General features: G+C 40.0%; 2 protein-coding genes across 2 annotated transcripts; both read left to right on the top strand.

The window, feature by feature from the left end:
• The first annotated feature begins 4,816 nt into the window (after positions 1-4,816).
• Positions 4,817-5,842, top strand: LOC148147949 (general transcription factor II-I repeat domain-containing protein 2A-like). The gene has a single exon (XM_087994574.1). The coding sequence runs from the start codon at positions 4,817-4,819 to the stop codon at positions 5,840-5,842; it is 1,026 nt and encodes a 341-aa protein (XP_087850700.1).
• Positions 5,843-37,605: 31,763 nt separating this feature from the next.
• On the top strand, positions 37,606-63,279 carry susd3 (sushi domain containing 3). The gene is made up of 4 exons (XM_043686557.2): positions 37,606-38,013; positions 51,925-52,072; positions 54,324-54,485; positions 62,227-63,279. The coding sequence occupies exons 1-4, from the start codon at positions 37,929-37,931 to the stop codon at positions 62,450-62,452; spliced, it is 621 nt and encodes a 206-aa protein (XP_043542492.1). The 5' UTR covers positions 37,606-37,928; the 3' UTR covers positions 62,453-63,279.
• The last annotated feature ends 8,810 nt before the right edge of the window (positions 63,280-72,089 follow it).

The following is a 72,089-nucleotide window of genomic DNA, read 5'->3' as shown; positions in this document are numbered from 1 at the left end:
CTAAAACTAAACTTCATTCTGCTACTGCAATGCAATCCTGCACAGGATCTTTTGGGAATTTCAGGTATGAATGGTCTGGAATAAACAAAGAACTGTGGATGCTGAAACTATGATTCAAAAATGGGAAATTGCTGGAGAAACTCTGCAGAGTTCCTTCACTGTCTCTGGGTCAAAATCTGGAACTCTCTCCCTAACTGCATGTGGGTTGACCTATACCACAAATACTGCAGTAGTTCAAGAAGTAGATCACACCCACCTTCTCAAGGGCAAGTAGGCATTGGGAAGAATTGTTGGACTAGCCAACAAAGCTCACAAATGAATTTTAAAAATCTGAGGCATAACATCCCTATTTTTGGTCTTCAATTCTTCTTGTGATAAAGGATAACATTCAACCAGCTTTTTTAATGATGTGCTGAACCTGCACACTAATGTTTTGTGACTCATGTACTGGAACATCTAGATCCCTCTGCATTTTGGAATTCTCCAATTAGATAATACATTGCTCTTTCATTCTTCCTTTCAAAGTGAAACTGAATGACTGACTTCCATTGGCATTTGTAAGAGTAAGAGGTAGCTTTTAATTGGAATAGAGAAGATTCTGAGAGGTTTTGGCAAGGTATATGTGAATGGGATGTTTCCTCTGGTGGAAGAATCCAGAACCGGGAGGGCCGCTGTTTAAAAATAAGCAATTGTCCATTTAAGGTAGAAATAAGGATGTATTTTTTTTCTTGAGGGATGAGAGTCCTTGGAACTCTCTTCTGCAAAAGGCAGTGTTTGAATATTTTAAGGTAAAGGTAGATAGATTCTTTAAAAGCAAGAGATTGAAAGGTTATCTTGAGTAGGCAGGAATGTGGAGAATAAAATTCCTGATGAAGAGCTTATGCCTGAAATAACAATTCTCTTGCTCCTCAGATGCTGCCTGACCTTCCAGCACCACACTCTGATCTCCAGTATCTGCAGTCCTCACTTCTCCCAGGAATGTGGATAATATCTGGTCAGCCATGATCATACTGCACAGTGGAAGAGGCTCAAAGGGCCAAATGGCTTGCTCATGCTACTGATTTGTATGTTCATATATAGAGCTGAAAATGTGTTGCTGGAAAAGCGCAGCAGGTCAGGAAGCATCCAAGGAACAGGAGAATCGACGTTTCGGGCATAAGCCCTTCTTCAGGAATGAGGAAAGTGTGTCCAGCAGGCTAAGATAAAAGGTAGGGCGGAGGGACTTGGGAGAGGGGCGTTGGAAATGCGATAGGTGGAGAGAGGTCAAGGTGAGGGTGATAGGCCGGAGTGGGGTGGGGGCAGAGAGGTCAGAAAGAAGATGGCAGGTTAGGAAGGTGGTGCTGAGTTCGAGGGATTTGACTGAGACAAGGTGGGGGGAGGGGAAATGAGGAAACTGGAGAAATCTGAGTTCATCCCTTGTGGTTGGAGAGTTCCCAGGCTGAAGATGAGGCGCTCTTCCTCCAACCGTCGTGTTGCCATGGTCTAGCGACGGAGGAGTCCAAGGACCTGCATGTCCTTGGTGGAATGGGAGGGGGAGTTAAAGTGTTGGGCTACGGGGTGGTTGGGTTGGTTGGTCCGGGTGTCCCAGAGGTGTTCTCTGAAACGTTCCGCAAGTAGGCGGCCTGTCTCCCCAATATAGAGGAGGCCACATCGGGTGCAGCGGATGCAATAGATGATGTGTGAGAAGGTGCAGGTGAATTTGTGGTGGATATGGAAGTGTCTCTTGGGGCCTTGGAGGGAAGTAAGGGGGGAGGTGTGAGCGCAAGTTTTGCATTTCTTGCGGTTGCAGGGGAAGGTGCCGGGAGTGGAGGTTGGGTTGGTGGGGGGTGTGGGCCTGACGAGGCAGTCACGGAGGGAGTAGTCTTTTCGGAACGTTGATAGGGGAGGGGAGGGAAATATATCCCTGGTGGTGGGGTCCGTTTGGAAGTGGCGGAAATGACGGCGGATGATACGTTGTACATGGAGGTTGGTGGGGTGGTAGGTGAGGACCAGTGGGGTTCTGTCCTGGTGGCGGTTGGAGGGGCGCGGCTCAAGGGCGGAGGAGCGGGAAGTGGAAGAGATGCGGTGGAGAGCATCGTTGACTACGTCTGGCGGCAAATTGCGGTCCTTGAAGCAGGAGGCCATCTGGGTTGGAACTGGTCCTCCTGGGAGCAGATGCGGCGGAGACGAACGAATTGGGAATATGGGATGGCGTTTTTACAGGGGGCAGGGTGGGAGGAGGTGTAGTCTAGGTAGCTGTGGGAGTTGATCGGTTTGTAGTAAATGTCCCTGTCTGACAGGCCGCCTACTTGCGGAACGTTTCAGAGAACACCTCTGGGACACCCGGACCAACCAACCCAACCACCCCGTAGCCCAACACTTTAACTCCCCCTCCCACTCCACCAAGGACATGCAGGTCCTTGGACTCCTCCATCGCCAGACCATGGCAACACGACGGTTGGAGGAAGAGCGCCTCATCTTCAGCCTGGGAACTCTCCAACCACAAGGGATGAACTCAGATTTCTCCAGTTTCCTCATTTCCCCTCCCCCCACCTTGTCTCAGTCAAATCCCTCGAACTCAGCACCGCCTTCCTAACCTGCAATCTTCTTCCTGACCTCACCGCCCCCCACCCCACTCCGGCCTATCACCCTCACCTTGACCTCTCTCCACCTATCGCATTTCCAACGCCCCTCCCCCAAGTCCCTTCTCCCTACCTTTTATCTTAGCCTACTGGACACACTTTCTCATTCCTGAAGAAGGGCTTATGCCCGAAACGTCGATTCTCCTGTTCCTTGGATGCTGCCTGACCTGCTGCACTTTTCCAGCAACACATTTTCAGCTCTGATCTCCAGCATCTGCAGCCCTCACTTTCTCCTGTTCATATATAGACCCAGCTTTAAGCAAGGCACCAGAAATGATATTGGTGCACATAGCCCTATCTAGTCTGCACATTTCTCCTGACTAAGATGTCAGAGCTTTTATCAAAACTACGAGTGTTGTTCTGTTGACTAGACAAGCATCAGCCTGCCATTCTCTGAAAGATATGATTCTTTCTAAAAGGTATGATTCTGTGAGAATGATCATGTCCCAGACACAACCATCACCATCCTTTGGTGTGTCTTGATCAACCGAAAGATAGACCCAGCAGAGTTGATAGTGTGATGGTATACATTTGGGAGGGAGTTCCCATGGGAATATTGACTCCAGAGCTCATGGCAATGGGTCAAGCATGAGCAAGGATGCCCCCTGCTGATTAGCACCAATGGTTTCTCCATCCCACCCTTCAGCTGATGAAGCAGTTATCTTCCATGTTGAGCATAGCTTGCAGGATACATTGAGGTCGGGAAGAGCAATAAATGTACTCTGTGTACATTTAATGTCCATATCCAAGAGTGGTTCATTAGCGTTAGCCACACTGGCCATGTTCGATAGGATAAAGCCAATAGACTGAACCTGAGGCAGCTAGTGAGGGACCCTCTCCTTACCAATCCACCTGTAGCAAATGCACCTGTCTACAACAACATCAGTAGAAGTTATCATGGTATTGCCTTTGTAGAGATGATGGGCCATCTTCACATTGAGATTACCCTCTGCCATGCTGTAGGGCACTACCCCTGTACTGAATGAGATAGACTTCGAGCAGATATGGCACCTCAAGGCTGGGTTGTGAGCAGAATTGTCTTCAACTGTGGGCAAAATTGTCTTCAACTGTAATCTCATGACCACAGTTACCACAATTACCACCAAGCCAGGAGATTGGTTGAATGAAGAGTGCTTAAGGGTAGGCCAGGAGCAACACCAGATGTACCTAAAAATGAGGTATTAACCTATTGAAGTTATAATGCAAGACTACTTGCTTGCCAAACAACATAAACATGTAATAGACAAAGCTCAACAATCCCACAGCAAATGGATCAAATCCAGGCTTTTCAGTCCTGCCACATCCAGCTATGAGTGGTGGTGAACAATTAAACAGCTCACTGGAGGTGGAGGAGATTCCACAAATATTCCCATCCTCAATGTTGGGAAGCCCAGCATGTCATACAAACAATATGGCTGAAGCTATTTGCAAGCACCTTCAGCCAGAAGTGCTGAGTGGATGATCCATCGCAACCTCCTTCTAAGGTCTGCCAGCATCGCAGATGACAACTTTGAACCAATTTGATTCACTCCACTTGATATCAAGGAAAGAGGAAAGTACTCATTATTCCAAGATCTATGAGGCCTGACAACAAGTTCAAGGTGTAGGGTTGGGGGAGTTAGGGAGAAGTATAAAAGAGATGTGTGAGGCAAGTTTTTCACACAAATGGTGATGAGTGCCTGGAACACGCTGCCTAAGGAGGTGGTAGAAGCAGACACAAGAGCAGCATTCAAGAAACACCTGGGCGAACATATGAATAGGAAGGGAATCAAGGGATAGGAATCCTATAAGTGAAGACAGTTTAGTGTGGAAAGAAAAAATGCATTGCTGCAGACTTGGAGGGCTAAAGAGTCTGTTCCTGCACTGTATTGTTCTTTGCTTGTTGAAGATGTGCTTCAGAACTTGCCATTCCCCTACCCAAACTGTTCCAGTACATCTATCACAGACCTGGGCATTTTACAGCCCGCGGGCCATATCTGACCCTTTGGTCATTCCTGTCCGGCCCGCATGAGGTCAATGTTAAATTAGAACATAAATGAAAAAGTATTTACGCCATGCACGCAATACAACTATGTTGCTATTGTTTTGAAAAGGATGCTTTTTTTATTTATGTATGGATGCACATGCGCGTGTATGTGTATAACTTCAATAGGTGCGTGAACAGCTAAAAGTGATGCTGCTGCCTAGCCCTCAAAATGTCAGCTCACGCCAAGACAAGTTATGTCATATCCCACAAAATTGCCAGAAACAGTAAACTGTTTTCTGATGGAGGGTTTATTAAGGAGTGCTTGTTGGACTCTGCAGAACAGAGAAAATGCCCAGAGAAAAAGGAGGCTTTTGAGAATGTGCCCCTCTCCCGGCGCACTGTAACGAGAAGGATTGGGGATATCACGAGAAATCTGGAACTTCAGCTGCAGCACAGAGTGGTCAACTTTGAATTTTTTTCCTTGGCTTTGGATGAGAGCTGCGACATACGTAACATAGCCCAGCTACTCATCTTCATACATGGGATAACTATGGACTTTAAAGTCACGGAGGAGCTGGCAGCCATGCAGTCAATGAAAGGAACAACAACTGGTAATGATTTGTTCACGGAGGTAAATGCATGTTTGGACACATTGGGACTAAAATGGGACAAGCTGGCAGGTGTGACAATGGATGGTTGTCCAAATCTAACGGGAAAAAATGTTGGACTCTTAAAGAGAATACAGGATAAAGTGACAGAAATTGACCCTGAACAGAAATTGGTATTTTTGCATTGTATTATACATCAGGAAGTGTGGTGTAAGTCAGTGTTAAAAATTAACCATGTGGTTGATGTTGTAATTAAAATAGTTAACTTCATCAGGCATTTTATTGCACTTTTGGAGGAAAATGAGACTGAACATCGTGACATAGGCTACCACACAGCTGTCAGGTGGCTCAGCCTGGGCAAAATGCTGAAAAGTGTATGGGACCTGAGAGAAGAGATTCAAGATTTCTGTGTGAAGAAAGAGAATGGCATTCCACAGCTTTCAGATGCAGACTGGATTGCAGACCTTGGTTTTGCTGTGGATGTGACTGCACTTATGAATGGACTAAATATGAAACTGCAGTGCAAGGGCATTTTTGTGCATGAAGTGTACAACTTGGTGAAGGCTTTTATGAGAAAGTTGCAGCTTCTTTCAAGCCAAATGGAGGACAACATTCTTCACCCACTTGCCAACACTGAAGGAAGCTGAACCTTCAGCTGATCACCTCCACAGGTACTCATCTATGTTAGAAGCACTGCATGGCGAATTTTCAAGGTGATTTCAAGACCTTAAAACGGTTGAGAATGAAATGCACATGATTTTTCCCCATTTGCATGCAGTGTGGAGAATGCACCTAGTGAGGTTCAGCTTGAACTCATTGACCTGCAATCTGACACACTTCTGGCAGAGTACTTTAGGTCAGTCTCACTGCTCAATATTTACTCTTCCCTCAAAGAGGAGAACTTTCCACACATGAGGAGGAATGCTCAGAAGATTCTAGTCCTCTTTGGATCTACCTATATATGCGAACAGACATTCTCAGTGATGAAGTTCAACATATCCAAATACAGATCCTCTATCACTGATGATCACCTCTCAGCTGTCTTTCACATATCCACCTCAGACATTCAACCAGATTTCAGTCACTTGTTCAAGCCCAAAACACACTGGAGTTTTCTCACTGAACAAGTAAATGAACTGAAAAACATCAAAAGCACTTACTGCTTTTTGTATAGAGTTGTTTGTTGTTTATAATACTGAACAATAATGAAACAAATTTGTGAGGTTAACATGTTAAAAATAAAATGAAATACTGAAATTATGGTTTTTACTGTTTATTTCTTCTATATTTGACCTACTCCACAATTTCATATCTTTATTGTAACAGAATATCCTTATTCTTTTGATTATAAGTTTCAGTGCAAAACTATATAATTTAGTACTTTTTACAACGGGAGAAAATTAATACTGAGCAGAATTATGTTCAACTTATTGCTGGTTCGGCCCTCCAACACAACTTAGGTTTCTCATGTGGCCCCTTGGAAGAATTAATTGCCCACCTCTAATCTATCATGATGACATCTATCCAACAATGTGGAAGACATTGCTTTAAATCAATCACTGAATTTATGGAGGAATTTGACAAGCATATGAAGAAAAGAAACATTTCAAAACTTCGGGAGAAAGCAAGGAAAAGTAAATGGAAAAGATAGCTCAAATATGCATCTATCACAGGTAAAAGCATTATGAGGTAAATGATCTCTTTCAGTGCTGAAGTGTGAATGATGTGTGACCTTTGTCAATTTTCAAAATTGCTGATGAGCTTTGTACCTTCATTGCTTCTGAAGTGCAGTGGCCCAATGCAGTTGATGATTTTTCGGCATCTTTCAGAATCAGGAGTCGGCACATATTACAAGAATTCACTCAGGTAAATTGAGATAAATATTTTTGTGACAATAAAATGTTTGTTTCCTATATAAACATCAATACATTAAAAATATTTAGATGAGAGTGAGAAAGCGCACTCAAAAGAATCACAGAAGAATAGATCCCAGTAGGAAGCCATTTGGCCCATCCATTCCTGTGTCAGGATTTGAAAGAGCTATCTAGTGAGACCCACTCTCATGGTCTTTCCCTATAGCATTGCAAATCATCATAACGTAAGCAACAATTTATTTCACGTGTCCCCTTTAGCTCTTCTGATGATTACCTTAAATCTGTGACCACTGGTTACCAACTGTGCTGTCACTGAAAATAGTTTCTCCTTACGCACTCCATCAAAATCTGACAACCACCTGATGAAGGAGCGGTGCTCCAAAAGCTAGTGCTTCCAATTAAACCTGTTGGACTATAACCTGGTGTTATGTGATTTTTAACCTTGTCCATCAAAATAATTCAAGATTTCGAACACCTCTGAAAAATCATGCATAAACCTTCCCTTAACCAATGAGAACAATCACATTTTCACTCATTTTATTGATGACATAAAGTTTTTTATTCCTGATTTATTTCAGAATCTCCTCTGCACACTCCCTAAAGCTTTGACATTACTTCCAGATTTAGTGCCCAGAAATTCTTTTTAAATTCATTCCTCAGGATATGGGTATCTCTGGCTGAGCCAGTGTTTATTGGCCATCACCACTTGTCTTTGGGAAGGTGATGGGATACTGTCTTCTGGAATTGCTGCGTTTTCAGCACACCCATGGTAATATTAGGGTAGGCATTCCAAGATATTGATCCAGCAACAGTGAAGGGACAGCAATCTAATTCCAAGTTAAGATGTTGATGCCAATCTTAGAACACCCAGCCTAATAGCACTATGCTATTCTCAACTGGATTCTCTCTTGCTGGAGATAGTCATTGCCTTGCAATTGTGTGGCACAAATGTTACATGCTATTTACCTGCCTATGTCCGAAGGCTGCTCAGGTCTTGATGCATTTGGACACAGATTGTTTCAGTATCTGAAGAATCATGAATGGTACCAAATATTATGGAATCATTAGTGAATATCCTTTCTTCTGGCCTTATGATGGAGGGAAGATCATTAATGAAATAGTTGAAGGTGATTGCTCTAGGGCACAATGCTGAGGAACACCTGCAGTGATGTCTTGTGTCTGAGATGATTGGCCTCCAACACCTATTACCATCTTACATATGCTAGGTTTGACTCCACCGAGCAATAGATTTTATCCTGATTTCCAGTTTTTTTCAGCGTGTGATGTCAGATTTGATCAAATGGTCTTTAATGCCAAGGGCAGTCAGTCTCACCTTACTTCTGGAGTTGGGCTCTCTTGCCTAGGTTTCAACTAAGACTATAATGAGGAGCTGAGTGGCCCTGGTGAAACTCAAACTGAGTATCCATGATTAGGTTATTATTGAGTAAGTGCTGCTTAATAGCACTGTTGATGACACCTGCCATCACTTTACTGATGAGCAAAAGTACATTGATGGGTGGGAAGTGGTCAAGTTGCATTTGTCATGCTGTTTTAGGATAGGACATACTTCCATTTTAAGTACTGTACTACTTTCCATTCTCGAATAAACCTCAAATGAAGTAAATTAATCTCCATTTACACTTTTGGTACAATTTTGAATTTATGCATTTTAGAAAAGATATTCTCTGATCAATGGAAATAATTCTGCATATTTTACAGTATCAAAGCTTTTTGACAATTTGAATACCTCTTAAACCATCCTGTAGCGAATAAAGTCCTAGTTTTAAATCAATTTTTGAATTTATAGGTTCTGCATAAATAGTGACATAGCAGAGAAAGCAGCTGCCCACTGAATTACACTCCGGTTTGATTTCCTGAATTTTGAAAGAAAGATTTCCAAAAAGGAGGAAAGAATCTATGTCACGATACAATACCTGCCAGAAAATGAGATTTTCCCAGTCATCCATTACATTAACCATTCAGCTGATTAGCTTATGAATAATTGACAGAATGACCTCTGGAAAGGGCCCACGTAATGTGACAGTTCTCAGTGGATATAATCAGTACGGTAATGATGAGTAGACATCCATGAATCACCTACATAAGTAGTTACCTTGTTAGATTTTATTGGTGCTTGAAATATTTACAGTGAAGTAACAGGATGCAAGTCTCCTTTGCAACTTTCATACAGCATACCTATCATCCATGGTTCAACTTCTGACCATGAGCATGAGCCATGCAAAAATAGCTTTCAAATGAATGAAAAACAATATAAGACATAAATGACTAATTAGTTACAGATTTCACATACCTTTTTTGAGATGTGCAATTTAATTGGGCTATGCTGTACATTTTGCATAAGAGCTTTATTAAATAGGTGTGTGTGAATATAAATACTATATAAATAAATAAAAGCAACTCTTCAGTTTTCCTGTGGTATTTCTCAAGCCAAAAAAAAGTTTCTGAAATAAAATAAACACTGAAGCTGGAATTACTTACTTTTAATTTTTATGTAAGAGCATACAGAGTGAAAAGGAAAAGAAGACTTTTATATTGCTTTTATCATGATTTCAAGACCTTCTAAAATTCCTTCCAGCCAAAATGTTTTATTAAAGTGTACTCCTGCTGTGCTGTAGCAAACATGGCAATCAATATGCACAAAATGAAGTCCCACAAGTAGCAATGAAATGGTCAGTATTTTAGTAGTTTGTTGCAGTGTAAAAATTGTCTTACGTTACAGAAGAACACTCCTGCTGTTCTTCGAAATAATTGCTTTATGTCCATCTGTTTTATGTCTATGAAATGCATGTAGTGTCCAACCATGCAGTCACAAACAATCTTGACCATGCCACTGGTCATTGCAGAAAACGGATTTTCTCTCAACTTGAACTGCAAGTATTCGCTATCACTGCTCTTATACGCAATGCTGCCTTTCTTGATTGAGGTGGTGCTGGGAGGAAAGCTGTCAGTGATCATACAGCATTCACAGTCTCCTACCATACTTGCATGACATGACTTGCACGGCATTCATTGGGTAAGGTCCCTATGTCCGAGATCCACATAGAGATGGCCCTCCTTGTTAATACCCTCCATGTCCCACTGTATGCAGGAACTAAAAATGACAATGCTGTTCCTTTAACAAGGTTATGTTGTCCCTAGTTTTTTTTTTCAGAGAGGTTGTAAAAGACAGACTCCGAAAAGTCTAAGTTGAAGTGTTTTAAAGGAAAATCTGATGATAGCTAACAGATATTGCCTCAAGCAAAAGGCTTTTAAGTTAAAAAAAAACACTTGCACAATGAAAGGGGAGTGGCCAGTTCCCCCAGCTCAGCTTTTCTCCGGTTTGGTTTGATTTTAGTACAGTAGAGTTGAAAAGGCTGCTGGAGCCAAAGAAGCAGGTCCATGCTGATCTCTCTCTGACCTCTCTCTTGTAAGACCCTGTGTTTGATTTTACCTTTTGTGACAAAGATTGTTCATGGGGATTGTTGCAAGTATTTGGAAGCATCATTAAATTGGGATGATTTGTTGGGTTTTTGGATAGGTTAAGTTTTTCTGTATTCTGTTCTCTTTTGCTTGTGTTTCTGTCGGTAATCTTGTAAAATAAATTTTGTTTTGTTTAAAACTAACCAGTTCCATCACTCCCAGAATATCCACGTTATACCTACTTAAAATAACTAGCAAAGTTAGGGTCTGGGCCACTTTCTTGAAATATTTTGAGGAGGTCTGGCCTGGTCCATAACAGGCTGGGGGCTTTTTGTGAAATTTGTTCTGTAGTTTTGATTTGGGATTGAGGTTGTTGGACTCGACAGCAGCGAGTGGTAGGTGTTAGTGTCTTTTGTTCCGGGTGTTGATTTTGGTTGGTTGAAACAGAGCTTGAGATAGCAATGGCTCTTTCAGTCACCAAGAGTTTTCTGGGGTGGAAGAAGTGACTTTGGGTTTTTGCAAAAGATGATTAAGGCCAAGCTGCTGGAATTAGCAGACAAGCTGGGGTTGGACCTGCCTCCTTCTGTGAGGAAAGCTGAGACAATTACAGGAATAGTTTAGCATTTAAATTTGCTCGAAAAACCATCAGAATCTTTAGAGCTGGCTAACATTCAAATGAAAATGAAGCAGCTTGAGTTAGAGGCGAGAAAAACAAGGAATTATGATTAAAAACAGAGAGAGAGAGAAAGAGAGAGGAGAGAAAGGGAGAGAGAAAGAGGGAGAGAGAGGAAAGGAAGAAGGAGAGGGAGTTCAAATGTCATAACTTGGCACTTAGACAGGAAAGTCAGTTTAAAAGGATGGAGATGAAGGCTGAAGGTAAGCTTAATGAGGAAGAGGGTAAGGATGAGCAAATCCATGGCAGCCAAATGAGAAGGATATGGCAGCCTTTTTCATCTCATTTGAAAAAGTGGTTAAACCAATGTGGTGGCCAGTTATAATGTGGGTTTTGTTGATCCAAACAAAACTTGTAGGTAGAGCATCACTATCTGAGGAGGTATCTGGAGCTTATGAGGAGGTGAAGAAAGCCATCTTAAGTACATATGAGCATAATCCAGATGTTAGCACTACAGTGCCACAGCACCAGGGACCCGGGTTCAATTCCCGCCTCAGGTGACTGTCTGTGTGGAGTTTGCACATTCTCCCCATGTCTGTGTGGTTTTCCTCCAGTTTCCTCCCACAATCCAAAGATGTGCAGGTCAGGTGAAGTGGTCATGCTAAATTTCCCATAGTGTTAGGTGCATTAGTCAGGGGTAAATATAGGGTAGGGGAATGGGTTACTCTTCGGAGGGTCAGTGTGGACTTGTTGGGCTGAAGGGCCTGTTTCCATGCTATAGGGAATCTAATCTAATCTAATCTAAACTAATTGTTTCAGGAACCTAAGAAGGGACCTTGATTAAACTTACCGTGAGTTTGAAAGAATCAAACAAAGTAATTTTGATAGGCTGATAAGAGCATTAAAAATAGAGCAAACCTATAATACTCTTAGATGATTGTTTTGGAAGAGTTGAAAAATTTACTACCTGAGGTAGTGAGAACTCATGTGGAAGAGGAAAGAGTTAAAATGGCAAGATTAGCACCTGAAATGGCCGATGATTTTGAGTTGATCCATAAATCAAAGTTTAGCTTCCAAAATTAATTTCAATCTGTGAGGGATAGAAATTGGGGAAAAGAGAAATCCTCACGTGGGAAGGCAAAGATAGATCTCAGTGGAGATTATAAGGATGACTTACCACAGGGTAAAAAGGAAACCTTTGAAAAGGAAAGAGAAGTTAAAAAGCTCTGGTGTTTTCACAGCGATAAAGTAGGTAACATGAAATCACAGTGTTGGTGGGTTAGGAAAAGCACTGGGAGCCAGATGCAGGAAAACAGGATAAGCCAGTGAATTTTGTTGGAATGGTAGTGGGAAACACAGTGGAGGTTAGAAAGCTGCACCAGAATGTACAATCTGGTCAGGTGTTGGTTAAGGAGGAAGTGAAAGATCTTCTTAAACCATATACTTGTGAAGGTAAAGTTTACTGGCATAGGCCAGGAGCAGCAGATAAAGAGGTTACAATATGGAGAGATACAGGATCCTCCCAATGTGTGATGTTGAAAGATGAGAAGATATGTACTTCTGAAGGACTATTGCCAGAAAAGGTACTGGTAATGGGAATTCACGGTGAGATAAGAAGCATTTAATTATGGAAAGTGAGATTAGAGTATCCAGTGAAGAGTGGAGAAGCCATGGTAAGAGCACTGGACAAACTCTCAGCTCCAGGAATACAATTTGTCTTTGCTAATGGAATAGCTTGTTCATAGGTAGGAGTGCTGCCTACTGTGGTTGAAAAGCCAGTGAAAACTCAGGCAACTGAACTATTGCAGGACACATATCCTGGGATTTATCCTGACTGTATGATAATGAGGTCACAAAGTCGCCAGTTGAAACAGGAGATATCAAAGAGTATAGATAAGGGAGTTGAAGTGGAAATAGCAGAGACCTTGTTTGATCGGATAGTTAACTCGAACCACGGAGAGATAAATGACACAGCAGATATCTTTAGCTCAGATACATTAACTGGGTTACAGCAGAAAGATGAAAATTTAAAGTACAGCAGTGCCCCCCACTCCACATGCCCATGGAGGATACGTTCCAAGACCTACCATGGAAGCCTGAAACCTCAGATAGAAGCGAACTCATTCATTTAAATGGAAAATTTACCTTCCCAGCAGCTCCCAGGTCCCTGGTTCTGGAATGTTCCCTGTAATATGTTCACGCTGCAGTAAACCCATGGGTAACTGGAACCACAGAAAACGATTCCATGGATATGGCGATTACCAAAAGACACACACATAAAAAGAATCTGAATGTATCCCTGAATGTTTTAATCATAAAACTGATGTCTTAATGAGGAAATGGAGACCATCACATATTCAGGCAGATGGGAAATGGTCAGAAGTTCATCAAATTGCCTTGCCAGCGGGTTATTGAAAGGAGATGTTGAGAGTGGCACACAAGGTACCTCTAGGAGTCATTTAGGAGTGAGAAAAACTCAAGCTAAGATACAAAAACATTTTTACTGGTCTGGACTCCACAAGAAAACTCAGGCAACTGAACTATTGCAGGACACATATCCTGGGATTTATCCTGACTGTATGATAATGAGCTCACAATGTCGCCAGTTGAAACAGGAGATATCAAAGAGTATAGATAAGTGAGTTGAAGTGGAAATAGTTGAATTTTGCCAGGCATGTCATAAATGTCAGATAATTGTAAAATCACAGGCGGTAATAAAACCCACACCTTTAATACTTATTCTGGCATTTGAGGAACCTTTTACAAGAGTCTTAATTGATTGCATAGGACCCCTACTGAAAACAAAAAGTGGGAATCAGTATTTATTAACTAGATTTCCACAGGTAGTTCCATTTTGCAATATCACAGCTAAGAGGATTGTAGAGGAGTTACTCAAATTTTTCACCAGATACAGACTACCCACAGAGATACAATCAGATCAAGGGTCAAACTTCACATCAAAGTTATTCAAAGAGGTTATGGACAGCTTAGGAATTAAACAATTCAAATTTACTGTGTATCATCCAGAATCACTGGGAGTGCTCGAAAGGTGGCTTCAGACATTAAAAATCACACAACACCAGGTTAAAGTCCAACAGGTTTAATTGAAGCACACTAGCTTTCGGAGCATCGCTCCTTCATCAGGTGGTAGTGGAGGGCTCAATCCTATCATACAGAATTTATAGCAAAAATTTACAGTGTGATTTTTGCTATAAATTCTGTGTGTTAGGATTGAGCCCTCCACCACCACCTGATGAAGGAGCGATGCTCCGAAAGCTAGTGTGCTTCCAATTAAACCTGTTGGACTTTAACCTGGTGTTGTGTGATTTTTAACTTTGTACACCCCATCCAACACCGGCATCTCCAAACCAGACATTAAAGACCATGTTGAGGGCTTATAGTCAGGACTATCCAGATGATTGGGATAAGGGAATTCTGTTTGTGCTTTTTGCAATCGGAGATGCACCAAATGAATTGACCATATTCAGCCCATTTGAATTAGTTTTTGGGCATGAAGTGAGAGGACCGCTAAAATTGATGATGGAGAAATTGATAAATCAGAACTCGGGAACTACATAATTAGACTATGTGTCAAGTTTTCAGGAACGATTAAATAGAATGGGCGAGTTGGCTAGACAGCATATAAAAGTATCACCGCATACAATGAAACAGGAAGCAGATGAGAAATCAAAAATTAGCAATTTTGCTATCGGAGATAAGGTATTAGTGTTACTTCCAGTGATAGGTGAACCTTTAAAAGCAAGGTTTAGTGGACATTATCAAATTAAAGGAGATTGAGTGAGGTGAACTACTTGATAAGGACTCCCAGACAGAAAGCAATCTCACAGAGTATGTCATGTGAGTATGCTCAAAAGGGAAGGAAAGGAAAGGAAAGAAAAGCCAAAGGAGATTGTTTTTGTTACAACACAGAGGGACGAACTAAGTTCAGAGGATTCTGAATTGGACATTCCTCAAATTTAATTAGATAATGAGGATCTTCCAGAGAAAAATCAAAATGACCTAAAAGAGTCATTACTATCACATGAGGAGATAAATGGAAATAAACTGGGAAGTACAAACCTAATTATGCATGATATAGATATAGAATTAAGCAACGTCCTTATAGGCATAACACTGTAAAGTTGACACAGGTTCAAAAGCAGATTGAATGCACGCTCCAAGACAACATAGTCGAAGTGAGTTACAGTAACTGGAGCTCACCAAAAGTAATAGTGCCAAAACGAGATGGTATTTATCAGTTACATGTAGATTATTGCAAAGTCAATGCAGTTACAAAGGCTGACGTATATCCGAGTCTGTGTTTGGAAGACTGTGTTGAGAAGGTGGGACAAGCAACTTTTTTTCTAAGTTGGACTTGCTCAAAGGATGCTGTTTGGTGTCTGAACTTTGTCAGAAAGAGCAAAGGCAATTTTGGCTTTCGTAATGCTGAATGGACTGTATCAGTTTAAAGTCATGCCATTTAGTATGAAAAATGCGCCAGCCACATTTTAGAGACTAACCAATAAGGTCATTGTCCAATTACCCAAATTTGTCATATATATATATAGATGACCTGGTGATTTTTAGTCACACATAGAAGGAACATTTGCAACACTTATCGGATGTGTTTGATCGACACCAGAAGGAAGGCTTGGTGACAAACCTAGCTAAAGGTGAATGTGCCAAAACCCAAGTCACCTTCCTGGGCCATGTTACTGGACGTGGACAAATGGCCTCACGGGATGCAAAAAAAAGGTAACTGGGGAGTTTCTCATACCATTGATAAAAAGAGTTCCTGGAATTGAACGGATTTTATCAAAATTTTGAACCAGATTTTAGCAGTGTGGCTGTTCCACTCATTGAACTGCTAAAGAAAGGCAAGAGGTTTCAGTGGACAGTGGGCTGTCAGAAGATATTTGACAGCCTGAAAGCTGTGTTAACTATTGTCCCAGTATTAGCCACGCCTAATTACACAAAGCCATTCAAGGTGGCTATCGATGCAAGTGATGTGGGTGTCAGTCCTGTGCTCTTGCAGAAAGACAATGAGAAAATAGAAAGACAAGTTGGGTATTTCCCGAGGAAATTGAACATTCATCAGCAGAAATATGTGACAAATGAGTAGGAGACTTTGAACTTGGTGTAGGTGTTACAACACTTAAATGTTTATGTTACCAGTATCATATCTGAGACAATCATATACAATATTCATAACCCATTGCAGTTTGTGGAGAAATTTAAGGACAAAAATTCCAGACTGTTTAGATGGAGCTTGTTGTTACAGCCATTTAATTTGAAAATTGTGCATGTGGCAGGATGAGGAAACAGGTTTCTTGATGCATCGTTGAGACTTGAATGAGAAACTGAGGTGTTTGATGGCAGGAGTAAAAGACTGAAACAGAATGTAGTTGTGCATGTTTGCATGTTTATAGTTAATGGAATGTGTATGTATATTGTAGAGTACTAACAATTTAGGATTAAGGGGTTTTAAAATGAAGCCATCTTTGGATATTGATGGTTCATTGTTTTGTAAGGGGTAAGGTTGACAATGCTGCTCCTTTAACAAGGTTACATTATTCTTTTTTTTTCAGACTCCGAAAAGTCTAAGTTGAAGGGTTTTAGGGTCAATTTGATTACAACTAACAGATACTGCCTCAAGCAAAAGGCTTTTAAGTTAAAAAAAAACTTGTACAATGAAAGGGGAGTGGCCGGTTCTCCCAGCTCAGGCTTTTCTCTGGTTTGGTTTGGTTTTAGCACAGTAGAGTTAAAAAGGCGCAGGTCCATGCTGATCTCTCTCTGACCTCTTTTCTGTAAGACCCTGTGTTGATTTTACATCAAACATAGAACATTACAAAGCAGTACAGGCTCTTTGGCCCTCGCTGATCTGTGGAACCAATCTGAAGCCTATCTTTCTTATGCTATTCCATTTTCATCCATATGTTTATCCAATGATCATTTAAATGCCCTTAAAGTTTACCTTTTGTGCCACAGGGTGTTTATCGGGAGTGTTGCAAGTATTTGGAACAGCAATATTAAATTGGGGTGATCTGTTGGGTTTTTGTAGAGGTTAAGTTATTCTGTATTTTGTTTTCTTTTATTTGTGTTTCATTCCGTAATCTTGTAAATAAATTCTGTTTTGTTTAAAAGTAAGTGAGTTGGCCGGCTGCATCACTCCTGGAATACCCTATGTTACACCTGCTTAAAACAACTAGCAAAGTTATAGTCTGGGTCACTTTCTTGAAATGTTTTGAGAAGGCCTGGCCTGATCCATAACATAACCTAACATTTGTGAGTGATGAAAATGCTGACTGCTCACCTGACTAAGAATTTGTTCTGATCTCTGCTGGCTTTCCCTAATTAACTGAGATTTTTCAAGGTGATCAGTTACCCTATCATTGATTATAGACATCAACAATTTCCTCACCACAGATGTTAGGCTAACTGGTCTGTAATTCCTTGATTTCCCTCTGTCACCTTTCTTAAAGTGTGGAATGACATGAACAATTTTGCAATCCAGAGGTACAACTCCTAATCCAGGGAACTCTGAAAGTTTATGGTTAGGGCAATGTGCTTTCCCACCTCTAATTACACACATGGATGGAAACCATCAGCTCATGGGCACTCCTTTGTGAGAGATTGCAGAATTTTGAGATTTGGGTGATCTTGTGCACTAATTGCGAGCCTTTGTAATCAGGCACAGTAGGTAATTAAACAAGCTAATATAATGTTATGGGGGAAACAAATACAAAAGTAGGAATTGCTGAAACCATACCTGATGAACTGTGTACAGTATTGTTCACCTTACCAAAGAAAAATGTAAGTGCATTGGAAGAAGTTCAAAAGAGGTTAGCTCAGCAGTATTTCAAAAGGGAAGGTTATCAAATGAGGAAAGGTTAGACAGGTTTGACTTGTATATGATAGAGTACAGAAGAATAGGAGATGACATGGTCAAAACATATAATGTCCTGAGGGGTCTTGACCAGGTGCATATTGGAAGGATTTTTATTTCTTGTGTCACAATCCAGAACTAGAGGTCACTGTTTCAAAATCAGGGCTCACCTATTTTAGACAGAAATGAGAGAAACATTTTCTCTCATCTGGTTGAGTCTTTTGAACTCGTTTTGTCATAAGTCCACGGAATGAAAGTCCTGAGTATGTTTAAGGCAGCGGTAGATAATTATTGATGAGCAAGTAAGTACAAGACCATTGAGATTAAGGAGGAACATGCAGTAATCAGAACAGCCATGATGTTGTTGAATTGCAGAGCAGACTCAAGAGGCTGTGTGTGACTTATTCTTGCTCCTAATGTTGTATGTAAAAGTTATGGCAAGTAGTTATTTGTGGTAACTCTAAAGGAAAGCACTGAGTATTGAGTTGTCTATTGAATTTATTAGTGTTAGCTATTTTCTGAAACTACCAATGGTACGGGGGAGAAGATGGCCTAATGATATTATCATTAGAATGTTAATCCAGAGACCCACATAATGTTCTGGGGACCTCACCAAGGCAGATGGTTGAATTTGAATTCAATAAAATTCTGGAATTACAGGTCTGATAATGACCATGATAACATTGTCAATTGTTGGAAAAGCCCATTTGATTCACTAATGCCCTTTAGGGAAGGAAACTCCATCCTTACCTGGTGTAAACCTGATCCTTATCTGGTCACTCCAGACCTACATCAATGTGGTTGACTCTTAACTGCCCTCTGGGCAATTAGGGATGGGCAATAAATGCTGGCCTAAGCCCTCATCCTGCGAATGAATAAAAATATTGGACTTGCTTAGTGTATACGTGGCAAATGATGTGCAGGTGCCAATATTGGACTGGGATGGGCAAGGTCAGAAGACACATGACACCAGATTATAGTCCAACAGATGTATTTAAAATCACAAGCTTTTTGAGTGCTGCTTCTTCATCAGGTGAAGCTTGTGATTTCAAATAAACCTGTTGGACTATAACCTGGAATCATGAGACTTCTGACCTTATACATGGTACACAAAAGGGGCCCAATGATCCATCATAAAATCCAATTTCAAAACAAGCTTCAGTTAGACAAATGACTCTCTGTTTTTTTTCTCTGTTAATGATGTTTAGTTCTCCTTGAATCTCCTCCATTAGTTATAGTTTAAATCAAGGCAACCTAACAAATGCTGAGCAGACAGCTATTGTGGCCATACATCTGTTTTCACTGATTGGGTCTTGCAGTATAATTTTATTGCTCAGTAATCTACACTTTTGTAACAACATTCATTGTGTTTCCCAACAACCTTTTGTGATTGATGCAGAGCAAAAGATCAATGAATGATTGTCTCATTGTCATGAACCTATACTGTACAGCTAAAAACAATTACAATTGACCAGTCATGTTCAAGTGTGCAGTTGACATAATTAGAAATTTAATGCATTGGTGCATTGACAGTATGAATAATGTTCAGGGAATTTCCATTGGATCTTAGAATTGGTTATATTGTTGCATCAAAGATTTATTGAAGCTTTGCTGCAACAACTATGTGCAATTCTGGTGTCCCTGCAATAGGAATGATGTCGTCAAATTTGAAAGGGTTCAGAAAAGATTTACGAGAATGCTGCCAGGGTTGGAGGGTTTGAGCTATAGGGAGAGGCTAAATAGGCTGGGGCTATTTTCTCTCAAGCATCGGAGGCCGAGGGGTGACCTTATAGAAGTTTTTATAATCATGAGGGATGTGGATAGGGTAAATAGACAAAGTCTTTTCCATGGGGTGGGAGTGTGAAAAACTAGAGGCCATAAGTTTAAGGTGATAAGGGAAAAATTTAAAAGGGACATAAGGGGCAACTTTTTCATGCAAAGGGGGTGCATGTATGGAACAAGCTGCCAGAGGAAGTGGTGGAGGCTGGTACAATTACAACATTTAAAAGGCATCTGGATGTGTATATATAGGATAATTGGGAAGGGTATAGAGAGATATGGGCCAAATGCTGGCAAATGGGACTAGATTTATCTAAGATATCTGGTCAGAATGGATAGTTGGACCAAAGGGTCTGTGCTGTACATCTCTATGACTTTATAACTATACCCATTTTGCGGAATTTTGCATACATGTTATCATTGAACTCTTCCTATCTTAAACAGTGGTATTAAAGCAAACCCAATGTTTTCAGTTTAAACAGGTATTCATTCACATAGGACAGTCCATTCAATCAAGAAGCATACAGCTTTCCTCTTCGTCATGAAATTTATCAGCAATAAGTACAATTTTACTGCAAATGGTAAGAATATTTACTCTTAATAAGTTAGCATTAACCCAGAAAAGGCCATCAAATTTTATTTAATTAATCTTGTGAAAACTTTTAATTTATTCATCTTCTTCTGAACTAAGTAACCTTTATTTACACCAAACTGTGCAAGATTGAAAAAAAATTATCCTTATTATAAACCATTAGGCACATTAGAGATTATATTGTGGAAATAAGCACCACAAGGGAAAGTATGCTGAAGTGCTATGGAAAGGCTTGTAAATCAAATTAAACACAACAGAAATTATTTTGAATTGGGCCAGATTAGATGAGCCTCTCAAATGTAGAAAATGTATGATAATAGGCCAGATTTTGCATTAATAGGCCAATGAACGACACCTGCCATTAGTTAGATTTATCTCTTTGCTCTTCACCTCATAGTTCTTATAGTGCATTAATAAAGACAGGGTATCAGGGACCTGAGTGTATAAATTGAGCACCAGTGTGAGCTAAGGATTGGAAAATAAACACAAGAGCTGAGATGGAGTGTGATTAAAGGGGATGAATTCAAAGTCAGGTCTGATACAGAAAGAAAAACAAAAGGAAAGAAAGATTAAATTCACATACAAAGTACGAAAAATGTAATCTTTTAAAATCAGCTTGAAAAGTTTAAACATAACAAAATAAAATATTTAATTTGTAAGAGTTACTTTCAGAACCAGTCAGGTTGATTGCCAATCATTGACACTGCTTGTTAAAAAGATATTCATGCTAGTATAACAAGATCTGATTTGATCGCGATTTTAATAAATTTAGGAGGTCCCTTTAAGGTGAAGAAAGGGAGGCTCAGGGCAAGATGTCACTATTGCAAATAAATAAGTGTAGCAGTACAGCTTAGACACCAATCTTTGGGATATTCACATTGAACAGTGCATCTGGCCTTCACCTAAGACTGCTGCACCACTTTCCTATATAAATATTAGTGATTGCAGTCAGACCTGCTTAAATGTTGACAATTTCTGGCCCATTATGTTTAAATTGCTCCAAGTGTAGATAACTGCATAAGTTCAATGTTTAGCCACTAGATTCAGAAACTAAACGGCAGGGTGTTTTAATATCTGGAGCAGGCTGTCCAAACATTTGGCTGGTACAACAAGCACTCTGTCCACTTTTGTAGTGCAAAATCGGACAGTTCAGCTAATGCTCGACTTAAGGAAAATAATTTTATGAAATGTTGCATTCCTTTCCGGCTGTGATTTTTAAAATTGTGATTATTGTGCAAGAAGCTGGTACTGCACGTGATACCACCTATGCATCTTTGACATTCATAATTTCTTTTCATCACAGTTTCTCACTTTATATTATCAGAATGTCAATGACACACTGAAGCATGGTTTCCATTGTTTTTCAATGGCCAAACAAACTAATTTTGAAGAGGTAACAAGTTTTGAGAATGCTGAAGGAGCTTTTCTTATATTTCAGGTAAGGGGATAGAATCGGTCACCAAAATCACTATCGTTTCTTTTGTAGTTGCTCCCTTATCTTCATGCAATTCTTAAATACCTATTCTTCCTTTTGAATGCATTTGCCACCTGAGTTAGCCCTGCAATTAAAATGGCCATTGTTAGATTCTGGGCAAAATAGGAGGGAAGCTGAAATAACAGCACAGAGGCCAGTATTCTGTCACCAAATCACTCTTTATTTACATGTGTACAGTACTCTGGATGTGACCAGCCAGTTCGGAGTCAGTCCTTGAAATCAGGAGACTATCTGAGTGTCCTGTTCATATCTGTCAGCCAGGGCTCCCTGATTGGCCCAGATTAACAATCCCAATCAAGGATCTTATAGTCAATAAGATCCGCCTGGTTCCAATCACTATAGAAGCCTTTTCAGCAATTTTCGTCACTTATCCATCAACATTCTTGTTGCGTGACTGAGATAAACATTGGATTCCGATAAATGAGTATTATATTGTAAAGTGCTACATTACACAGTTGAATTGCATTTAAATACTAAACACAATTAGTGTTTTTTTTAAATTTAATCAATAATGAACATTTTGTATTTTCGATATATATGAGTTACAAATAACATTTAGAAAATACATTACTCACTGAATTGTGGTAACAAGAAAGATCAAGACTCTTAAATATCACTTTAGCCTGCACATTTTACAGGCAATGTACAACCTCTTTTTTCTTGCCTCTTGAGGTAAAATATCTTGTTAATTCTCTGTGAGCTTAATGAATCAATATGCTTCAGAGAATTACACTAAATGTAACCTTGTCAATCAGCCATACATTGGAATAGCACAATTATCACATTAAAATCCAGATCATCACATTTGAATTTATCTGGTTAGAATATACAAATCTCTCACAATATTAGCAAAATCTCTCACACATGTCACCTGGCTGCTTGGTTTGCTGCCACAGACAGATTTGGCAATGTTATATAAAGTATTCTCCACATTACGGATGAATACTGTGAATAGCAGGGAACTCAGAAACAGGGGCAAGACAAAGCAGATGTGCAACGTTTGAAGCAAATGTCAAAATGCCAGAAACATTCCGAAGGTCAGGCAGTATCTGCAGAAAGAAAAAAATGTAATATTTGATTATGTGACATTAATCTGCAAAATTCGATACAGTACTCATTTAACTTATGAGCCTTTTACAGGTTTGCATTGTCTCTGTCGATAATAAAATTGTTAAATCCGATCACCTAATTTTTAACAGTTAATTAATGAGCCATATTTTGCTGTAGCAGAGCTTCAATCAGTGTTTTCCATAAACTAAACTTGTCCTTACAAATTCCGAGCTCAAAAAGCCTTTGATTTCTACCAAATAGATGGAGGAGATGATATTGGGGTGATATTTGGGTTGACAGTGTACACTGATGGGCAACATAATTTTCTGAAGGATTCTATGAGATTTAGGATACCCTGGCTAATTAAGGGTGACAGGCAGACAATAATGTCACAAGTTCACACGCTGCACCATTTATAAACACACATATAAGAACTCAAGAAATTGGAGTAGGAGGAGGCACTTAAGCATTTAAGCCTGCTTCAGCATTCAATGAGATTATTGTGGCAAATCCACAAACATCCATTCCATCCACTATTAACGTTAATTAGCAACAGCATGCTCAATCTACAAGATTCATTGCAGAAATTTGCCAAAGATTCTTTGACAACATCTTCCAAACTGCTTCCACCTAGAAGGACAAGGGCAGCAAATATGTGGGCATACCACCTGCAAGTTCCCCTTCCAGTCACTCACCATTCCTTTACTGTCACTGGGTCAAAATCCTGAAATTCCCTCTCTAAGGGCATTGTGGCTCTACTTTCAGCATGTGCACTTTAGCAGTTCAAAAAGACAGCTCACCACCATCTTTTGAAGGGATGGTCAATAAACACTGACCAGCCAGCAATCCTTATGACCCATGAGTGAATTAAAAAAAAACTCTTCCCAATATTGATTTGACATGGTATAGCATAGAACCGAAGGGAAACACAATTTAACTGTATAAATGATACATTAACTTCCCCACAAACTCTCTCCTCTCAAGAACCTTGTCTTGCCTTCAATAACTGCTGTGGATCTGGGGCAATATTTCTCATCAACTGCACTTCACTTTGGTCCCGATCCTCTGTCTTAAAACATGAAAGTCACTTCTTCCACACTCAGCCTGCAGACAGCTTCACAGTATAGCCTCTAGTTCTCTTCCTAAATCAACTATCACTTACTTTGAGTAAGTATGATTGTGAGCCTCAGTGAATGCCACGCACTGTTGGTAAAGTTGAAAGGAAGTAGGAAAATACTTGATGAATAACTGTTTTAATCACCTATCCCATCCCCATTGATCGATCCAACTGCCCATATTTAGTGGGATAATGTTAAGAAGCCCACTTTACTAGTCACCCCACATTCAGTTTCCAACATCATGAGTTTGGTAAAATTCTGATCAACATTGTTGCAAGTGCAAACTGATTACAATACAGCAAAGAGAAGCCCATAACTAATGAGATTTCAGAGTTGGGAAATAAATACAAGGAAAGAACGAGGAACAAGTTGAATCAAAGGGGGTGAATTAAATGTCAAATTAGGTACAGCACAGCAGGTCAGGCAGCATCCAGGGAACAGGAGATTCGACGTTTCGGGCACAGGCCCTTCTTCAGGAAGGGCCTGTGCCCGAAACGTCAAATCTCCTGTTCCCTGGATGCTGCCTGACCTGCTGTGCTGTTCCAGCAATAAAGTTTCAACTTTGATCTCCAGCATCTGCAGACCTCACTTTCTCCTCAAATTAGGTACAGAAAGCGAAATGGGGGAAAGAGGTTGAGATAAGAGGCTGAAAATACAGATTACAAAGCAAAAAGAAGCATTGTTGAGTTTTAAATCTGACATTTTAAAGAAGTTGACTAATAACTTTTCAAAACCTACAGATTGAAGTTGATTATCAGTCAGTAATGATTATGTGATAAAAGGGTGCTTCAGTGACTAATTACTAACCTGAAATATCTGTGGCGAGTTTAGTTTATACCTACTCCTGAACGCCACAACTTAATGACATTCAATGTGAGCCTATGCCCAGGCAGATACCGAAATGCCAGTTTTTCAATTAAGCTAATTGAACAGTGGCACAACTCAAGCAGAAACATATGGATATTAATATTCTGCCACACCTGAGGTTGTTGTAACACTTAGACTAAAATAACACCAAGGGCCATTTTTCTGACCAAATTTGTTTCAGGAAATTTTCAGAGATTTTCCTCTGAAACTAGTGTTTCTTTACAATGACATGCTTTGACAGACATTGCAAGAGCTTCTCAACATTCTCTTTCATATTGTTACACTTTCACATATTAAGATTCAAGAAAAATGCGAGTAATATTGAGATATATATGAATTGCTTTAACTGTCATAAGTGTTAATAAATAATTCTTTCAATGTGGCTTGCAGTTGTACTTCATCATGTTTGACCCTAAAATCTTATGCATTATTCAGTACGTTTCATTAGCACTATTGTATTGTATGGCAGTAACATTTTTTTTCTGCTGAATTCATCATCAAGATTGATGCAGAAATAATTCCACACTGTTTGTCTTGTTCCTTTCAAATCTGGCAGTGTGGGAGGATCTGCAATAGTGTAGTCAACGGAGACATCAGTAACCATTCTTTTTGTGTTTGACAGCTTTTGTCAGAGACACAAGGATGCAAGGTTAATGTGAAGTATTTTGCAGTAAGTGAACAGAAGAAATTGCAGTAAATTGAAGAGAAACAAGCTGAATAATCTTTATAAATATAGAACTATGTCATTGCATGAGAGAACACTTCCATAGATACAAATTTATTGCACTATAGCTTCTACTATACCACACTGAATGGAGTATTTTCAATTTGCAAAGAATGTCAAAAGATCTCAAGTAATATACAATTGAAAATTCAATTCTCCAAATCAATGAGAGATTTTTTGGTGGGTTCTCCTCTGCTGGTAAATGTTACTAATGTTGTTTGAACCATTAGAAATAACCTACCTTGAGAGTGCACAATTTATTTTGATGGCAGAGTGGTTGCTAACTTGTAACTACTGTTCATTGTTTATTTATTCATGGACCCATTGTTACTCAGAACTGTATTGTCCTTTTGCTATGATAAAAGCTATAAATATTCTGCAATTTTAAAGATCAGACGTAATTGATTCATCCAATGAAACAAATGTAGCAATTTGTGTTTCTAATATAAATTTTAAAATATTTTTCAATGCAGACTTTAGCAAATTCTTAACAATAATTGGAGGAACTGGTATTGGACTGGGGTGGACAAAGTTAAGAATCGCACAATACCAGGTTATAGTTCACCAGATTTATTTAGAGGCATTAGCTTTCAAAGTGCTTTTGAACCACCTGATGAAGAAGCAACACTTTGAAAGCTAGTCCCTCCAAATAAACCTGTTGGACTATAACCTGGTGTCATGTGATTTTTAACTTCATAACAAGAAGTGTGTTTTTTTTTTCAATTATATTTTGATTTTCTTAAGTAAATAAAAATGTGAAGTAGATTAAAAACCGAAAGAACTGCAGATGCTGTAAATCAGAGACAAAAATAGAAATTGCTGGAAAAACTTGGCATCCGTGGAGAGAAATCAGAGCTGGCCTTTCGGGTCAAGTGAACCCAGTTCTGAGGAAAGGTCACTTGACCTGAAACATTAACTCTGATTTCTCTCTATAGATGCTACCAGATCTACTGAGCTTTTCCAACAATTTCTATTTTTGTCTGTGAAGTAGATTAATCTGGAGAGCAAGAGAAAATGGTTAAAAACCCACATACTGACACAATTGGGTGATGACTTAGCAGCCTTTTGTTTTAAAACATGCAATGGGAAGACAACATCAAATTTATGTTTTGGGAATGGACTTTCATTTTGTCTGAAGTTCAACAAACAAGTCTGATTGCTTATTATATTAGGATTCATTTTGAGGGCTGTTTTTCACGAGCGAAACAACCTAATCTAAATTTGCAAGATAACTGGTGAGAATATATTTAGGATACTGTTAGTTTACGTAATTGTATATACATTTGAGCCTTACTGTGAAAGGAACTTTGATTACAGAGGTGATTTCAAAGGATAATTAAGAATCAGTCATATTGCTGAGCATCCAGGTTAGGCTCTGGAAGGACAGCAGATTTCCTTCCCTGAAGGACATTAATGAAACAGATGGGTTCCTAAGGTAATTTGCATGGTCACTATTATTGAGTATCATGATATCATGATGGATCAGAACCCTGAAATACTTATAGAGATACTGAATCTTTTATTCCAACATCTGTTCTTTTTTAAAAGAGGACTGCTAAAGCCAAAAGATGATGGCAGATGTAAATTTCGTGATTGCCTGTCAGAATCCTAAATGGACTCATGGAACAGCATCACATTGGGCACCATTGTTGGGATTGTGAGTGGTGAGGAGGATGTAAAGAGCATCCCAGATGGTTACAAGAAGGTGAGTGAGTGAGCAATTATAGATACCGTATAACATAGATAAGTGTAAAGCTGTCTAGTTTGGTAGGAAAAACAGAATGGCAGAGTCATTAAATGAATATGGATTGGGAAATGTTGATATATAAAGGGACCTGTGTGTCCTTGTGCACCAGTCACTGATAGTAAGCATGCAAGTGCAGTTAGGAATGCAAATGGTATGTTGCCTTCATTGCAGGACGGTTGAATACAGGAGCAAGAAATTTTACTGCAGCTGTATACTGGCTAGGTGGAATCATATCTGGAGTGTTGTGTGCTCTTGTGTCTCTTTAAGTAAGAAAAGATATACTTGCCATGGAGGCAGTGCCACAAGTGTTTACCAGACTGATTTCTGGGATGGCAGGTTTACCGTATAAGGAGACATTGGGTCAACTGGGTCTGTATTTACTGGAGTTTAGAAATATGAGAAGGGATCTCACTGAAGCATATAAATATTTTACAGGATTAGACAGACTGGATGCAGCGATGCTGTTTGTTAAAGTGAGGGGGCTCCAGAACAAGGGGGTTATGGTCTCAGGATATGCAGTAGGCTATTCCAGACTGGGACAAGGAGAAAGTTCTTCACTCAGAGGGTAGTAAAGCCATGGAATTCTTTACCACAGTAGACTGTGAAGGTCAAGTCACTGAATATACTTAAGAAAGATATACATTTGTGGATGCTAAAGGTGTCGAGGTGGGGGTGGCGGTGGTGGTATGTGGAGAGAGCAGGAGTACATGTTGATATAGAGGATCAGCCATGATAACGTTCAATGTGGAGTGGGCTCAATGGGCCAAATGTCTATCCTTGTATCTACTTTCTTTGTTTCTATGTCACATTAGAGAGTCAGGGAAACTTCAAACAGAAAGAATAAAACAGAAGAGATAATGAGAGGCTGACTACCCACCCTCTCTCAGCTGGAAACCATCTCCTGTAAATATATTTATGTTTTACTTTTTGAGGAATATACAACAAAAAGAATAAAGACTAAATGCAGCTGCTGGCCCGTGTGTATTAGTGACCTAACATGCCAGTGTGGGAACTAGTGTGCTATGAAGATCATAGTGTTGCAGTAGTGATTAAATACAGTAAAATAGGAAGAGACACTCTTGCTCTGAGGGTTGCCATTGGAAACAACCAGAACAATAGAATTTCAATCAATTTACAAAACAAGAATCTCAAAACTGACTGCTCAACTACCAACATCAGTGCTATTGGTACCATCCAAAATAATCACTGCAATGTTCTACTAATGAATCTTCACAAAAGATTCAAAACCTGATCCGTATATCTAGGTCTAGCGTTCATCTATTTTGGGACTTGCGTCTTAATCCTAATCTGTGTTGTATGAGTATTACAATATTATTTCTTCTCACAGTTAATAACTAATGAACTCACTTTTTTGTAATTCAAGAATCCTTGGTTAATATAGCTCCGTTTAAAACAAACATTAATGTGAGTGTGGGAGAAAGATATCCACAAGGGAAGGGATCCATTTTAAACTACCCTAATCATGACCAACCGAGGAGATGGGTGAATAAAGAAGGAGAGCCATTTCAGTGCTCCTCACTCGGACGCTTAACGATTTGAAACTTCCTATCTGAAACAATAAAACATTGGGGAACTTTGCCTGAGACTAACATTTTAGTCCATCTTATTCTTTTTTAAAATTATTCTCTCATCTGCGGTTATAGTCTGCTTTCTGGGCCAGAGTTTATTGCCCATCCACAATTTGTAACTTCATACCCAGTCAACTGCTCACTTAACCATTACCATTGAGACAGGAGATTAACACTGGTTCAATGAGGAGTGCATGCCAGGAACAGCACCAGGACAATGCCTAAAAAACAGGTTCCAAGTGATCCTAATAATGATGAAATTACAGCACCAGACTGCATGAATGCAATGCAGTAGACATGGGTGGAGCTGAGCAATCCTACAACCACCAAGTCAGACCAAAGCTCTGCAGTCTTTCTGCATCCAGTCCTAAATGATGGACTACCAAACAATGCAGACATATTTGTAACCATCATCAGCCAAACATGCCAAATGAATGATCCATCCTGGCCTGCTCCTGAGGTCTCCCACGTTACAGATCCTATACTCAGCTGATTCAATCTCACTTGATATTAGGAAATAGCTGCAGACACTGCATACAGCAAAGGGTTTCATCCCTGACAATGTTCAGGGAGCAGTGCTGAAGATTTGTACTCCAGAATGAGCTATAAACCCCAAGCAAGCTATTCTGATAATTTAACATGCTGACATCTACCTTACAATGGGGAAAATTGCCCATCTGTGTTGTGTCCAGAAAATGGTCAAATTCACCACAGTATGAATTACCAATCATCAAAATGATTGGTGAATGAAACAAAATAAACTTGACCATACTACTAAACAGCTCTTACTCAGCATTAAGCTTTTCACCAATGCCCAGTTTGGGTTTTATTAGGATCGTTTGATGGCAAAGCTTACACAGGCAAACGTGAAAGACCATACTGTAATAGTGTCCTTACCTCTGTGTCAGGAGACCCATGTTCAATTCCAGAGATGTGTTTTAGCATCTTTGGTCGGGTTAATTTAAAATATCTACAGTTGAGAGTGTGGTGCTGGAAATGCACTGCAGGTCAGGCAGTATCTGAGGAACAGGAGAGTTGACGTTTTGGGCAAAAAGCCCTTCATCTGGAACCTATCTACAGTCAAGCATAGGTCAAAGAATTGCTTGATAGGCGGTCAATGAAGTAAACTACTTTGACCTGGATGATGTTATGTTGTTGGAGCTACACTCACCCAGATAAATGGAAAGCATTACATCAAAGGGCTGAGTTATACCTTATAGATGGTGCGTAGGCATTTGGAGAGTCAGGAGGTGAGTTATTTTCCCAAACTTCCCAGCTACTGATCTGCTCATGTAATCACAGTGTTTACATGTTTGGTTCAGTTTAGTTTCTGGTCAATGGATGTTGATGGTGGGAGATTGTGAAGATAATGCCATTGAAAATTAAGGAAAGTTAGTTAGATTCTCTCTCTTGATGGAGATCATCATTGTCTAGTGCTTCTGCGTTATCCATGTTACTTGCTACCAATCAGCCTAAGACTTAATGTTGTCCACATCTTACTGTACATGGCCACAAACATCTGCAGTACCTGAATCCCTAGAGAGTAGAAAGAGGCCATTCAGCTTAATGAGTCTGCACCAACCCTCTAAAGAGTATTCTACCCACACGCACCCATCTTAGTCCACTAACCCTGTATTTAACATGGCTAACCCACCTCAACTGCAAATCCCTGGACAGTATGGGACAATTTGGCACGGCCAATCCATCAAACCCGATGTCTTTGGAATCATGTACAATCATCAATGAATGTCTTCAGTTCTGATCTATGATGCATGGAAGATCATCAATGACTCAATTTTAGAGGTTTAAGCCAAGCATACCAGCTTGAGGAGCTCTTGCAATGAAGTCATGGAATGAGATAATTGGCTCCCATTGTGCTAAGCATGATTCCAACCAGCAAAGAGTTTTCCTCGAGTTCCTATTGACTTCAATCTTGCTCGGAATCTTTCATGCCACATTCAGCCAAATAATGCGGTGATGACAAAGGCAGCCACATTCAACTCAACTGACGAATTCAGTCATTTGATCCACATTTGGATCAAGGCTGTGATATGGAACTGAAACTACGTATTATTGAGCAGATTATTATTGCATAAGTATGACTTGATAGCACAATTGTGATATTTTGCATCACTTTGATATTTCAGAGTAGACCATTGAAGCAGTAATTGGCTGGATTGTATTTTCCTGCTTTTTTGTGGACAGGACATACCTGGACCATTTACCATACTGCTGGATAAATGCCAGTGTTATAGGTGTATTAAGACAGCCTGGCTAAGGACATGGCTAGCACTGGAGCACAAGTCTTCAGGGCTTGTCTCCCTTAACCCCTCTAGTTTTCAGAACTTCCTGTTTACCTGCTGAGTTTTTCCAGCGATTTCTGCTTTTGTTTCTGATTTACAGCATCCACAGTTCTTTCAATTTTTACAAGTCATCAAGTTATCTTCAGCTGTCGCTTAATATCACATGGAATTTATCAAATTGGCTGAAGATTAACATCTATGATTCTGGGGGACCTCAGAAGAGGCTGAGATAAATCATTCACTAATACTTCTAGCTGCAAATGCTTAATCTTATCTTTCGCACTGACATGCTGTGTTGCCCCTTCATTCATGACCTCCACCACCACAGATGCATAGTGTTAGCAATCCACAAAATGTAGTGTAACAACTAAGAGCAGAAAAAACAAGAGTAGAGATGTACTGCTGAGGTTTGCATATTGTGAGCAGTTTTGAGCCCTGTGTCGAAGGAAAGAATTGCTGGAGAGGATCTAGAGGAAGTTGATAAGAATGAACCTGAGGATGAAGGGCTTGTCATTTCAGGAATGTTCAGGAATCCTGCATCTGTACTCAACGAAGTTTAGAAGGATAAGGGGGATCTGTTTGAAATTTACAGACTACTGAGGCCTGGATAGAGTTGATGTCGGGATGATGTTTCCACTAGTAGAAGAGACTAAGAGCAGGGGCACAGCCTCAAGATCAAGGGATGACCATTTAGAACTGAGATAAGGGGGAATTTCTTTAACCAAAGTGTAGTGATTCTGTGGAATTCTTTGCCACAGAGGGGTGTGGAGGCCAAGTCATTGATTATACTTAAGACTGAGTTTCTTGATTAGTACGGTGTTCAAGGTTTAAGGAGAGAAGGCAGGAGAATGAGGTTGAGAAATGTATTAGCCACAACCGAATGGCTGAGCAGATTGGGTGGGCTGAATGGTCTAGTTTGTTTCCTCCATCTTACCGTCTTATGGTCAAACTCACCAAGCATCCTCTGACTGCACCTTCCAAACTAGGCACCTCAACCACCTCGAAGGTTAAAGGCAGAACATACATGGGAATGCCACCACCTACAGGTTTCCCTCCAAGGCACACAGTATCCTGTATTGGAAATGATACTGCCACCCCTTTACTGTGAGGTCAAAAACCTGGTACTTGCCTCCTCACTGTGCTGTTCAAGAATGCAACTCACCACTAGCAATTTAGGGTGTGTGATAGATGTCTTGCTCAGATCTCATGAACAAACAACAAAGAAAATATGTTTTACATCAAGTGAAATCTTGATCCTGAATTTTGATGTGATATGTGATATTTGGTGCATGACTTTCATTTGTATATCAATTTTCAGCCAATACTATGCTATCACTGTTGTACTCACACAACAGCAGCCTGCTTTTCTTCACAAAGAACATTAGAGTTATAGTTGTGTTTGAAATCTTGTAACTATCCAGCATGGAAGTTGTCTGCTGATTTTAAAATGATCCTGTTGTCGGTATTCAGTGTTTTTATCTGGGGATCTATATGTGCAATTGTTTGACCTTTCTGACCTGCTGCAGCATTTGATTCAAACAGAGGAACTGGAAGCCAATGTGTAGCTTGTACCACTGAATCGAGTGGTTGTGGTAATAGTAAAAATAGCTGCACAGGAAGGGACAATGATGCTTAGCTCCTGTGGGATGTAGGATCTTCAAGTGACAGATGTTAACTCAGACAAACACCATTTATGTAAAACTAACACAATTAACTTGAGCTCAGAACTTGAGATGGAGTTGGACAGAATCTGAAACTTTTAGGGAACAAGTTTCGAGTGTGGAGATATTAATAAGAATAAGAAATCATTGATCACTGTTCTAGGATATTTTCATCATTCGCATATTGATTGGGAGACAGAGGAATTAAACTCTATAATAAATTGAATCCTAAAATTTGTGCAGGGCTCTCTGCTCAAGCAATATGTTAGCTGAATAATCAGTGATGTTGCTAAATTTAGCTATCATTGATGTGAATATATAATGTTACTAATTTCAAAGTAAGTGACCATATTGAGTGTAGTAATTTGAATACATGTAAAGCCTAAATAGAAAAGGGAAGATTTAGTAAAACTAAAACAAGGCATTGTACTGGAGTAGATTTCAGAAGGCTGGGAGGATGATTTATTAAAGAGCTAGGGAGCTCAGGAAGTTCAAAGTCAGCAACAGCATTGAAATCAATCGACATGGGTATTCCTAATAATCTGGGCTTTCCATGATTGCAGATTGTCTGGTCGATCACATCTGCTTTATGTAAATGTAAATGTAGGCAATGGTATAAAGTGGTTCATCAACACCTTCTTGAGGGCACTCGAGGATGGGTAATATATGCTGGCCTAGCCAGTGATACCCATATCCCATCGAAGAATAAAAAATTCGAACAAAAAGGACAAGTGTATCCTTTAAGGGAAGATTGCCTTCATGGATTTGCCTACATCTAATGTTGAATGTATTTGGCTTTTCTCTGCTTCAAAAGTTTCAGGTTCCTCCCTGAAAGACTGATTTTGCAGAGGTGACTAATCACTGTAGCATTAGCCTTGTGGATTAGATGGTACTCACAAGAAGTGATTGAGAAAGAGTTTGGGCAGCACGGTGGCTCAGTGGTTAGCACTGCTGCCTCACAGCTCCAGGGACTCTGGTTCAATTCCTGCCTCGGGCAACTATCTGTATGGAGTTTGCACATTCTCCCCATGTCTGCGTGGGTTTCCTCCGGGTGCTCCGGTTTCCTCCCACAGTCCAAAGATGTGCAGGTTAGGTGAATTGGCCATGCTAAATTGCCTGTAGTGTTAGGTGCATGGGATAAAATGTAGGGGAATGGGTCTGGATGGGTTGCTGTTCAGAGGGTCGGTGTGGTCTTGTTGGGCCGAAAGGCTTGTTTCCACACTGTAGGGAATCTAATCTAAAACATTGGAGTTGACAAGATTACCAAATCCTTTGAGCAGGATAACAAACCTCTTTATGAACCATAATGAGTTGCACTGTCTTACATAGTTAATTCATAATTCATATTTGTTGGCAGATTCAAGTTTGGAAGATAGTGAAAAAAAACTATTTATTTCAAAGATTATTGAAAAACCTGGAATGGTTTCTTTGAAAGAATTTGTTAAACATTCATTATGGAAATTGGAGATTTTTCTTAACAAGGCTTCCTAAAAATCATTTGACTGGTAATAACTGCTTGCTTTGCTGTCAATCCCTGCTTGGGCTGTTTGAACAGTGATTGGTTTGGAAAGAATGCTTTGGTATCCACAATTAGTTGGAAGACAAAAATTCCTCTAGGAATGGCTGTTCGGCTGATCTCTCCCATTTCAGAAAAGAGTTCTCAGTTCAAAATGAAACCTATTTGTTTTTCTGAATGAGTGATTGTAGAAACTTCTCCAAGTTGTAGATCCTGAGTAATCTACAACTGCAAGACTTTGGAGACAAGTGTGGGTGTGCGATTCATGATTTGACTACACATGCCAGGACATCATAATGATAGACTTTGGAACATGCTAAACTTTGCCTTCAAGAATAGCCATTAGCCAAAATGTTTATTTCAGAAAGTCAATTTCTGCTGATGTCGGTTTGTTTTTTCTCTTTTCCTGAAGAATGTGTGTGTGTTTGTTTGTGATTTGAGGATACTTAGAAGATAAGCAATTACTCTTTGAGATTACTGTGCAATTTAACCACTTTTGCATCTTCACTGACAACTGTAAGTTTTGGTTTTCATAATTTTCCGCTACTTGCATTTGTTAAGAAACTTAGCTAATAGATCTTTTATATTTAAAACTTTAAACAGATAAGCTATTTTGGTCATTGAGAAAACATTTTGGTAATTGAGAAAACATTTTTAACTTATGTTGTGTTCTGTGGAATAGTGGGACTAGAACAACAGTGAATTCCTTCAGACTCAGCTGTAACAACTGTCAGCTTTAAAGCTTCAATCAGTGCAGTATTTCAAGCCTTTGTATGTGAATATGCAGGCTCTCATTGCCTGTTAACACTTGTTCCTCTCTTTACATCCTTCTTAATAGGAAGAATTTACATCTAAAGAAGATACCCTGTAGCTGACATTCCAACCCCCAGCCCCAACCCAGCCCCCCACCCCCCCCCACACCCTACACAAGATGTACTGTCACACACATATTACAAACCTCTCAGGCAACAGGCTGGAGATTGGAATCTCAGATGGATAGATAGTAAGGTAGAGGAGCCTCTGAGTACACAGGTAAATTATCAGGGACTGGTGCCAGGCCAGGCCAGCACATAAAAGAGATAAACATAAGTTAACATCCATTTGCTGACTCTGGAAAGGATAGGGATTCTGAAATCTGGTATCCAGTCATGAAAAAGGAAAACTGCATGAGGCAAAATAGAGAGCTGCTATTCTCTCTGGTTGGTAGGTCTCAGTCATATGCAAGATTCTCATGCATATTGCAGCAAAACCCTGGACCTACCGAGGCCACCTCAGCCATTTTAGATATGAATCCAACAGTGAGTTTAATGATCTTCCACTTAATGACATGGCTCCACAACCACAACTTATATTTATACAGAATCTTGAATGTAATAATAAAACATTGCAAGGTGCTTCACAGGCGCATTATATAACACAGAGTATATAGAAGATATTCAGATGGACAAACTTTTCCAAATGAATAGCTTTTTGCCAAGTGTTTTTAAGGATAAAAGCTAATTGGAGAGACATGAAGAGGGAATTTCGGAGTTTGGGGCCTAGGCAACCAAAGGTTTGGCAATCAAATAGTGCTGCAATAATGATTGGGAAGGCACAACAAGTTAGAATTAGAATGTAGGTACCTTTAAAGGCTGTGAAATTGGAGGAAATAGTAGAAATAGAGACAGTTACGGCTATGCAGGGATTTGAAAATGAGAATTTTCAAGTCAGTGCTTTGGTTGACTGGGAGCCAAAATAGGTCAGCAAGAAGTGGTGACAGGAGCGTCAGACTTACTCTGAGTTAAGACACAAGCAATAATGTTTTGGATGACCTCATGGATACAGAGGGTGGTAAGTGGGAGACAATCAAGAGTACGATGGAATAGACCTATCCAGGGGGCATGGATGAACTTTACATCGGAATTACTGGTGGTGTGGCATTTTAAAGGCATGTTAGCTTGGTTAGCATTTGTTCCCAAGTAGTCATGTGCCTGCCATGGTGGAAAAGTTGAATTCTGCTTCAGTATGATAAATCATAGCTGGGCATTGAATGAATGGAACTTCTTAGTGTCAGAGAGTCATAAAGTCATACAGCATGGAAATAGACTCTTTGGTCCAACCAGACACTGCTTACCATAATTCCAAACAGTACTAGTCCCACCTTGGCTCATATCCCTCCATAGATTTCTTATTCATGTACTTATCGAATTGTCTTTTAAACATTGTAGCTTTACCCACATCCATCACTTCCTCTGGAAGTTCATTCCACATATGAACCACTCTTAACAAAATCTGGTCCTGCATTACCCTGATGGTAATGTAAGTCCATTCAATAGCACCAGGTACTTGATAATAATGCACATTGTTCCAAATTCAAAATGATCCTTCACTTTGGCTATTTTCACTAATTGAGAGCATGTGGTACTGTTTCCCCCTGGCAATTGTCATTCTGTCTGACACAGCTCTTTAAACCACCTTGGTGCACCTCAGCGGCTGAAGCAGTACTGCTAACACACCCACACAATGTTAACATTACATCCAAGTTTTTAAAAAAGTTGAATCCTCATCATTTTAAGTTGATCATAATTTTTCTGTTATGTTATGGTATAAAGTAAATGCATGATGCAAGCACAAAATGGGAGCACCAAACAACACTGTCTCAGAATTGATAGCATTTGGTTACAGCTTGCAGAAATTGGCCTAAATGGTGCATTTTCAGTTCAACACCAGCCTCACAAATGGTCTAGTACCAATTCAGCTTCAAACAGAGAGTGTATATAATGGCAGGGCATTTAGAATTTCATTCGTGAGTTTTAGGCTGAGGATGAATCCTTCATTAAAATGTTTACTGTAAGGATTTGGTGATGAGGTCTGCTGCAAGAAACGGTAAACTTCATCGATCGTATCTCTCAGCGTTGTGAGTTTTTTTTTTGGTTTTAAGAAGTGCTGTGTCTTCGCCAGGCCCTTTCTATTGTAAAGCATCAGCGCAGGATTAGGCACGTGGCCATTTTTCAGAGCCGGTGTAATTTGACAGAAAGCATCCTTGTTGCCAATCCTCCTATGGAGTGGATTTTTTTTTCCAAAACGATGCAAGCGAGAGAGCAGGCTGTCTGCAGAAAGTAAAACATTGCTTCATAGTGAAACCACAGCTCATAGGCTGAGATTAACGAGGAAGTGATGCTTACGATATTGTGTGTGTGTGTGTGGTATAACGGCTGTCACGCAACTTTTGGGATTGCTCACTGACTTGACCTAACGGTTCGACTTTCTTGGATTAGTGATTGTAGAAAACGGGCATACATGGGCCGACTGGGATCAAAAGTGTCCCTGTAAGATCGCGAAGAAACACCGCGAGGGGGGATCCTTAATCGTCTCCAGGACTGGACTCGTTAAGGAACAGACTTTGAAAGCTCAAGAAAAAAAGGACCAGCCTCAGGTTTCGGCTACAAGAGACAGAAAAGTGATTCATCTTAAAACTAATACAGGGAGTAATTGAGACAGTTTTTTAATAAGTTCGGATATGCAAACCATTACTGAATCGTCCTTTAATAACTCAGTGATAGGGGTTTTCTCAGAAGATGCGAACAGCGTCCAGAATCATAAAGGTGAGGGGGGATTGTGGGGTTTGCATTTTTGAATTGTCTGAATACAGAGATATGCGACTGTGTTTGCTGATGGTGCTGCATTTTTATCGCATGCTTTCCGTTTAGACGCCATTGCAAATACCTGCCTGGAGCCGGTGTATTTCCACAGCGTTAGCTGAGATAGAAATGTGGTCCCTTAAATCTTCTGGTACACACATCCTGCAGCAAATGATTTTACCCACTGTCATCGGGTGAATTACTCAATCCAGCAGCCAGTGCAGACCAGTAATTCTCACTCATTCCCATTTACCTCATTGTCATTTAAGAGCATTTTAAGGGGTCTTTAAATTTCCCATTTCATACACACCCTTCTGCCTGCTTTGTCAATCCGAGTTTAACTTTTTAAACCAATTAAATCGTACAGGGGACTTATTGTTTTCTTTTTAAAGGCCACGTGGATTCTGAAAAATACATATTTTGCTGCAAACTGTTGGTCAAGTTAGTTAATTGGAATTTTTGTTTTAAAAAAAGAGAGGAACAGCAATAAAATTAGTGCGTTATCGGTGTGTCCAGTTGAGGGATAATTGGGTGACACTGCTTGGGGATAGCATGGCAGGGGGGCAGTATGCTGAGCGCCCCCTCCTGATCAGATGGAGTAAGGCTGCAGATGCTGCTCCTCGGACTGTCAACTGGAGAAAGAACAGCGACTTCTTCTCCACATTCCACACCTTCGTGCGACCCGCTAGCTCCTTTCTCATGGCAATAGGCTCTGAGCTGTTTTGCTGGAGACTTTGGAATTTTGTGAAGGATAAGCGGGGATATGAGTAAAGCATGATATATGATAGTTTAAGTTCAATGATTTTGAACGCTTTATTTTCCTTCAGAGAAGTAAACTGTTTTAAAACCATGCAGATTGGCGTCTCTTCCGTCTGATTTTTATTAAAATGCAAATGCCATAGCAATACTATATCGTCTCTTTGAACAACTTCATTCTGAGTTTGACTCAGTGGAGTAATTGCTTCCTGACGATTATTTTCCCAGATTAGGCAATTTAACACAGAAAGAGAGAAATCAGTTGAGATATCATACACTCCCTTGTGTTGGAAAGGCAGTGTGGAGGATATTGTATAGTAACGATATTTTGTTTTGAAACAGATACTTCATGCAAATATACAGAACTAAGATCTTCACTTCAGTTTCTTGCATTTAAAAGTGATCAGTTTTAAAATTGATGCATTGGAATCCCAAACCAGCAGAGTGTATCCAGGCTTTAAAACTTGATTATCCTTACGAACTTTGACCCAGACACAATGATAAAACTCAGCAGTATACGTTAGGTCTTCGTTCAGTTCCATACCACTTGGTTTATTTTTGTCTGCTGGGAATCGACATAAGAGTTCTTGCTTAATGCAGATGCTTGAATAGATGGTTTTATCTCTATCTCTAAATACCTTAATTGATCCATTTGTTAGAAACGAAAATATTGTGCTCAGCAGTGTGTAGGTGCATTTTGGTAAAATTTGGAATATTGGACCATTTTGATGAATTTCTAATTGATAGTTTATTAAAATTTGGTTTTTCAAATGTATGAAATAGCCCAAATTCTTACTGCTATTTCATATTTTTATTCCTTGCTCAAAATATATGTTGTACATGGCATGGTGCTCATGTAAGTTACTGATGATCAATTTTACATATACAGTATGATTAAAGTGGGCTCAGAAATGACAGAAGACTGTGTGTTTCTATTTGTGACATGTTGGTCAAATTACTTTAAAATAGTAATATTTCTGATTAATTTGAGTTGTTGACCAGCCTGGCAAGCATCAAGCCTTCAGTATGACTGTTCAGTTCTGCTGTTTGCAGTTTGGCAAAAATGATCTCATTAAAAATGGCATGTGAGGATCCTTGAGCAATTTGTTTGAAGTGGACTAATAAATTATTTAGCAATGCAATCAAGGTATCATTCTTAGGTTATTGATGCATTGTGATATTTTCAATAAAATTAAAGGTAATACACAAAATACGAGCTATGGAGTTTGGGGTAAATATTACCATTGGTAGAAGCTTGATTAATGGACTGAAAACAGAAAGTAAAGATAAATGAGACTTTTTTTTCAAGTTGACAGGCAGTGACTAGCAGGGTGTTGCAAGGATCAGTGCTAAGGCTTTAGCTATTTACAATTTATTTTAATGGTTTATATCAAGAGACTTAGAGCAATATGCCTATGGTTTCTGGTGATATAAAGCTAGGTGGGAAGGTAAACTATGAGGAGGAGACATGGAAGCTGCAAACGGATGTAAATAGGTTGGGGAGGTGGTGGCATTGTGGTAATGTATTGAATATTCCACAGGCTTAGGGTGATGTTCCAGGCAAATGAGTTCAAATCAGGGGGTGCAATGGTCTAGTAGTATTATCGCAAGACTATTAATCCAGATGCCCAGGTAATGCTGTGAAGAAACATCTCACCAAGGCAGAATTTGAATTCAATTAAAATTGAGAGTCTACTGATTGACCATTGCTAATTGTTGGAAAAACCCATCTGATTCATTTACTGTAATGTCCTTTAAGGAAAAAATCTGTCATCCTTCCCTGGTCTAGCTTATGCGTGACTCCAGACCTTCAACAATGTGGTTCATTCTTAACTATCCTCTGGGCCATTAAGAATTTTTAAAAAATCATTCTTATGATGAGGGCATCACTAGCTAAGACAGCATTTATTGCCCATCCCTAATGAATTCATGGTCATAATTAGACTCTTAATTCCAGATGCTTGTTGAATTCAGGTTCCACCATGGAAGGATTTGAACCCAGGCCACCAGAACATCACCTCTGTCTCTGGATTAACAATAATACCACTAGGCCGTTGCCTCTCCAGATAGACAATACATGCTGGCCTAGCCAGTGATGCCCACATCCAGTGAAATAAAGAGGAAAATGTGAGGCAACAACAAGTTGTCAGATGGAACATAATGTGGCTAAGTATGAGGTTATTCACTTTGGCCGAAAGAAGAGTATAGCTGTTCAGAAAATTAACATACAGCTACAACTAGCAGTTAGAAAGGCAAATGACATCCTGACCTTTTACAGTTGTAGAAAGACAGGGTTTTGGTGAGACCATAGCTAGAGTACAGAATTGGTCTCCGTATTAAGGAAAAGATATAATTAAACTGGAGGTAATGCAACAAATGTTCACCAGATGTATTTCCTGTGATAAGAATTGTCCTATATACAAGGTAGTCTAAAATAAACCTATATTCTCTGGAATTTAGGATATTAAGAGGTGATCTCATTCAAACATATAAGATTCAGAAAGGAGGAGAAAGTGAGGACTGCAGGTGCTGGAGATCAGAGTCGATAGTGTGGCACTGGAAAAGCATAGCAAGTCAGGCAGAATCTGAGGAGCAGGAGAATTGACCTTTCAAGCATAAGCACTTCATCAGGAAAGATTCAGAAAGGCCTTGACAGGGGAGATAATGGACAATGCTTTTCCCTCACTAGGCTGTCTAGAACACAGATGCTAAGTAGGGGGAAGGGCATATTCCCGGGATAAGGAACAGATCATTTAGAACTGAAATGAGAAATTTCTTCACTGTAGAGGTAATAAATCTTTGGAATTCTAGATAGAATAGAATAGAATAGAATAGAAGAATACAGCGCAGTACAGGCCCTTTGGCCCTCGATGTTGCGCCGATCCAAGCCCACCTAACCTATACTAACCCACTATCCTCCATATACCTATCCAATGCCCGCTTAAATGCCCATAAAGAGGGAGAGTCCACCACTGCTACTGGCAGGGCATTCCATGAACTTACGACTCGCTGAGTGAAGAACCTACCCCTAACTTCAGTCCTATATCTACCCCCCCTTAATTTAAAGCTATGCCCCCTTGTAATACCCGACTCCATACGCGGGAAAAGGTTCACACTGTCAACCCTATCTAACCCCCTAATCATCTTGTACACCTCAATCAAGTCACCCCAAACCTTCTTTTCTCTAATGAAAACAGCCCCAAGTGTCTCAGTCTTTCCTCATACGATCTTCCTTCCATACCAGGCAACATCCTGGTAAACCTCCTCTGCACCCGTTCCAGTGCCTCCACATCCTTCCTATAGTATGGCGACCAAAACTGCACACAATATTCCAGATGCGGCCGCACCAGAGTCTTATACAACTGCATCATGACCTCAGGACTCCGGAACTCAATTCCTCTACCAATAAAAGCCAGTACGCCATATGCCTTCCTCACTGCACTATTTACCTGGGTGGCAACTTTCAGAGATCTGTGTACATGGACACCAAGATCCCTCTGCTCATCCACACTACCAAGTATCCGACCATTAGCCCAGTACCCCATCTTTTTGTTATTCTTCCCAAAGTGAATCACCTCACACTTAGCTACATTGAATTCCATTTGCCACCTTTCTGCCCAGCTCTGCAGCTTCTCTATATCCTGCTGTAACCTGCCACATCCTTCCTCACTGTCAACAACTCCACCGACTTTCGTATCATCCGCAAACTTGCTCACCCAACCTTCTAACCCCTCTTCCAGGTCATTTATAAAAATGACAAACAGCAATGGTCCCAAAACAGATCCTTGCGGAACACCGCTAGTGACGGCACTCCATGAAGAAACTTTGCCATCAACTACTACCCTCTGTCTTCTTCCATCCAGCCAATTCCTAATCCAAACCTCCAACTCACCCTCAATGCCATATCTCCGTATTTTCTGCAGTAGCCTACCATGGGGAACCTTATCAAACGCCTTACTAAAATCCATATATACCACATCTACCACTTTCCCCTCATCAACCTCCTTCGTCACCTTTTCAAAGAATTCAATAAGGTTTGTGAGGCACGACCTGCCCTTCACAAAACCATGCTGACTATCCTTGATCACATTATTCCTATCCAGATGTGCATAAATCCTATCCCTTACTCTGTTGTTGAATATATTTTAAGCAGATTTTTGCTGTCTTAGGAAATCAAGGGATATGAATGGAAAAATGGAGTTAAAGCCAATGATAAGTCATTGTATTAAATTGAAGAACAGGTTCAAGATGCCAAATGGTCTACTCCTGCTTCTTTTTCTTGAAATCTTGTATTTTTTATGATCTGTCATTGCCAGTTGATACGTAGTCGTGTTTGGCATTGGTACAGTCCTCGTGTGTTGACAGCTGATGATTCCAGAGTTTATTCTTGGTGCCTGGTAGCAGTGTCAGACAGACGTATTTAACTATAAAGTGCTTAAAACTTTCTTTTGTGAATACTGTTGAATGAATGACATAATAGATCACAAAACCAATTCTTCAGTTTATTTTGACAGGAATTGTAGAAGCCTACCTGAATTTTGCTCAAGCTGAAGTAAACAGCCTTGCACAGTAGTTGGGGACATTTCAAAGTAGCACAGAAATGGAAAATGAAGTTCAAACAGTAAAACTTTAAATATAATGGATCATAGTCTGTAATACACATGAGCAACACGGTTGCAGATAGAGGAGAAGTGAAATAAAGAAGGGACAGAAACCATTGGTCAATTCAGAAAGAGTTTGGACTGGATGTAGAGAAAATTCCTTTAGTATGGAATTACCTAAATAACTGGCAGAGCTGGATGAATGCCAGTGAAATGGAAGATTAATAAAAAGCAGCATCTTGACACTTGAAGCAAGTGGTTTTGTACAGAATGAAATCAGTCAAGGTCCCAGGTACCGAGAGTATGGACGTAATAAAATGGGTAGAAATAATTAGGGAGAGGAAGAGCACTGCCAAATATTGTTCACCCAAGAAAATGTAGAGTGAGAGAACCAGGATGGAATATCCGGGCAAATCATTCATCCCTTCATCAAAAATTCTTACTTAGGTATAGTCTCCAGTTTACCATCCAACCCAAACTCAGAAGTGAATAGTATTCTTAATTGACTTGCAAACCTGGCCAGTGCCACTTAGCTTAGATTGTACTTATACTTCCCTGAAAAACTTCCATTTAGAATATTCATTGCTAATGTGTGAATTATTTAACAATTTTGTAACAAGCTGTCAAAGAAGAAGACAAGGGTTACCGGCCAGGAACAAGCAGGTGAGACTAGTTTAGATTGGGATTATGTTCGGCATGGACTGGTTGGATCGAAGGGTCTGTTTCTGAGCTGAATGACTCTGACAAACAAGTCATACAGTAATCGCTTATGGTTGGTAATACTAAGTGCTTTTTGTTTAAAAATAATAGTTTATGATCAATCACCAAATAAAGTCTCCTGTTATACCACTAACTCCTAACTGGTCTACAGATTGTCAAGTTGTCTAGATCAATAAATATAGATTAATAGATTAATATAAATTAATGTGCTTAATTTTTATTGGACACATTATATAGTTGACAAAATTAATATCATTAGAAGGTAACCTGTCGGTTTATACGTGCTGGCAGTTAACAAGGTTCTAGAATTTATCCAACCTGATATTGAGAAGTTGCACTGTTAGGTGGGTTACTTACTTTCCTTGCAGCAAATGGTGTTCACTTCTGGGTGGCAGAGTGATGAACATCCACTTGTGCAGTTATTGACTATTGCTCTTCAATGCTGTGGCCTGAAGTAAATATACCTTATGCAGTGGACCTAGAATTCAAAGCAACTGACTTAAGTTGCAACATTTCTGATCTTTGGAAAACCTGTGTATTTAATTAATGTTCTGGATGTTTTATGTATACAAGCCTTTATGAGAATTGATCTTGAAGTATTCCTTGTGTGAGGTGTATACAATGTTGTGATTCTGCCTGATTGCTACACTTCTTTGTGTTTGGCAACCTGCACACACATGTCAGTTGATTTGCTTTAATGTCTGTTTCATAACTTGTAATATGTTTCACTGTTTAAATAAACTAACCCAGGGTTAAATAAACTAACCCTGACAAGTGATTGATTATTAGACCATTAGCATGACCTCGGCTATCGCCAAAAGGGTGGCAAAGAAAATGTAATTAAGTGAAATCTAGATTGGTATGTAAGGGAAAGCATAATTGATGTTTATATTGAGGGCAGTTTAAGTGGAGCATAGACACCACATTTGGACCAAATTGACTATTTCTGCACTGGTAAATTTCATGCAAAATGTACAGTTAAATAAACAATAATACAACTGATCAGAATTCCAGTTGTGAAAATGTATCTACTTGAACTTGATTTTGAATGAATTTGATTGGAGCAGTTGTACTTAATTTGAATGTTGTGTTGCTGGAGTCTCATTAGGATTGCAATTTACTGCACAATGTAGTATTAATTAGACAGACAAAAATGAAGATGGAGATCTTCTATTCTGTGCTAATTTGTTTATCCTCCAGTTTTCAACATAGTGGATTACCTACTCTTTAAATATTTACATAATCCAGTCCCCAAAGAATTGTTTGAGTGTGTACAATCAATCCCACTTAAATCTCACTCACATCTATCCATTTATATATCACAGCAGAATTTACATTGTGGAAATAGGATGGAAATTGTTACACACATGAACTATGGTCAGCAGAAACTGAAGGAAAACCTTCTGATCTTTTGATTAGACAATTCCTAACCTTCCACATTCAATATTGATTTCAACAATTTCAGTTTGCAGCCTGTGCCCCCATTTTTCCAAAGCCAGCAGCTGCTGCTGATATATTGTTTCTATTTACACCTCCTCAAGACCCATTTTTAGTTTCTTTCCTTGTGTCGTTGCCATACATTTTGTCATTTAATCTCTCCTGCCTTTTGTCATTTCACAGACCCTTCCTTTTGGCCTTGTTCCCTCCACTCCCCATTTCCTGCCTCTCTATTTGTTTAAATCCTGCTACAATTCTTAATTTATCTACTTCACTCCTGTTGATGCCGTTTTAGCTGTTGACTATTTCCAAACTTTTACTCATAGCTTCACTAGGTTGTGTCAATAAAAGTTCATTCAATAATTCACCAAAAATCTGAGAAATCAGGAATAGTGGTAATTGAGTCTAATTTTTCAGGAAGTATGTATTTTAAATTAGATTAGATTAGATTCTCCACAGTGTGGAAACAGGCCCTTCAGCCCAACCAGTCCACACCAATCCTCCAAAGAGTAACCCACCCAGACCCATTTCCTCTGACTAATGTACCTAACACTATGAGCATTTTAGCATGGCCAATTCACCTGACCTGCCCATCTTTCGATCTTTATGAATAATCAAACTTGATCTATTAAACAAGTTGCAGTATTAATTAGTTGGATTACATTGTTTCATTTCATTTGAATTAAGTCTTAATTATTTAGTCTTTTATTTAATTGAACATAATCATTTGCAAAAATATCTTAATTACGTGTGACTTTACTCCAAGGTCAGTTTAATACATTTACATGTTTGAGGTATTGATTTTGGATCTCCAGATTTTTTTCGTTCTTATGTGGCCAGTTTTTAAGCAAAGGTTCACAGACCATAGAAGGTCTACAAGTAGATTTATGAGATCAATCAGATTTCTATCTAAATGAGGCTTGCCTTGTATGTGTTACAAGCCCAGTTCCTCGAGACTTACCTATCATTTTGATGGATTTGTTACCTTTCCATCATCAGTGTTTCTTATAATGATTACCACTAGCTTTCTTTAGCCTGCTGACACGGTCTTCCTGAAGTTAGCATGAGGTTACCTTGACTGTTTCAATCCAATTAGCCCAGTGCAAAGACAAATTCAATATGTCATTCTGTTTTGTTATTTTAAGTTTTCTGTACCTGGGCTATGGAATGTTGTACAGGAATGAAACAATTTCACCAGGGAAGGCACAAATGAACAAAAAAATCATTGCTTATCTCATATAATCTAATTCTGATGTAAAAAAAAGACTCGAAACATTAACTCTATTTCTTTACCCATAAATCCTGCCTGACGTTGCTATTTCTAGCATTTTCATTTCAGATCTTGAATATCTGCAATGTGATGCTTTTTATATGTACTTCATTCTGTTAGATCTTAGTCCCTGCTGGGCTGATGCCCAGTAATGTTGTTAGACATTATGGAAATGTATATTGAATATTGAAGCTTACTTGTTAAAGTATGTTGAAGGCATAGCATGGAAAAGAAATGAAAAGGTGAACAAAAGGATTCTCTTTTAAGTTTAGTAGTAAAATGAGGTATGCATTTCTGTGTTTCTATCTCCCTGTACTGTTGAATGAATTCAAAATTGTGGTGGGCGATCAAGAAGAAATGGGCAACAGATGAAAAATCTTTCACACAGTCATGATCAAGAAGGAGTTATAACTTGAGCTTCCCAGCATCTGGTTAGAAAACAGCTTTGAGACCAACTTAACCATTTGAAATATGGTGCAATAGAGGCATATGCTAGAACAGAAAATGGTGAGAAAAATACTGAATTCTAAATGTGGCATTTACCTTTCACAATGTAAAGTGCTTTTATTAGCAGACTGTCGATGGAGAATAAAAGGAAATTGCAAAAGTATGGTGAGTTCCATTACCACAATGTTCTACATGAACCCTTTTAAAACCTTTCAGTGCAGTCATTCCTGTAAGAAACGTTGCAACTTATTTCTGTACATCAGTGCTCCAAGGATCAATCTAAAATAAATTACTGATTATCTGCTTTTTTAAGCTCTTTTGAGGGATAATTGTTAATCAAGACACTGCAAGAAATCTCCAAGTCATGCCTCAGTTGCATATATTAATAAAGGCATTGCAGTTTAACAGATTTTCACAGCCAATATTAATCTTTTCAATGCTAGTAGATCATATTTCACTTGTGTTAACTAAAACAGCATTTGTTGGAACTTGGAAATTTTACTGTAAATGGTAGGAGGGCCTGTTAGAGAACATAACAGTTAATGTTTTGAGTTTGATGCTATTCCATAGTTAAAAATGATAAATTAATGAAGTAATTTTGATAGAGGAAAAAGGAAATGTGTAAAGACTATGGTCAAAGGGTGAAATTAATCAAGAACCTGAAAGCCTGTTAGAAAAACAAAGCTATAGAAGTTACTGAAGTGACATAATTCATAAAGCTTGAAAAATTAATTTTTAGACTTTACCCTGAAAGATCATGGAAACTAATGAGAATATTTGCCCACTATTGCCAGTACAGATCAGAAGTGTCTCCATGGGGTAAGGTGTTGAGAGAACAATGGGTAAGGTGATGATTCTGGTTATTCTGTTTGGGGAGGACCATTGGAATCTCTGGGAGTGTAATGTATTGTTGATACAGCCCTAGTCATTTTGGTGAATGGCTTTTGGAATAACCTCTGATTTCATAGATTTTTCTAAGCTACGTTAACAGTATTTCAGTTTCAAGTAATTTGGGAGAGATACTTAGTTTATGCATATCTCTTGTGACCACAAGGCCAATACTCTGCTGCTATTTCGTCAGCTTTTGTGTATAAGCAGGGAAATGAACCAGTGCAGTGACACCAATTAAATTTCTGTGTTCCTCCAAATACCAATTGATGACGATGGAACTATTACACAGACAGTGCAGACTGCAGTGAAGAATCATGGAAGTAAAGTTAATAAGTCTGCAACTGACAGAGCATGTTCTCCCTTATTCCCATGACTCCAGTTTTGCTAAGACTCATTGATGACATGTTATTAAATGCTACATTGATGTCAAGGGCACTCATTTTCACTTCACTTCTTGGGTTGAGCTCTTTTGGCTATGTTTGGAACAAGGTTGTAATGAGATTGTGAGCTGAGTTGTCCTGGAAGAACCCGGAAGAATGTAGATTATTGCTAAGTGCCACTAGATAGACTTGTTGATGACACTGTCTGACACTTGCTTGATGATCAAGAGTAGCTTGCTGGGACATAATTATAAGGACTGGATTTAATCTGCTTTTAGTGGACAGGACAAAGATGGACAATTTTCCATATTGTTGGGTGTATGCTGATGTTGTATCTGTAATGGAACAGTTTGGCTTGGGACACAGCTAATTCCAGATCACATCTTCAGCACTATTCAGTACTGCTGGAATGTTCACAGATTCCAAAGCCTTTGCAGTCTTTGGTGCCACCAGCCATTTCTTGATATTATGTGGAATGAATTGAATTGGATGAGGACTGGCATCTACAATGTGAGGGACATTTTGGAGAGGTCAAGATGAAGCATTCACTTGGTACTTCTCAATAAAGATTATTGCAAATGTCTCAGCTTGATCATTGGACACTGATGTGCTGGGCTCCCCTAAGATTGAGGATCTGAACATTTGTGAGTTGTTTAATCATCCACCACCATTCATGATGGATTTAGCAGGACTGCACAGATTGTATCTGATCTGTTGGTTATGGGATCACTTATCTTTATTCATTGCATGTTGCTTCTGGCATGACCTGGTTGTGTCTTCCCCAGTTCAGCACCATTGAACAAGAGTTGATTACTTAGCTTATTGATAATGGTAGAGTGGGAGATGTGTCGAGCCATGAAATTACAATTTGTTGTTGAGTACAATTCTGCTGATGGCCACCAATGCCTCATGGGTGCCCAATTTTGAGGTGCAGAACTGTTTAAAATTTATCCCATTTAGCATCATAACAATGCCACACAGTACAATGGAGGATTTCCTCAGTATGATAATGGAACTTGGTCCCTGCAAGAACTGTGTGGTGGTCACTCCTATCATTGCTATGGACAGTTACTTAAGTGAAAGATCTATTGGTGAGGAAAAGGTCAAGTAAATATTTCTCTCTTGTTAGTTCCCGTACCACCTCCTTTGTTATAGGACTTTTCATATCACCATAACATCTGTCTTAGGATTCACAGTGTAGAGTTTTGGCCAGAAGCTACGTTTAATAGATGCCATTATTACATCAGAAAATATATTGTGCTGATGATTAACCTTTTGTGTTATTAACACCGTCGTGTTAACTGCATTAAAAGTCACATTCTGTGGGTCCTGGAAATCTGAAATAACAGCAGAAAGTGCTGGGGCATCTGAGCAGGTCTGGTTGATCTGTGGAGAGAGAAAAACAGTCAGTGGTTCAAATCTAGTGTGACTCTTTACTATCTGCCCTGCGTGGCTACAGAGATGATTTTCTGATGTACTCTTGTACATTTTAAATTAACGTTTGTTTGTTCATCTCATGATGTTCAGTTCAGTGACTTCCTTCGTGTAATAAATTCACCTGAACCCTGAGAATTGTGGATGAAAAAATGGTGTAATTTGCTGAACAGAAGTTCCAATGAAAATCTTATTTTGTCTTATTAAAAATGTTTACTGCTCCCAAATATATTAAATCCTATGATGACAAATGCCAATTTGACTCTGATAGTATTCTCACAAGCCCTCAATATAAAGTCAGTTCTTGTAATTTTATTGAGGCTGATGCTGTTTCATCACGTTTTTTAAATGGTATTTCTGAAGTGTGCCTGGCACAATCCTCTTGGAAAGCCATTGGCACCTCTCATGCATGTACATAAATATGTTCTTAAATGTGTGGAGCTGGGCTTTCTGAGAGCAGCAGACAGACCATCCTTATAGTATCTTGAGTCGTTCAATAACTCTTCACTTCATGTAAGAGCATAAATAGGAACAAGAGATAGCTAAGCAGCTGCCCAAGCCTGATCTGAAATTCGATAAGATCATTGATGGACTTGTACCTCAAAACCACTTTCCTGCCTTAACCCTATAATCTTTAATTTAGTTATCACTGAGTAGCAAGATCCAAATGTAGAACTGGGTTCTGTAGTTTATTACATCACAATGTTTTTTGTTTAACTAGTGGTGGGTCATACTTCCTTGCTGGTGTTATATATGGTGTCTTAATGATCAACATGCTGTCCAGTGTTGGCATAATCCACATGGGAGCTAACAACATCCATCTCCATGTCTACCTCTGCATAGCCTGCTCCTATGCTGTGAGATTCTGCCTTCGGTTATCAAGCCTCTTCTTTAAGATCGTCTGTTAAAACTGCCTCAGAATCAACAGGTGCAGACTTCAGAAGATAACAAAACATGGAGCTAGTTTAAAGATCCTTATTTTTTGAAAGGAAAAATCTGATTGCAAAAGTTGCACTTTCCATTATTCTTGCTCATGATGTGTTTAATAAAGATGGTGCTGACAGATACATGCAGTTTCAAACATTATTTTGAAGGGGTTCAATTGTAAATTCTTCATCTGGACCACTTTTGGACATCGTTTAAGTCTTTCCAGTCTATAGGTCTGATCTACATGTTCACCTGTACATGACTGAGCATGTTATTTGGAGAACAGCAAAATTACATTGGATGCCAAAATTATGCTAATTGATAGACAGGCATTTTCAAAGATTAATATAAATCTTATGAAAAAAGCCGATTAAAAGATCAAAATATCAGACTTGAGCAATAACTGGAACAGAATTCAATTGTACTAATGCTAAAAATACAATACTTACCTCAAGCATATGGAGAGAAATTGGACAACATTTTAAAAGTGGAAAATGCAAATTTCCAATGGTAAAATACTCTGAATTGCACTATCCTGCTCTGTTTCCTTAGAGACCGATAGCAGAAGTTAGTATAATCATTGGTCATTGTGAGCTGATGTGCTTCCTTATGTTATTTCAGTCAGACCCATATCCTGTTTGTCTTCATGGCATGTTTTTATCTGAGCTGTGTTTCACTTCTGAAATTGTTATCTGCTATGAACTGGACTTTCAACCACAAGCATTCACACAATTGCTTTATTACAATTTGTTAGTGTCTCTCATCTTTATACATATATATGGTACAAGGAAATTATTTATTTATTGAGTTCTTCCCCAATTGCCTTCCATTCATCTTGCAAAATTCTTACTTTAATGTTCGCCATTTTAAATTGTGAGGTATTTTCCAGAACTCTCAGCAAAGAAATAGAAGTGCGTCATCCTTTAATGGTTTGTATTTTGTTTTCTACCTTAAAAATAAATTGGAATTTTATGGAAGGTAACTAAGTAGAAGTATTATTGTTTTATTTCAGCTATTTCAAAGTACGAAGACTTTGGTTTTAAACTCGCAGTGATAGCTTCCATTGTCAGCACAGCCGTAATTTTATTGATGAGCGTGGCTTTTTTAACCAATTGTCTGATCAAATGTGTGAAGAAGAGTGAGAGAAGGAAACAACAGAGGTAAGGGTGTATTGATGAACAATTCATTAACTGTGATGTTGTAAGGATTATAGTTTCCCTGTTGTGAATTTCTCCCATTTCATCTGTTAGAATAACAGAATCCATTTGGTGTAGAAATTTCACTCATTGAACCCATAATGACCCTCCAAAGAGCATCCCACCCAGACCCAACACCCAACCACATCCCTGTAACTCTGCATTTCACATGGCTTCTCCAGCTAGCATGCACACTGTGGGCAATTTAGCATGGCCAATCTACCAGCCTGCACATCTTTGGACTGTGGGAGTAAACTAGAGCATACAGAGGAAACGAACGCAGACATAGGAAGAATGTGCAATCTCCACACAGACAGTTGTCCAAGGGTGGAATCGAACCTGGGTACCACTGAGCCACCATGCTGCCCTGTTTGTGCCATGTGATTCTGGACCATTAGACAGGTGACCTCAGCATGAGCTTAGACAATGAGTGAGGGCAGTCTGGCTGACTGTAGGAAGAACCAAAATCAAGCTTGATCATGCCCACTTAAAAGTAGTGCTCATTGGATAGCCACCAGCAGCAGGAACCCTTCCCACATTCAGCTTCATAACCCAGTGTTGACATTAATAACAATACTTCCATTAAGCAATAAGACATAGGAACAGAAGTAGTCCATTCAACCCATTGAGTCTGCACTGTCATTCGACTGAAATAATGCTGATCTGATAATCTTCAACTTAATTTCCCTGCCTTATCCCCATACTTCTTGATTCTTTTACTGATTAAAAATGTGTCTCAGCTTTGAATATAATTAATGACCCAGTTTTAACAGCCCTCTGTGGTAAAGAATTCCAGATTCACAACTCTGAGAGAAGAAATTTTTCCTTGATTTCTGTATTAAAAGGGCTATCATTTACTCTGAGATTATGCCCTTTGACCCTAGTCTCCCATAAGGTGAGGTAACCTCTTCACATCTGAAATATAAGGTGAGATAACCTCTTCACATTCCCTCTTCAATAAACAATAACATCTCATTTGCCTTCATATTCACTTTTGAAATAACTCCACAGAGGGCGGTATCCCATCACCAAGTCACCCTTTGTTTACACATGGACAGCCCTTGACACTGATCCAGCTTCCTCAGAGCCAGCTCTAAGAGTGAAACGAACCTCTGACACCTCTGTTTATTTTTTTTTTCACACATGTGTGTGACTCAGTGCATGGACTCAGTGAAGACACCATTGTGTCTTATTCAATAAAATTTGATTCAATATTTCTGCTGCGAGGACAAACACCCATGGAGCCAGTAACAATCAAAGCCCGATAAAGGCAATGCTTATGTGAGAAAAGTGAAGGAGGGGGCACTGGGAATTAAATCAAAATAGAAACACTGTTTTAAATCTGTCAGCCAGGGCTCCCTAATTGGGGCGGTTAATTTGGTCCAATCAGGGATCTCATATTCTGAGGTCCACCGGCTGACTTTGTTACAATCACTACAGTCTCCTCTCATTCTTCTAAACTTCAACAAACTTACTAAATCTTTTCTCATTAAAAAAAATGCCCTCCTAACCCAGGATCAGTTTAGTCAACCTTCTCTGGTCTGCTTTCACTGTGTCCATTGTTACATCAAAGGAGGTCAACTAATTCAGCCTAGACTGGAGATATTACATATTTATTCAAAAGATTCTTGCTTCAGTTTAGACATTTAAATAATGTCTTGTGATGAAACCACATTGACTTACTGTTGGGTTTGGCTTCCCACAGAGTGAGTTACCAACATATACGGGAATAGTGCAGAAAATTAGCTTTGTGGTAGATGATCAGCAGTGATCTAGAATGGCTGAGTGGTCTACTCTCTTCCCTATGTGTCTAACTTGAGTCAGGTTCTAAAAGGTGAAATTTCATGCACTTTCCTTCAGGAAAGTATGAGTCAAGACAAAAAAAATCTCTGAATCCTTTTTATTATTTGGTTGCACAACTGAGCCTTCCTCACATTCTTTAATGGCACAAAATTATTTGCAAGTGCAAAAGATAAGCTTTCAAAAATATGGACGAAATATCGACAATCTACAAATTTAGAAACTGATGGACTGGAAAAGATCTCCTGCTCCACTTGACTTTATTTCGCATGCCTTCTTCAAATTCTCATTTCCCACCCAAATTTGTAGTGATCAGGGGAGAGGTCAAAAACCAAATAAATTTGCAGGTTGTTTGGGGGAAACATATAATTTTGTTTGAAACATTATTTTGAATATGTTCTGTAATATTTTTCAGACAATTGCAAACCTGGTACCAGATTGAATGTGATGTAATGGAAGGGTCAAGAGACTTTTTCCATGGACACAAAGGCAGAAACAATAACAACAATAAACTCTGGGCTAGTACATTAACAACAGAATTAGGAGTGGATGGTTTGGAGAATATCAGATTTTCCAGGTATTTGTTTTTCTATCTGTGATTGCCAAAGAAGTTGTTGAATGTAAAAGCAACATTACTTTAAGAATATATGCCTTTCTTCAACTTACAGTCAAATAGAAGTCCCTGTTAGTTCAATTGTTGAGTTTATTGCTTGATGTGAATGAAATTGGCCTACAAGAAGCTTTGACCATCCAACGTTGGTCACGTGAGAAGGAATTAAAAATTCTTATTCCTTTTTCAATGATCTTTACTAGACAGTGAGGTGGTTTCAATTGATGTCTTATTACAAAACTACCACCTCCTGGAGGATAATAAGCCAAATGGAATTCTTGAGAAATATGCATCAGTGCTTTTCTTGAATAGAGAGTAAAGTGTATCAAACACCATTCCGCTACTGCAAAAGAATGCATACAGATGTTTATAATCATTCCCTGCTACCTTCTATATTTTCTGGGTTTTCCAGAAGCAATAGAGTAAAAACACAGTTGAAGTGAACTGTCATCTTAGCTGCAAAATAGAAAGCCCTGTGCTGTGGAGCTTTGCTCAGTCAGGGAGTTTGATAAGCAATTAAATAGATTACTGTGTAAAAGTGAGATACTTATAAGGAATTGTGATAGAAGTTAAATGATTTCAGATATGATGGGTCACTTATTGAATTCTTCCTTGATGGTCACAGCAAAATCAGGTTTAAAAGTAGCTACTGCTAGCTGTTCCTGCTGGTCCGAAAGAGTTTGTGGCAGTGTGGTATGCCAAATCTCCTGTTGACACACAGATTTTTTTTTTTACTGCCTTCGTCCTTGAATAGAGAGCTAGCTCAAAGGTCAAGTCCAAGTGTTTGCAACAAAAGAATATTTTTCCAAAAAAGGAGTCAAGCTATTCCATTCAAGCCTAAGAATGATGTCAATGACTGCTGTATAACATCACAAGAAAGATCACTTTAATTACTCCTGTACTTGGTTATCTTCAGAGAAATGTAGAATTCTATCTTGGTCAAAATAGTATGAAGCAATTTATTGTCAGTTTCTTTGTGGGATGTGAGTTTTGTTGATAAGTAATGCCCATTCCTAATAGCCCTTGTTTTGAAAATGTGGGTGTACTATACCTTTATGAGAGTTAAAAGCTGGCAGTGACAGCAGCAAGTGTTCTCAATAAGGCACAATATAACACGTGCTCCAGCTACTGGAGTAGCAGGTTGCCTGGAAATGACAAAAAAAAACAGATTCACATTTGGCCAATTAGTTTAAATTGTTCCCTGAAAAAAAACAATTTCCAGTCAAGTTTTAATTGAGTATATTGACAGTCTTAAAAGCCAATGACACAATTCGATGCTTTGGGGTGTGAGTTCAAGGAAAATTAAACAGTTGGGAAGAGAACTGCCAAGCCCAGCATGTAAACAGACTGCTTAAAAAAATAGTTCTCTTAAAAGATACCTTTTCGATCAGTAACCTGTGACACAGAAATTCCTAAGAAGAAGAAAATGACACAGGAAGCTCCAAATAGAAGAACTGAAAGCTGCTTGGTTTTGAGATAAGAAGTGTTGTTTTATAAATCTTAATTTGGAGTTTTATCGGACTAGTATTATAGAAGGGAAGGTAAAAGATAGGTTTGAGTAAGGACTTATGCGTAGCTGCTAGTTAACTATTCTCTGTTATACTTTAAGAAATAAAGTTGTTCATTTTTACTTTGAATAGTTCTTGGCCACTCGAATTTTGACAGATTACTGCACAGGATAAATGTTTTCTGTGTTGCTGGTTTTAAATTAAGCAGGAGGGTTTACCCTGTGCTGTAACACCCTTGAGAAGATGATTGTGAGCCACCTTCTTGAATCACAATAATCCATGAGCACAGTTCCATAACTTTGACCAGTGATGATGAAGATCGTGTTGTAGTTCAAAGTCAACCTGTATATGTGACTTGCAAAGGAACTTGCAGGTAGTGGTGTTCCCATGTATCAGATGCTAATTTCCTTCTAGGTGATATAGATTTGTGAGGTCCAGTTGAAGGAGGCTTGGTTAGTTGCTGGAATGCATCCTATAGATGATGCACATTATTGCCGTTGTGTGCAGAAGATAAAGGGAGTGAATGTTTAATGTTTATGCTGTCAATTGTGGGTCGCTTGTTCTAATTGTTATGTGTTGTTGGAATTACACTTTTCCAGACAACTGGAGAGTATTCCATCACACCTCTGACATGCACCTTGTAGATGGAGGACAGTCCAGGAGGGTCAGAAGGTGGGTAATTCACCACAGAATTCCCAGCTTTTGACCTGCTCTTGTTGGTACAATGTTGAGGATATATTGCTGGTTTACTGAGTTTCTGATCAATGGTGATCTCTCAGAATGTTTATAGTGGGGGATTCAGCTTGTTAATTCCATTGAAAATCAACAAGTATTAGTCAGAGGAGATTGTCTTTGTCTTTGCCTGACATGCTAGTGGTGTGAACATTACTTGATACTATTCTGCCTAAACCTGAATGTTTCCCAGATCTTGCAGCATGCAGTCAAGTTCTGTTTCAATATCTGAGGAGTTGCAAATAGTTCTGAATACTACGTAGTCACCACCAAACATCTCAATTCTGCCTTTTGAAAAATGGAAGGTAATTGATAATGCACCTTAAGATGCCTAGGATACTATCCAGATGATGTCCTGATGCTGAAATAATTGGGTAACAAACAACTACAACTCTTTTCCTTTCATACAAAGACATGACTCCAGTCTGTAGAGCTTTGCCCTGATTACCATTGTCATTAGTCTGTAGACAGTAATGATAATGGTTGGAGGTGTGAGGGAGGAGGGGTCAACAAATTTGTCATAATGCATAACCAAGTTGGAAATGGATCAATGAAAATAAAAGATCCCTGGATACGTATTTCTGTGGTCACTTTAGTGGTCAGTTAGAGATCGGTGGAGAGGATGCATTTTTGGTTTTGTCATTTGAAATTAGTATAGGGTTTAAGTACTTCACATATGCAACTTGCACAAGCACTGTTTATTTACCAGTATAATGTGCAATGCATTTGTTTTAACAAACACTTCCTGGACTTTACTGCCACAGCACGAGCTCTGCACGTGCCCTATTCTCCTGGTGATCTGGTGTTTTTGACCAGAAATGAGTATGCAATCAGTCAAACCATCAATCCAATGAAGGACTATTGTTCAGTGTGAAAAATTGCACAATCATCTTTGCTTAACTTCTTGCATTTTAATAAATTTTAAATTTGCACTGCATGTGTTCAGGGTTAAGCACCAAGTGTCAGTGGCCATCTGCCCTGACAGGTGCTGGGCCACCGAGCCCTCAAGAGCCTCTGGCACTGGCTAACTGATTACTCTGGTAGTGAAGGTGCTGGAGCACATGTCCATGGTATGGTAAGCAGTACAGCAAGATCCTGGCCTGTTAGACATTTTCAGTTGGCAATATTTGGTTCAGAGTGATGATATCAAACTAAGCATTTGCCTCTTTATGAAAGAGAAGTACGAGGTTAAAAAAAATCTCTAGTGTGTTTTGACTGACTACTAACCCCAGGTTAATGGAACCCTAAATATGACTGTGGAAGGGTCTTATCTGGTATGTGAAAGTAAGGGAACATCTCTGGGACACTCGCATCAATAAACCCCACGACCTCGTGGCCAAACATTTCAACTCCCCCTTCCACTCTGCTGAGAACATGCAGGTCCTGGGCCGCCTCCACCGCCACTCCCTCACCACCCGACGCCTGGAGGAAGAGTGCCTCATCTTCCACCTCGGAATCCTTCAACCCCAGGGCATCAATGTGGACTTCACAAGTTTCCTCACCTCCCCTCCCCCACCTTTTCCCCAGTTCCAAACTTCCAGCTCAGTACCGTGCTCATGATCTGTCCCACCTGTCAATCTTCCTTCCCACCTATCCACTCCAACCTCCTCTCCGACCTATCAGCTTTACCCTTTCCTCCATCCACCTATTACACTCTCAACTTCCTTCTCCACAGCCCCACCCATCCCATTTATCTCTCCACCCACGAGGTTTTTAGCCTCATTCCTGATGAAGGGCTCCTGCACGAAACATCGATTTTCCTGCTCCTCGGATGCTGCCTGACATGCTCTGCTTTTCCAGTACCACTCTAATCTTGACTCTTATCTGGTATGCAATAAACCCTGAAAGGAGGATAGACTCTTAACAGTAGATGTCAAGCCAACTTGGGCAGTGACAGACTCCTGAACACAGGAACCTAGAAGATGATAACAGACTCCCAAACTGGCCAGCTTACAGCAGTATTGGATTGAATACAAAAGACACAAAATTGATGTACTGGCATTTCTGTCACTGGACAATCCGGTTTAGGACAACTAAACATTGTGGAAGGTAGATCTGTACAACTCTGCTGGGGTTGGTGCTAAATATGGTATTTGATTTCAAATGCCTCTAACACTAAGCGTTTTCATGTGTAGAGCTAGTTCATAGCAGCATGGTTGTGATGCACATTGAGGGTGGTGAACTTCACCAAGTACAGACACCAACTGCAGAAACCCTTGATGATGCTGTTGAGGAGCTATATGCGATTTTTCAAAGAAACGTCAAACACCATCTCTAAATGTGAGAGATTGACTATAATGAGGGACTTGATGTGAAAATTGGAAGTCAGGCTTTGGCCTGGGTGAATGTAGTTATAGTGGGGAAAATATTAAAGTCTAGCTAGAGCAAATTATGGGTCTGGCCATAAGCTGGTATTGGGCCAATGTTAGACCCATGTGGTGGAGACAGAAAGATGCATAGAGAAACTCTCCCAATTGACAGATAGATTGATTCCCTAAGAACTCCAGTATGTTTGAACAATACTCAGAATGAAAGATGGTTTCACCTAGGAAAAAGGTACTAGCTTGAGAAAGATGCTTAGCTGCCATAAAAGCTGTGTTGAATATAATGTGCCCAAGAAACCCCAGATAACAGCGCAATGCTTGAAACTGATAGAAAGTAGCCGATAGACAAGGCAGAGGGACCATCATAGAGTGCCTTACAAAGAGCTCTGCAAAAAATGAAACATACTTGCAGAACAGTCAAAAGGATTGGGCTAAAAGAAAGGGTGCAGACTGTAGAAGATGAAGATCATAAGGACAACTGAAAGAAGTATGCAGAATGTTTCACAACTTTGTCAAAGAAGCATAACTGCTGGCAAGATGCAAAAGCAGGTTGAACGGGAATATAATCTGAAGTTAATTAAGTAAAGCAATAGTGGCATCAATACTGCACCCAGTTATATGGTCCATATGCATGTTATACAGACTGTAACTTGGGGAGAGATGGAACCAGAAGCCAGATTTGTGAAGATGAACATGCAATTCAGAAGCTGGACATTAGCAAAGCAACAGTCCTTGATGGTATACTTACTGAACACCTGAAGACCTAGAGCTGTGACTGCTGTCAGAGCCACAAAATAAATCATGGAACTGAAATGGAGACATGACATTTGACCAAATAATTGGCTAGTTTCTAAGCTGGTAATATTGTCAAAAGGTGAAGGTAGCTGAGAGTATCCATATTTACAACAATGAGCTTGATGATAATGTCACAAAAATGCTGCTTGAAATGATCAAAGGCTCTCAGACATCAACACACAAGAAATAACTGAGGAAAAGTTGTGTTTCACCATAGGCAAAGGGATATCAGATGCCATTCAAGTGCTGGACAACATAATTGGAAAGCATGTGAAAAAAAACATGAGAAGAAAATCTGAGTTCACTTAGCAGATGATGCAAAGGCGCCACGTGGTAAACCCTGTGGAAATTTTAAATACAACATCACTTAATCTGGCTCATTCAAAAACTTTACAAATGGATAATGTGTGGTGTGTATATCAGGTGACCAGACAGACAGAGCCATTCAGTTTGGCAAAGGTGTTAGACAAGGACACCTTCTTTCACCACTACTTCTCAGGAGAAAAACTCACAAAAGAAGTCAGCTCTGCTGTCCCAGAACATCTTGGAATGACTATTGATAGTCACAACTCTAGAGCAACAGGAATGCTGATGACACTTCTTTGATGGCCAGTGATGGATGTAGTGGCTGAAGAGCTGAGCAAGTCAAGTCTGTACTGACAGTGGAGCATCAACAAAAATACGATATACCTAATGAGAATTTATGGTGAGACCAGTGTGACAATTCAGTCCACAACCATTGTGAAGATAGATGTATTTCAATTGCTGGCATTGATGGGACAGAGACACTGAACTCAAAACAAGGTTGCCAATTGCCTGAAGCTCATCTGAATTAACATTAGAGAAAGTAGAATATTGCATTGAATGGGTGCAAGAGCTGTCAGGAAGAGGTTTGCAACTGTTGAAATAAGGCTCTGGTGAAGAGTTATTTGCAGTCAACTGGGAAGTGCAAAGAACCAATTAAGTTGCTCACAGGTGAATCAGATTCCCAGCTCATCATGGGCTTTTAGCTGAAGAGAGGAGATGGAAATTTAGAAAATATGACCATGGGCAAAAGCAGGCAAGAGTTTGGTGTTGGTAAGGTGCAAAGATGGATCATCAAAGAAGAATAAGCCGAGTTGAAAAAGGACTAAATGGATGGAAAGCATCAAAAACCGGTGCGAGAGAGGAACAAAAGTGGTGTGCAGTGAACAGGAGATGCCTGTGACCTCCTGCGAATTATTCTCACCAGTTTAGTGATCTTACAGTGAAAAGACAAAACTAAATGCCTAAGGGAATAAATCAAGCTGAATTAAACTTTTTTTTTAAAATACTTGATTTTGGGATGAGGGTGTTGCTGGTTGGGCCAGCATTTATTGCCCATCCCTAATTACTTGGTGAGTAGTTAAGTGTCAGATACGTTGCTATGGATCTAGAGTCACGTGTAACTCAGACCAGATAAAGATGGTAGATTTCCTTTCCTAAAGGATATTAGTAAACCATACAGATTTTTACAATAATCAACTGATTACTTTGTTGCCATTTGGCCAGCTTTTAATTCTAGAATTATATTGAATCTAAATTTTACCATCCGTCATTCAAAACCACGCCCTAAGAACATGAAAAGAAAACAAAGAACTGTGGATGTTGGAGATCTGAAACAAACAGAAATAGTTGGAGAAACTCTGAAGAGAAAACAAGAATTAATGCTTTGAGTCCAGTGACCAGTGTCCAGTCTAAAGAAAGGTCACTGGACTTGAAACACTAGCTCTGTTTACTCCCCATACTTGCTGCCAGGCCTGCTGAGTTTCTCCAGCATTTTTCTTTTCATCAGAACATTAGCCTGGAGTTCTGTCATTATTCCTATGCTACCACCTCCTGCTATGAGCAATAATATTACTGAGTGTAACAATTTGAATCCTATTTACTTTGAAAAAGAATTTCAAAGCTTACGCAATGGCATATAGTATAGTGTGTGGTACAAAGCCATTTAAATAGTCTGATTCTAGTTTAGATCATTGCTGTTCCTGAGTTTCATCCTTAAGGTCAGGGTGAAGTTTATGGTACTATACATTTGTTCTATCACTTGCAATAATGAGAACAAATATCAGGCAGAATTTAAGCCAACAGGCTTATAGGGCATCCTATTTAGATCTACATCAGGTGAGGACAAGATCAGGTTTGGTTATATTGGCTACTTGCATTGGGAATGCACCAAGCTCATCCATGAACAATGGTTTTGGAAAGTAAAAGTGATGAATTATGTTTGAACATCAAAGAAAATGTTTTTTTGATAATGATTTTATAGCTGTGATTTGAGAATGATTTGATTGCTGTGAATACTGTTAGCTTTTATTTTATTGACTGCAGGTGCCAAGAGAAGATCACAAATGACTTTGAAATCACAGCAGATTGCAGGCAAAATGGACCCCAGAAATCTTTTCAACCATTGAATCCACAGGTTTCTAGAAAATACGAATTCACTGAGTCAGTGATTTTATTGGATCCACTTACTGACAGGCACATTGTTGAAACTGACAAATCTCATCAATCCCAACATAAATCTGCTCACTATATTCCAAGATATCATCCTTGACACAGGAATCGCTGAATACCTGTCAATATAATGGTAACTGAGCAGACATGGGTACAGAACATAAATACTTGGAAGTGACATGTGCCTTATGACAATGATTAACATATCAGCAGACTTGATTTTATTTAAATTTTATTGAGGAAATGTTTACGTTCAAAGAAAACAATGTTCACCAATGACAATCAGCCATTTCAAGGAACTCACATATCTGTTTGAAGATCATGAATAAACATTGGCTCTGGATTGGTATGAATAATTAACTTCGAATTTCTGTAGTGCAGTTCTTGAAGCATGGCCGTTATTATTTACTCCTCTGTAACTCACATACAATAATTGTATGTCTGGCTTAACGTCTGTTTAATGTACTTGTTAAACTAATCATTTTCATTATTATTCACATTTCTCATACAATTGCAAATTAAGCTAATGAATCCATTACTACACTAGCTAACTTCAGACCTATCATATTTTAAGATGAAATGCAGCAAGTTTTTGCCTCAAGAACTTTTCATCCAGTTATACTACAGCCAAAACAAGAAAAATGAAGAATGGTGTCATCCAAACCTTCTTGTTGAATTAACATTGGATAACTGCGGACATGACTTTTGATTAGCCTTATACACAAATTAAGATTTGAAAATAACTTCACACCTTGGAGCATACATATATACAGTTACTTTCAAAGTATCTTCGTGACTATTCATTTTGACCATGAGAGTTTCTTGCTATTGAAAAAGATGAGTGTGGGCCAGCTCTGTAAATGTTGAATTGCTGGTCAGCACTGTTTTTTATTTGTTGAAGCAAGATTAAACTTGATTGTTCTAGTATTCAGCTGCACGTGTACAGTAGATTGTTCCAGAATCCCTCAAATATCAACCCTTGATCACATCCTCTGTATATATATGTTGTTCCATAGCGACCATCATTCAGAGAGTTGGGATCAGTTTCTGCGTTCGTGGTGCTAAAGAGTTCTATGCACGAACTCTTTATGGTCCTTTATCTCCATGTTATCAGGTTACCTGTCTAACTTGGATGAATTATAATCTTCTTCAGCTAAACGTTAGTGAAATCAAAGTTATTGTCTTCGATCCCCTGTGTCAAACTCCACTGTTGATGTCAATTCCATTTCCTTATCCTCAATCTGTCTCATCTCACAGGCAATTACCTTGAGCTAATCTCAGTGTCCTGTTTGACTGCGAACTAAGCTTCTGACCTGTTTCTGACCTATGGCAAAACTGATGCAGATGGAGATCAATGCAAGCGAGGTTATCCAGTTGGATAAAAAAAGATTAGATCAGGGTACTTCCTAGATATTATGAAGTTATACAATGGATGTCCAAAGAGACTTCAGGGTTCAGGTGCATGGATCTTTAAAATGTCACAAATAGGTGCAGAAAATAATCAAGAAAGCTAATGGAATGCGGACCTTTATATCAAGCTGACTGTAGTAACAGGGATTCAGAAGTTATGCAAAACTCTGGTGAGACCCCAAATGAAGTACTGTGAGCAGACCTGAGCATCACATCTTAGGAAGGATATATTGATCTTGGAGGGACTACAATGTAGGTTTACAAGAATGACATGAGGACCTCACAGGTTAAGTTATGATGAGAGATTATTCAAATTAGGCCTGTTTTCTTTAGAATTTAAATGTTTAAGAGATGATTTGATCAAAGCCTTCAAGAAACTAACCGGAAAAGACAGGGTAAATAAAGATAAACCATTTCCGCTGGTTGGGAATTCTAGACTAGGTGGAATAGCCTGAGAATGCGGGTCACTCTGTTCATGAGAGATATTAAGAAGCATTTCTACAAACAAAGTGCAGTATATATTTGGAGCTCTCCTTCACAAATGACAGTGTATGTGGATCAGTTGTTAATTTTAAATCTGGGAGTAATAATGTTTTGTTAAGCAAAGATATTAAGGGATATGGGCTTCAAGCAGGTGTATAGTGTTAGGCCATAGATCAGAGCTGAAAATGTGTTGCTGGAAAAGCGCAGCAGGTCAGGCAGCATCAAAGGAACAGGAGAATCGACGTTTCGGGCATAAGCCCTTCTTCAGGAAGCCCTGAAAAAGGGCTTATGCCCGAAACGTCGATTCTCCTGTTCCTTTGATGCTGCCTGACCTGCTGCGCTTTTCCAGCAACACATTTTCAGCTCTGATCTGCAGTCCTCACTTTCTCCTAGGCAATAGATCAGCCATGATTTCATTAAATGGTGGACCAGACTTAAGGGGCTCAATGACTAACTCCTGTTCCTATATTTTGTATCAGTTACAAAGACTAGCTGCTTCCCTCTCAATAACACTTCCTGATTCTGCATCTATCTCAGCCTCTTTGGTCGCTAAAAATTTAATCTGTCAATGTTTCGGTGCTTTCCTGACTGATTTCCCATCCTGAAAATATTTGTAAAAGAAAACACAATTTCTTTTCTCCTGAAATAATTTTCCTGCATTTTGAAGTTGCATTTTCTGTAAAAATCCGATTCCATCTCTCTGTTCATGTGAAGTAAAGGTATTGAAATTCTAATTTCAGAGATTCCTTTTAACGGTCAATTGTTTATTTGTTGTTCATGTGACACCTTTTTTCCTCTGTTTCATGTTAATGGTTACGAGAATTCTGATCCAAATACTATGAGATTCCAAAATGAAGTTTTCTCTTGCATTTAAACTTCCACTTGTGCCACTACTACTGTCTTGTATCCTCTTTAGTCTAACTCTCCTTTAGCTTTCTTTTATCATCTTTCTTAATGTCTGCTTGTCTTTTTGAATTTCTTCTTATTTAGCATATCGATCAGTATCTTCTTTAGTGTTTAGATTCTCTACAGTGTGGAAACAGGCCCAACCAGTCCACACCAACCCTCTGAAGGGTAACCCACCCAGACCCATTTCCCTCTGACTAATGCACCTAACACTGCGGGCAATTTAGCATGGCCAATCCACCTGACATCTTTGGACTGTAGGAGGAAACCGGAGCACCCGGAGGAAACCCATGCAGACACTGGGAGAACCGCCGGAGGCTGGAATCAAACCTGGGACCCTGATGCTGTGAGGCATCAGTGCTAACCACTGAGCCACCGTGCCACCCATTTATGATTGGTCTAAATCCAATCTTGGCTTTTGTCTTACTTTATTCACTGTCTCTTACACCCAAACACCAAAATGATTAAAGAGAACATGGGCTTTTAATTATTTCTTTAGATTCCAGAATTTGATTTAATTTTAATGATAATCACTTGTAGCTGTGGTAGCTTATGTTTTCAGAGAATCATAATACTCAAATACCTATCTCATATCCTGCTGTCATGAGTTGCAGTTATCAAAGAAAATTTGCATTTTTACACCCACTTTGATAAATTCAGTTCTAATTTACCCTCAGTGTGCATTGTCTTTCTTTTGGTCTGTTGGTTATTTGGAAGAAGATTGCATCTGTTTTCAGAACTAGTTTTGGTAAACCATATTTTCATAGTGGACACAGATCGAGTATTGATTATCAGATTTAAAAATTATCAGCAAGTCAATCCCGTAAGCAACACTGAAGTTGTCTCCTTCAATTGTTCCTGGAAAAAATACACCTTAAAGATTATCTTATTTGAAATCAATGTGACATGAAACATTAGATAAATATTATAATTTCCTAATTTTGCGATGCTGTTTGAGCTTTTAAAGTCTGTGAATCACGGCAGATGGAAGTGATTAGACATTTTAATCCATCTTGTATTTAGGATCTGATCGAATGAGTTAATAGTGAGGAATTGTCATAATACAAACTTCTCAAAAGTGGTTTTGTTTTGAAAAAATAAACATTGATAAGACACATGGGGCTGAATGTTCCCAGCTCATGAATGATTTGGGAATTGATGAGTCAATTGGGAAAATATGACAAGAACGTAAATCTTAGATTCTCAGTCTCAAGGTAATAAAATTCCAATTTTCCATCCAAGGTTTCAACATCTAGCATGGTTGGGATATCTGGTCGCATGGACAAGATTTTCTGAAGGGTCTATTTCCATGCTGTATAACTTTATGACTGTATGTCGCTATTTTTCCAAGTAACAGAGGGAAATTAGGTGGTGCCAATTCCCATCATGAAAGTGAATGATGATAACTAGCAGATCCAGCTTCTCCAAGCTCAGTGGTTAGCAGGCATTTGCGAAACCTAGGGCAAGCTCTATAGGTAGAGACAACCTGCATCCGCTGTCCATAGAGGTTGGCATGTACTAGCCACAACACATCAGCATGGCACATTTCTGACTCACTCAATAAATTTCACGACTTCAAAACTGCAATTTGACGGTCACCAACACCTTACATTGTAGTGATGCTGCCAGGCCACTTTGCACCTACCTGGATGAGAAAGTGAGGTCTGCAGATGCTGGAGATCAAAGTTGAAACTTTATTGCTGGAACAGCACAGCAGGTCAGGCAGCATCCAGGGAACAGGAGATTCGACGTTTCGGGCACAGGCCCTTCTTCAGGAATGAGCAGAGAGTGTTCAGCAGGAGAAGATAAAAGGTAGGGAGGAGGGACTTGGAGGAGGGGAGTTGGAAATGTGATAGGTGGAAAGAGGTCAAGGTGAGGGTGATAGGTCGGAGTAGGGTGGAGGCGGAGAGGTCAAGAAGAAGACTGCAGGTCAGGAAGGCGGTGCCGGGCTGGAAGGATCCGGCTGAGACAAGGTGGGGGGAGGGGGGATGAAGAAACTGGTGAAGTCCAAGTTCATCCCCTGCGGTTGGAGGGTTCCCAGTCGGAAGATAAGACGCTCCTCCTCCGACCGTCGGGTTGTTGTGGTTTGGCGGTGGATGAGTCCAATGACCTGCATATCCTCGGTGGAGTGGGAGGGGGAGTTGAAATGCTGTGCCACAGGTTGGTTGGGTTGGTTCGTCCGGGTGGCCCAGAGGTGCTCTCTGAATCGCTCCGCAAGTAGGCGGCCTGTCTCCCCAATATAGAGGAGGCCACACCGGCTGCAGCGGATGCAGTAGATGATGTGGGTGGAGGTGCAGGTGAATCTGTGGCGGATATGGAAGTTTCCCTTGGGGCCTTGGAGAGAAGTGAGGGGGGAGGTGTGGGCGCAAGTGTTGCACCTCCTGCGGTTGCAAGGGAAGGTGCCGGGAGTGGTGGTTGGGTCGGTGGGGGGTGTGGATCTGACAAGGGAGTCGCGGAGGGAGTGGTCTCTACGGAAAGCTGATAGGGGAGGGGAGGGAAATATATCCTTGGTGCTGGGGTCTGTTTGGAGGTGGCCCCCTCACTTCTCTCCAAGGCCCCAAGGGAAACTTCCATATCCGCCACAGATTCACCTGCACCTCCACCCACATCATCTACTGCATCCGCTGCAGCCGGTGTGACCTCCTCTATATTGGGGAGACAGGCCGCCTACTTGCGGAACGATTCAGAGAGCACCTCTGGGCCACCCGGACGAACCAACCCAACCAACCTGTGGCACAGCATTTCAACTCCCCCTCCCACTCCACCGAGGATATGCAGGTCATTGGACTCATCCACTGCCAAACCACAACAACCCGACGGTCGGAGGAGGAGCGTCTTATCTTCCGACTGGGAACCCTCCAACCGCAGGGGATGAACTTGGACTTCACCAGTTTCTTCATCCCCCCTCCCCCCACCTTGTCTCAGCCGGATCCTTCCAGCCCGGCACCGCCTTCCTGACCTGCAGTCTTCTTCTTGACCTCTCCGCCTCCACCCTACTCCGACCTATCACCCTCACCTTGACCTCTTTCCACCTATCACATTTCCAACTCCCCTCCTCCAAGTCCCTCCTCCCTACCTTTTATCTTCTCCTGCTGAACACTCTCTGCTCATTCCTGAAGAAGGGCCTGTGCCCGAAACGTCGAATCTCCTGTTCCCTGGATGCTGCCTGACCTGCTGTGCTGTTCCAGCAATAAAGTTTCAACCTACCTGGATGATCACAGCATCTTTGTTTTGCCTTTTTTTTTGTACATTGTCACCCCATTCAGAATTTACAGCCTCATGATATCTGTGTTTGTGGCTTGCCTTTTAGTGCAGACACAAAGCCAGGCAGCTTGTCATCTTATCTGTCAAGGGGTGGACAATTTTCTGATTGGCATCATGCTACTTTAACATCATATCTGTACCATGTGCCAGCAATTTATTTGGAATAAAAATGAATGTGCTTCAAACAAATAGACATGTCTCCAAGTCTAAGGAAAGTAGTCCTCAGTCAAGTCTGTTTGAAGGTGGTGAAGGTTCTGTTGTCAGGCAGGGAGGGTCACCACAGTCAGTGAAAAGCATTGTCCAATCTCACCCCAGAAGTTTGGATATGATCAGTTGGGGTATTCAGAGTCAGTTGCTCCATAGCATTACAGTCTAGGGAGTTGAGTCACTAACAGTCTCACAATTCCAGTGTGACCAGCCCAGGGAGCTGCAGTAAAACAGCTGCAAATCTGCATAGAGATGAGTCAGGTGTCTAGTCAGTCATTGGTCTGGATTGTCCTTCCAATTTGGTTGGAGGAGTGGCCCATGGTCACTCTCCAGTTAGTAGATCTGGAAATTGAGAGTCAAGGGGGGATTTTGAGGGGCCATAACAATGGAGGGCAAGTTGGGCAGTCAATTGTGGGACCAGCTTGCTGGGATGCAAAGGGGCAATAGTAATGAAGGGGACAACTCAACATATAAGGGTTGGAGATCATTGAATGCTGGTAGTCACAGGATATGGGGGGGTCAACAACAGTCATCACTACCCTTGCCTCAATGGGAGATTAATGAATAATGATTGTAGAACTAAGCTGTAGTTTTAGGGCTGAGGGGTGCAGTGGGAAGATGAAGACTGAAATAAAAGTGTGGGATTGTATGGATGATGAACTAATGGGGTTGACAGGAAGTGTAAGGCAGAAAGAAACATGTACGTTGTGTGAGGTCACCTCGATTGAAAGGCTGAGCCTGCAAAGAACATTGTCTGTTGCCTTCAGACCCCATCTGAATCACAAATAGATAATGGAAGTGTTTGATGGCTAACAACATACCAGGATTGGGTAAGGTATGTTTTTCTATTTCTACAATTTGCTTCCACTTGCAAGTGATGTGAAGCCCTTCAAGGGGCAGTTGCTCTAAACAGGCATTTAGAACAGAATAAAGACACTTGTAATCACACAATTCTGCCTGTGAATCCCATGCAGTGGCCATCTATGTTGAATACTAATCCTGGCCATATATAATCTTCACCATGCATTGTTATTACAAGTTAATCATTGTAAGTCTGTGTGAAGCAGCAATAGTCAAAGTTTCACCTGCATGCCACAATCCAAGACCTTAAAGGCTGCACGTGGGCAGCTTTCCTGTCAGATTGCACAGTAAATATTTGACAACATGCTGTTATATGCAATGCTGCCTTTCTTGGGTGATGTGTGGAGTGGTGAGACAAGGTTCTAGTCATCCTAATGCATTTACAGTCTCCAAATGTATTCGTGAGGAATGGTTTGTGCTGCATACACGGGAGTAAGGACCCATCTATCAAAGGGAACAGGAGAATCGACGTTTCGGGCATAAGCCCTTCTTCAGGAATGAGGAAAGTTTGTCCAGCAGGCTAAGATAAAAGGTAGGGAGGAGGGACTTGGGGGAGGGGTGTCGGAAATGTGATAGGTGGAAAGAGGTCAAGGTGAGGGTGATAGGTCAGACTGGGGTGGGGGCGGAGAGGTCAGGAAGAAGATTGCAGGTTAGGAAGGTGGTCATTCAGCACCGCCTTCCTAACCTGTAATCTTCTTCCTGACCTCTCCGCCCCCACCCCAGTCTGACCTATCACCTTCACCTTGACTTCTTTCCACCTATCACATTTCCAACACCCCTCCCCCAAGTCCCTCCTCCCTACCTTTTATCTTAGCCTGCTGGACAAACTTTCCTCATTCCTGAAGAAGGGCTTATGCCCGAAACGTCGATTCTCCTGTTCCCTGGATGCTGCCTGACCTGCTGCGCTTTTACAGCAATACATTTTCAGCTCTGATCTCCAGCATCTGCAGTCCTCACTTTCTCCCCATCTATCAAAGGTCCATCCCATGACCCTCTTTGTCAGAGTGCTCCCTGTTTCATTGTATTGAGGACTGTGGTAAACTGTCACCTGTTTGAACTACTGACTGCTTAGCATAGGTCTTCATTCTACAAATGTATTAAGACTATGCATTTCCCCATCCATACTGCTGCCCAAATAGTAGGCTTTGCTAACATAGCTGGCTTCCTCCAAGTGCAGGGTGATATAGATTGTACATACATTGTAGGCAAAAGTGAGGTCCGCAGATGCTGGAGATTATAGTCAAGATTACCGTGGTGCTGGAATCCTGATGAAGGGCTCCTGCCGGAAACGTTGATTTTCCTGCTCCTTGGATGCTGCCTGATCTACTGTGCTTTTCCAACACCACTCTAATCTTGACTGTACACACATTGTGTTGAAAGCACCATATCAGAATGTGTCTGACATCATCAATAGAAAAATGTTCCATTCAGTCAATGTACAAGCTGTGGAGGTGCTGGTGTTGGACTGGGTGGAGAAACTCAAACCTCCCACAACATCGGGTTATAGTCCAACAGGTTCATTTGAAACCGCAAACTTTCAGAATCCGCCCCTTCCTCAGGCAGCTTTCGGAACCCGCCCCTTCCTCAGGCAGCTAGTGAGATAGAATATATCGAACTGTAGGCAGTAAGTCAATGTGGTATTTTATAAATTCCTACATTGGAAATAGAACCAATCTAGCTCCAGGATGAGATACAAAGAGACTTGAAATATGGCCTCACACATAAAATGCATTGTCTGATCTAAGGTGTTACCTTTATTCTGATAAAAACCTGAAGGTGTCTTAGAGCGGGGATTTACACGTTAATCAATCAAAACCTGCACCTCCATTCTAATTGATGAAAGACTTCATAGCCATCTAAATTTGTTTACTACATTTGCATAAGTTGTATGTCCCTTTGATCCTTTAGTATAAGTTCTGTGTCCGATGTACTCTCTCTCAGTAGCTGCCTGAGGAAGGAGCAGGTGCTCCGAAAGCTTGCAGTTTCAAATGAACCTGTTGGACTATAACCTGGTGTCATGTGATTTTTGACAATATACAATCTGTAAGGGACTACTTAGTTTTCCTTTTTTAGGGCGGCATGGTGGCCCAGTGGTTAGCACTGCTGCCTCACAGGGTCCCAGGTTCGATTCCAGCCTTGGGTGACTGTGTGGAGTTTGCACATTCTCCCAGTGTCTGCATGGGTTTCCTCTGGATGTTCTGGTTTCCTCCCACAAGTCAAAAGATGTGCAGGTCAGGTGAATTGGCCATGCTAAGTTGCCCATAGTGTTAGGTGCATTAGCAAGAGGGAAATGGGACTGGGTGGGTTACTCTTCAGAGGGTTGGTGTGGATTTGTTGGGCTGAAGGGCCTGTTTCCACTCTGTAGGGAATCTAATCTAAAACTATAACTGCAATGGAACTCAATCACTGCTATATAGCTGAAATTCCAGAAGAGTTTGCAACTTTGAAAAATCAAGTGATGCATATTTTTACTCATGCAAGACAATGCTGCTTTTCAAAGCAGTGAGATCATTACTTTCAGATACAATGGCACCATGAGTGTTTGAGTTAAGGAAAAATGATTTGATGATAGTCCACAGATTATTGGAACTGCAGCCTGTAACAGG

Source organism: Chiloscyllium plagiosum, unplaced genomic scaffold (genome assembly GCF_037043375.1).
Source record: "Chiloscyllium plagiosum isolate Xiang-an unplaced genomic scaffold, Cpla_swu_hap1 HiC_scaffold_14, whole genome shotgun sequence".
NCBI classification, from domain to species: Eukaryota; Metazoa; Chordata; class Chondrichthyes; order Orectolobiformes; family Hemiscylliidae; genus Chiloscyllium; species Chiloscyllium plagiosum.
This window is presented reverse-complemented; position numbering and strand designations above follow the sequence as displayed.

Excerpts from the sequence above, each read along its gene's own strand:
- susd3 (XM_043686557.2), top strand. The coding sequence starts at position 37,929 with ATGCAAACCATTACTGAATCGTCCTTTAATAACTCAGTGATAGGGGTT. Across the intron at positions 52,073-54,323 it reads GAGAGAAGGAAACAACAGAG|ACAATTGCAAACCTGGTACC; the intron begins GTAAGGGTGTAT and ends AATATTTTTCAG. Across the intron at positions 54,486-62,226 it reads GAGAATATCAGATTTTCCAG|GTGCCAAGAGAAGATCACAA; the intron begins GTATTTGTTTTT and ends TATTGACTGCAG.
- LOC148147949 (XM_087994574.1), top strand. The coding sequence starts at position 4,817 with ATGTCAGCTCACGCCAAGACAAGTTATGTCATATCCCACAAAATTGCC.